The following is a 72,089-nucleotide window of genomic DNA, read 5'->3' as shown; positions in this document are numbered from 1 at the left end:
ATGTCCTGAGAGATACAGAGGAACATGAAGTTGGTCCCGCTATATCACATTTCTTCAATTGTTTCTTTGGAGATGTTCAAACTGTTCCGGAAAAAACCAGCAGCAACGTCTTGCAGCGCCGATCTCACAAGAAGGTGAGCCACATTGGAGGTTTTGATTTCACTTTTATTTGTCTTTTTGTTTTAGATTTACTTTTCTCTTTGAGCAAGATTTCAGGACTTGGTATAAATGTTTTTATGATTATATTTCTCTCTACTTAGTTTTATTGAAACTCGTTAGCAGGCAGGAAATCAAAAGCCAACGAGGGGAAAAAACAGGTCGAAGAATGGAGCGTTTGCTAGAACAAATTTGTCTTCCTATTTGGGCTTGTGCTCTGAAAGATTGTGGTCTGAAATTGTGGAATTCGCTAAATTCAAATATCAGGTACATCAGGGATGTTTGTTTGACTTTGCTCTTCACCTTTCGGTCATTGCCAAAGAATGTAGTTTGTTTACAATTGTAACTGTAATATACTTTTTGTTTTGTAGTTTGATTTGCCAGAGGATTTAAGGACTCGGGTCAGGAAAGTTTCAGTGATTCGCAATCTCTGCCAGAAGGTAACTACGATAAATCCAAGCTTAGCATTAATCTGTCATTCTGTTGTATTAAATACGTAGTGTTTAATTTGGGGGGTTGTGGTGAGCTAGTAAAAATTGTGTGTCGTCCTGTGTCATAATGAATAGATGTCAGGGTGGTGATGAAATAGAGATACGGTTGTTATCCAGATACTGTGTTCAGTACTGCTGAGTAAATCATCATAACTTGCCAGAAGTATCTGGTCTTAGCTTATAGAGGGATTTGGTGGCAAATTGAAGAAGAGTGACATCATTTATGATAAGATATTACAAGCATGGAGCTGGGGGTTCTGACCTGATTTTGAATCTGAAAGATGCCTATTAATATCTTATAGTGCTAACCATTGTTCTACGACTATATTTCCTATCCGATGATTTATCCTACCATGTAGCTACATTATCCTTTTTACTCCCCTAACAATCTAAGGGACTAAGGATGTTGTCTAAACATATCACATAGGGTCCTATTGTGGTTCTTGGTTCTGTCTTTTCCGCAAATCTTCTCCTTGAATGATACGAAGTATATCTGTAATTATACCAAACTGTTAGGACCGGCCATGCGGATTTGTTCATTTGGAATTAGGTCTGAGTGTCTGACTGATCCACTTTTTGGTCTTATTGTCAGATTGGCGCAAGTCTGGCAGCTCGCAAGTATGATCTTGGTGCGGAATCACCTTTCCAAACATCAGATGTAGTGGATCTGCAACCTGTGGTGAAGCATTCAGTTCCTGTATGTTCAGAAACGAAAGATCTTATTGATACCGGAAAGGCCCAGTTGGCGGAGGTATGTCACATTCCTTCAACTTATGCTTTGATGATTGCATTCCAAGTCCATGGGGGTGACTGGTTGTGTCATTCCTCAAGTCTCTATTCAGCTGTTACAATTATGCTCTTGCCACCATAGCCCCTTCCCTTGCCACCTCTCCCATACATCACTAGTGCCTAATATGCCTCCCTTTCTGTGCCCTCTCCTTCCTTTTTGTACCTTCTACCTCTCATTTCAACGTCACCCACATGCTCTGTAATGATCAGTTCACCCCCTCGCCCCTTCTTCGTCAGCTACTCTTGTGAATGGTGGAGGAAGCTGGTGGTATGATATTGCTTGTACATAACATTTCAGCCTATCAGGCATATTGAAAACTCGAACATTGCTTGTAATGAAGACTAGTTAAAAGTTAAAACTACACTAAAAATTAACGGTTCTGTTATCTCTAGGGAAGACTAAGTGAAGCATATACATCATTTTCAGAGGCATTTTCTACCCTGCAGCAGGTACACATACCTTCTGTTCTATTCTTATCTTAAGTGTGAATTTTGGTATTTCATTTTTACAGCTTCTAAGGTGGTTATGATGTTTTGTAGGTGACTGGCCCAATGCATAGAGAAGTTGCTAACTGCTGCAGGTAAATTACTTGCTTAATATTGAGTGTATAATTGCAATTAGAAACAATTTAGGTTTTGCGGGGAAGTAACTCATTAGGATGATCGAGTTTGAAAGAACAAGAGATAGCTCAAGTGGTAAGAGCTCTCTTACTCCAACCATGAGGTCGGGGGTTTACCAGCGACATAGTGCGCTCATTTGAAGCAAAAAAGAAAAATCGATGATTAAGTTTGACATATCATGTTTTAGTGTGTGTTTGGCCTAATTTGTAAAAGTGTTTTTGCACTCAAAAACACTTTTTGGCCAAACACATCGTTTTCTAAACGATGAACAAAAATTCTCAAAAGCTAAAAATCCATATTTTTTCCCATAGAAATAGAAGCAACTATTTCTTGTTTATGCTTTTGAAAAACACTTTTCAAAAATTAAGCTTGAAAAACAAAAACTCATTTTTGAGAATCAAGGCCAAACATGTTCTTAGTATCTAATGTGTTTTCTCTAGATTTGTCTTAAGCCTAGACACCTATTTTCCCCATTTTAATTTTGGACTTTTCTTCACTTCACATTCTAATTTTTGACATATATCGTTTTATTTTTCTTCCCTATTCTCTTTTTTTTCTTTTCCATTGTTTCACCTGGAATTGCTGATTAAGACAATGATTCCTAGTAGCTGGCCCTCTAATCATTTTTGGCATCAACGGCCCTGTTGTTAATTTTCAAGGACGAGTAATTAACTCGTTCGGGCTCCTTGTACTACTGGCGATTCTTGGTCAATTTTTAGGATTCAATATCCTCTTCTTATTTTTATTTTTCGGGTTTGGAAATAATGACCTTTAATTTTTCTTTTCGGTTTGTCTATGGCTGTTTTTTTTGTAGGCATTTGGGTATTAATGGTTGTAGTCGGGTATTTTCAGGCTAATCACTCTTTTCTTTGTAAGGTACCTTGCAATGGTTCTATATCATGCTCAAGATGTGGGTGGAGCCATCATGCAGCAACACAAAGAGCTTATTATCAATGAACGCTGTCTTGGTTTGGATCATCCTGATACAGCTCACAGGTGATTTCTCTAACGTGTTATGTAATTCAAGGGGAATTTTATTCGCTTAGTTGGTCATCATATTAACCATATTAGTATACTACTGTAGAATTTGGTTGCTATTCTTACTTTCCCTTTTTGTTTCATGCACAGCTATGGCAACATGGCTCTCTTCTATCACAGTCTCAACGAAACGGAGCTTGCATTACAACACATGTCTAGGGCATTGCTTCTTTTGAGCTTGTCCTCAGGGCCTGATCATCCTGATGTTGCTGCAACTTTTATTAATATTGCAATGATGCATCAAGATGCTAAGAATATGGGTACAGCTCTGAGATACCTTCAAGAAGCTTTAACGAAGAATAAGAGGCTTCTCGGTGAGGAGCATGTTCAGACTGCCGTCTGTTATCATGCGTTGGCTATTGCTTTTAATAGTATGGAAAACTACAAACTTTCTCATCAGGTGTGTTGTTTTCTCTAGTAAAGCACTACAATTTTTTTTGAAGCACTATTCTATCTGTGCAGATGCTTTTGCCGATGACAGCTATGTCAAATTGTTAATGTACATTTCTGTTTTTGTTTTACAGCATGAAAAGAAAACGCATGAAATACTCTTGAAACAGCTTGGCGAGGACGACTTGAGGACTCGTGACTCACATGAATGGATGAATACGTTTAAGCTGCGTGAGCTTCAGGTTGCTACATCTTTTCATTGGATGATTTATCGCCAGCTAGTAGCTGAAAGTTTTTGTAGCACTAGTTATGTGAATATATTATTTTCTTTTATTCTGGTTGGATACCTTATGTTTGTTCTCTTGTGGCAAATTAACTTTCAGAAAAAAAAGAATCAAGCTCTTGTTAACGAAGCTCGTGTTGACCCAGATTTCTGGAAGGTACACTCTAAACTCTTGATATTTCTGGGCAGTACTCTTTGATTCCTTTCCTCGTGATATTCATCTTTATTTTTTTTGTGTTGCTCTAGTAAAATTATTTATAATAAGATGTCTTGACGATGCTGCATCTGTCATCTTTTTCATTTGATTGTTGGAGATGGACATCAATGAAGTCGCTTGCTTTGAAAAACAAATTGTCTCGCCACAATAGACACTTGCAGATAGATAATTGAAAAGTGTAGTAACTGACCATGACACAGTGTAGTATGTGACCTGGGGTTATTTAGTCGTAGGATCCTTAGTGTGTGGGGCTGGGGTATATTTGTGAGAAGAATAGCAAAAACTAAATTTTTGCCGCTATCTTACCATCAAGGTGCGATTTTGTTAATCTTGATAGGAGTGGCAGGATGCCCTTTTGGCTAAAGGGTCAGGTTCTAGTATTTCATTGAACAGTGCTCAAGCTGCAGCTGCAGCTGTTCTTAAGAAGAAAGCTTCTTCATTAAAAGGTAACTCGAAACGGTCTTCCCAAAGCAGTCAACTATCGAATGCGACCTCTAAAAATGAGGAGCAAGTGGATAAGAATGTAAACCAACCAACGGGCCAAACTGCAGAAGATTCAAGCAACTTGGCCCATCATCAGAGAGCAGAAAACGACGCCCCTCTTGGTTTAGGTAAAGGTTTGGGCTCGTTGGATTCTAAAAGGCCACCGTCGAAATCTTAAGTTATGAATTGGGATCTCAAGCTAAGTTGCTTCTGAGAACGACAATTGATACTTCGGTGACAAGTTGGGAAGTTCCATTGCAGGCTTTACAATTTTGTGATGGAGAAATATGGCGGCGACCTATTGATCCAAGCTCTTTCTTTGTGTACTAATTATTCCCAATAAAGTTAACAATAGTGAAATAATTTTGACGGTTGAAACTATTGCTGATTTTTTTAATGGTGATTTCATTTTTTTTTTAAATCATGAATCGAGTTCGTCTTTTGATCGGTACAGCAGTTTGATTAGCTGGTTGTGAAGTATTCAAATAAAGTCCAGCGTCTGTAGTTGTGTACACTGTACTCCCCAGTTCACCTGTATGTGGAAAATTTTAGGATTTCTGCCGTCAGTTGTATTTTCCAACTTTCGAGTAATCCCCAAATTATTGTGTTACTTTAATTTGATTTCAGGCTTTAGGTATTGGTTATAAATCCCTTCTATAATTAGAGTTAATCTGCCACCACCGATAACCCAATCACATTCCTACACTCATAACATCACGATACGAGACTCTTATCTTTGCTGCCCCTCTACCTTATTCTTAGTTTCTCACCACTCCATTTCTATTTTCATCAAACTTTCTTTTGCATCCTCTCGTATATATTTTCTTCTGATTTTCCATTAGTGAAGAAAAACAATAAAAATAAAAATGTGACATTAATATAACATCTGTACTCATTTAGGGGGTGTTTGTTTCAAATGTGGCAGTGTGGGTATGAGTTTGGAATCGGGGATCATACTTAGGTGGTATCGGGTTGAAACTTGATACCTCTAGCTTGTGTTTGGTTTAATTCTGGGGTTAGAATCAATTAAAGCTAAAACATTTTCAAAATACAATATTTTTAATAATAACTTTTAATACTATTAAATCATGTAGATAAAATTTATCAAATAAATACATAGTTTTCTTTTTTACAATATAATATAATTGAAGTATCCATCTCATACACACCCCCTCCCTGGGTATGAGAAATTACTCATAAGTCATGGGTTTGAGGTATAGGTATGAAACCTTTATTTTCCAACATGACATAACCAACCAAAAAACAACAATAACTTCGTCTTGTGACAGTAATATATGGGTGTTCAACAATCAACTTGTCATACTATACTATAAGACGATCTTATTCAATAATATGCGACAAATAAACAAACGGGCATTTTCCATTTCCATCTTGACATAAGCAAACAGAAACAACAATAACCTCATCTATTGACAGTAATAAATGAAAATTTAAACAATCAGCGAGCTGCATTACACTATAAGACGATCTTATTCTATAATATGTGGAAAACAAACAAATGGGAATTTCCAATTTAACGTAACCAAACAAATTCCTATTTTTTCGCCAGCAAACAATGTTAGGAGCTAGTCTTTAACATTATTACATAAGACCATCTTAAACTTACAATATGATCACCATAACAATCATTAAATGAACCATTTATTTGTTTGTTGCATATTATAGAATAAGAACGTCTTGTGGTGTAATACGCCTGGTTAATTGTTTAAAAATTCATATATTACTGTCAATAGATGAGTTTATCGTTTGCTTTTGGTTGGTTATGTCAAGTTGGAAATGCCCATTTAAATAATGCCATTGTGGTGAATGAATTGTTCATTTGTTTGTAGCGAATGTAGACGTTGAATGTATGACATGGTGTGTTAATGGTTTTTAAGTGATTTTAATTTTGTTTATAAATGCTTTATCTTCTTAGTTGATACAAGGTCATTAATCAAATTCTCCGTATATATGGTGTGGTTTTGGCTCTGAGATGTACAATTTTTAATTCTGTTTAGGTAAGGAAAGTCGACATGCTTGATGGTGTAACAATATTGAGATCTGAGAAGGTTAAGGATGAACTTGTCTTGGATGGAAATGACATTGAGCTCGTTTCTCGCTCTGCTGCTCTCATTAATCAGGTTAGTTTCAGTTTAGTTAATTATTTATTGATCAGCCCCTTTCGGTAGTGTGTCTAGACGCGCCAAAAGGATTGTTCAAGTCTGTATTATTGGGTCATCTTAGGTCAATTGTTGACATTTTGGATCATTTGGGTCGGGTTAATTTGGATTGGACTATTTTGGATTGTGTTCGTTTTTGTATCAAAGGCTAGGTGTCATCTTTAAGTTTAAAGTAGCTTTTTTACTCTACTACTCTCATTAACCAGTTGGTTTCGGTTTAGTTCATTCTTGGTCATCTTGTCTAGACTCTAGATGTAGGAAACAAGTGATTTGTTCAGATTATTTCAGGCGCGCTCTTTTGAGTCGTCTTAAAATACTGTGTTTTTGGGTTTTGCTTTTGATAACTATTTACTTGTTGGGTTGTTTTGGTCGTGGCTACAATTTTAGTTCAAATTACTCATTTAGGTTCATTCTCGGACAGGTTAAGTTATTTGGGTTAGAGTTTACTTGTGTACATATGTCCACCATCATGACAAATTGATCACTTATCTATTCCTAGTTCAGCAACATATTTCTTTGCCTCACTATTCAATTCACCTACGCGATTAAATTCTATGTCAAACTTCTTCCTTTGAAATTGCATTACCGTTGAGCCAAACATTTTTTTGACTTGATTATTCCTAAATCTTGTATTAACATTTAAAGCCAAATGGCGAATGCAAATCCTGTGAAAAGCATGAGGTTCCTCCCACCCACTACCAATTTCACTCGTTGCTTTCATTATCTCGGCGTGTCTATCGGATATGCCACACAACCCACTTCTTTTGGTGACTAAAAATCTTATGCAAGCCTTGAACCAAGGCCAAGCATCGGTATTTTCGGATTCAACAATAGCAAAAGCAACGGGAAAAATCTGGTTATTGGCATCGATTGACATAGCTGTCAAAATGGCTTCCTTGAACTTCTCATATAAGTGAGTTCTATCAATGGTTAAAATTGGTCGACAATGTTCAAAGCCTTCTATGCATGGTTTAAATGCCCAAAAAAAACACGCTTGAATATTTGTCTATTTGGGTTGGTTGTTGTTGTGGTTGAAAACTGGACAATTGTGCCAGGATTAGACTTTTTTTAAACCTTGTATGAAACTAGGTAACATCTCATACGATTTATCCCAATCTCCAAATATTTCCCCAATTGCTCTTTGTTTTGCATTCCAAGCTTTGGTGTATGAAATCGTGTAACCAAATTTATCTAAAATGTGAGTAACAATAGATTTCACCTTATATTCCCAATCTCCCTCAACAAGGTTACGAATCTAATGACTTGTGAAACCTCGTTTCAAATTAAAGTGGTCTCGAGGAACCATGTCACCAATACAAGACTCATCATGAGGACCTTTGTATGTGACAATGGTAAAAGCTTGAGAACTATAATCTTTTTGTGTCGCCCTTAACTGCAAATTGCATGGTGTAAGAGATCGCTCACATTTAAAGGTTATGGTATTAGGCTTGGATTAAGCTTATTAAACTACAAACTATTTTCCTTGTTCATGTCGAACAATATTCTCCCAAATTTTCCAACTATTCAATTCCACCTCATCTAATGAATCAAGCTTATTAAACTCAACAATAGGAGCACCAGCAAAGACAAGATCATTATAACCATCTCCTCGTTTGCCATGAAATACTCATCAAGTGCCGCCAAATCCTCATAAATCCCATCACCTTCCGAGTACCCTCAAATTCCCTATCATTTACGTCATTAATTTCGATACAAATTGACCAACATCATCTAGCGTAATAGGAATACTTGGTGTATGATTGACAATATGACTAGTGAAAACTTCAACAAATATGTCCATTGAAGGAGCATTTAAATGACGAATATTTGCCCATGATGCTTTAAAGGCTCCCTCATTATTAAGGGGTACAACTTTGAAACATCCGCAGCTTGGAAATTTCATCTTCACCCTCAATTGAGTACTCAAATTTTGAATGTCAATTCCCTTATATACCAATTCTTATACCATATGGTACTTCCTACTCCCAATATTAATAAAAAAAAAAGTCTCCACTACTTAAAAATTATTACTTTCTATAAACTCTTTCTTTCTCCTGTTTCAAACTACGTCTTCCTTTTCTATCAAAAAATTCTTACATAAAATTTAATTTTCCATCCAAGTAGTGGTTTTGTAATCTTGATTCGAGTTTTGATTAATTAAATTCTAACTTATCAGGTATGTGTTAAAATTACTTCGTATTTTGATTAATTAAATTCTAATTTATCGGGTTTGTGTTGAAATTACATTAAACCCTAAAAGTTGTATAATACCGTAAATTAAATTGAATTTTTATGTTTTATCTCTCATTATTTATGATTAAATTTGTGATTTCTAGTGTGATATTCATCATATGGCAGTATCATATTCACTCAAAATTTATTGAATATGATAATTTAATTTGATGAATATGTCTTATTAAGTGTGATATTCATCACAAGTCACTATTATATTCATTTTGATTTTAGTGAATATGATAATATAATTTGATGAATATGCAGTATTTAGTGTGATATTCACCCTATGATACTATTATATTCACGTTGTGTTAAATGAATATGATACTGTAATTTGATGAACGTGTGTTATGTAATGTGATATTCATGTTATGACACTGTTATATTCACTTTGAGTTTAGTGAATTTCGGTCTAATTTGATGATTATGAACTGTAAATTTGATAAAAACTCGAATAAAAATAGATGAAAGAAAACTACAAATTTAATAAATTCAATAGGATTTTAAATAGAAAAAAAAGGTACTGTGAGAGATGTAGTGGGTTGTTTTTTTGTTTTTTTGTTTTTTAATTTTTTAATTTTTTTTACCCATAACTACCATGGGTGTATCTTACTCCCTACTCCTTGGAGTAGAATATAATTCTCTATATTTGAACTAGCTAAATTAAAATATTGACTCCCTTCTTTATAAAAAAGACATCCATTTTGCTCAAACACTTCTCCATCCCAATAACACTTAGGCCTTGTTTGGATAGAAAAAAAGGAGGGAAAAGAAGGGGAGGGAGGAGGAGGGAAGAGAAAGGAAGGGAAGGGGAGGGGAGGGAGAATGGAGGAGATGATTTTCCCTCCAAATCTTGCCTATGTTGGTGGGGAAATAATTTGCCTTGTAGGAGGGAAATGGAGGGATCCATTTTCCCTCCCCTCCAAATCCCTCTACCTTCATTTTGCTAACCAAACAATGGATTTCCCATCCTTCCAATTCCCTCCCCTTACTTTCCCTCCAAATCTCTCAATCCAAACACACCCTTAAGGGAAAAAAATCACAAATTTTCATTCTATACAATAAAATTGAACACATTTCGAATGAGTCAATAATTTCTAAACTAACTGTTCCGGGTGTAATTCCAGAGCAGTTACTTGTTACCACCTGTGCTTGTAGAATGACGTCTATGATTGAATCTCCCTTTCGGTCTCCTGAAACAATGAACAAACTGAGGGCTCGGCTTTGGACCGAGCGAACTCACTCCGACGCTCAAGTCAGTAAACTTAAGAGGATTAAGTTATGTGTTACTTGGCGAAGTATATATTGTAGAGAGATAAGGAAGATATTACCAGATTATGAGGTGTTTTGGTTAAATTGTGGATCATTTCCTCAATGAGGGTTGAGGAGTATTTATATACTTTCACCTTTTGTCACGTAGTGGCCAAGTGGCTAGCAGGTGGAAAGACTGATCTACCCTCGGCCGAGGGACCCATGGCAGGCCGGCGGGCCCTGTTGACTCGCCGCCGAGGGGTCTTGGATATGAGTTCGCGGATGTGTGCCCCGGCTGGCTAGTTGTCCCAACCGAGACCCAAGAGACAGCCGACAGTGCGCGCGTCTTGGTTAGGGCTGTCTAAGTCGTTGACTTGCTTATGGATATCTTTGACCTTGCTCAATATGTTGACTCGGTCGGCGGTGCGAGAATATGCCCCATCAATTTGCCCCCAGCGTAGTCTATGCCGTGGTATGGGCTCCGATGTGTGTTGAGCGTATATTCTGCGCATGTAAAAATTTTCTTTCCCGGCTTCTTCTACCTCGGCTTGGTTCTGCTAGCATTTTTAATAAGAGTTTGCTTATTTTGCCTCTGGCTTGGCCGAGGTCTTTTCTTGTCTTCGTCTGAGTTGCCTTCTTACGTTATTAATTGAGCGCTTCTTTTGTTTCTACCTCGGCCTGGCCGAGGCAGTTTAGAATGCGTATCTCAACTGTGTTTAACGTTTTTTTTTAAACATGTTGGTCGCTTCCTCTTTCACTCTCGGTCTGGCCGAGGCGTCAGATTTGCGATTCCCAACCGCCGCTGTGAACATGTTAGCGTATCGACCGTTGTGTCCCCTGCCAGGCCTTCGGTTGGCCGAGGCGGCTAGAGGTTACGCGACGCGATCGTATCAGATCTGAGACATATTGATCGCTTCCTCTGCCAGGCCTTCGGTTGGCCGAGGCGGCTAGAATTGCGTCTCAACTGTACTTATACGTTCCTAAGGCATGTTGGTCGCTTTCGCGAGTATCAACTGCGCTGGTAGTGACTGCCGTGGCGTCTACTTCTTGGGTTGACTGCCCGGCTTGGGCCGTGACGTCTACCTCGATATGACTATGGAGGGGATAAACACTTTGATGGAAAACTTGGATGATTCTTTATTAGATATAAACATGCGTTGGGGTGCCAACAATTGTTTTGGTCACCTCCGCCGCTATACAAAGTATTTCCTGAGATTGTCAGTGTTCCAATGGCTCATCAAAGGCACACCCTCCATGTCGGTCAGCCGGTATGTAACCGGCCTCATTTCTTCAACCACTTTGTAAGGACCCTCCCAGTTGACCGTTAGTTTACCATGAATGTTTCCTTTGTTGGTGGCAGCCGACATTCTTAGGACTATATCCCCTACTTTCAAATCCCTCTTGTGGACTCTCCGGTTGTAGGCTCTTCTCATTCGGTTTTGGTACACTGCCAAGTTGAGGCGTCTTTGTATCTCGCTTTCTTCGACCAGGTCTAGGAGGTTCTTAAACCTTCCTCATTTTCAACCGGTTAAAGGTGGCCGTTCAATGTCGCACCGTTGCTTCAATTGCGGGATCGCTTCGGACCCGTAGACTAAGTGGAATGGATCATACCGTTGCTTCTTTCTCCGTGGTTCGCAGGGACCACAGGACGCCGGGTAGTTCATCGGCCCATCTTCCCTTTAGATCTTTAACTGTCTTCTTCAAACCGTTGAGGATTGTCTTATTGGCTGCCTCCGCCTGTCCGTTGCTCTGTGGGTGGCAGACGGAGGAGTATGCAAATTTGATACCAAGTTCTTCCAACCAGTTCATTATTGTGTCACTCCAAAACTCTCGGCCGTGGTCAAATACCATGACTTGGGGTAACCCAAAACGAGTTATGACATTTTCCCAGATTACCTTTCTTACTACGCCGTCGTCTTTCGCAGTACCGCTACGCCTTCAACCCATTTGGTAAAATAGTCAACGGCGACAATCAAGTACTTTCTTCCTCTGGATGCCGTTGGAAACGGCCCTAGTAGATCCATCCCCACTCGTGCAAAAGGAAGGGGACTAAGTACCTGCCGCAGTCTCGGGAAGGTGCATGTATCACCGGAGCATGCATTTGACAGCTTGTTGCACGTTTTGGTTTTGGCTCGAATCCGCAAGCATGGTGGGCCGTAAGTAGCCGGCTCTGAGAGCTTTGTGGGCTAGTGTTCTTGCCCCCATGTGATGGCCGCAGATGCCTTCGTGAATTTCTCGTCGAATTAGCTCCGCGTCGGCCGGGCCGACACATTTCAGAGTGGCCTTATCACGGACCTCCCGTACAATTCCCCTTCAAATACCAAGTACCTTGTCGCGATCCTCTTTATCTTCTGCGAGAGACTGCGGTCCTCCGGCAATTCATTTGTCAATTTGTATTTCATTATCGGAGTCATCCACGTCGTCTCGGTCTCTATGTTACCCACCATGCCGACGGCCTCGCAATGCTCTTGGCATTCCCGATGTCCACCAAAGACGGTTCGGTGACATTCTTGATGGTTGAACTCGGCAAGCTTTGAGAGAGCGTCGGCTCGGTTGTTCTCGCACACGGGAATGCATTGTATTCGAAAAGATTTCAATTTTGAAGTGTCGGCTTTTACCCTTTCCAGGTATCTTACCATCCCGTCGTCTCGAGTCTCGTACTCTCCTCGATTTGATTAGCCACTAAAAGTGAGTCTTTTTCAAAATGATGTGCTCCGCCCCGCCGCCCTAGCTAGCGCGACTCGGTTATCACCGCCTCGTATTCGGATTCGTTGTTTGAGGCCGAGAAGGTAAATTTCAAGGCATACTCAAACTCGTCCCCATTTGGGCCGATGATAAGGATGCCGCTCTGAGCCGTTCGCCGTGGAGGATCCGTCGGTGTATACTTCCCATACTCCGGGGTGTGATTCTTCTTGGTAAGTGCACTCGGCAAGGAAGTCTGCAAGTGCCTGTCCCTTTATCGAGGGCCTCGGCTTGTATTGATGCCGGCCGGATAGCTCTCTTGCCCATTTGATGAGCCTGGCGGATTGCTCAAATTTTTCCAATGCTTTCTCCAATGGTTGGTCGGTTAAGACCGTCACGGATGCGCGTCGAAGTAGGGTTTCGGTTTCCTTGCGGCGACGATGACAAAGAAAGGTCGCTTTTTCAATCGGCGGGTAATTTCTCTCGGCGGGCAACAACGTATGGTGACAAAGTAGATTGGGTGTTGCTTTGTTTGTCTTCTTCCCCGACGATCACGACAGACCGACCGTGGCCGAGGTAATCGCTATGTATAGATATAGCGTCTCCCCAAAGATCGGCCGACGGGGTTGGGAGAGTCGAAGATGAGCTTTCGGTTGCTTGAAAGTTGTGCTCGTTCCTCCCCCACCAAGTCCTTATTCCCCTTCAACACTTTGAAGAATGGGGTGCTCTTGTCGGCTGACCGAGAGATGAAACGGGCTAGAGCCGCCATCCTCCCGGTCGGCATCATAACCTCTTTTCGATTCCTCGGCTCCGGTAGGTCCAGGATTGCTTGGACTTTCTCTCGGATTGGCATCAATTCCCCGGCGCCGACAAGTACGCCGAGGAACTTACCCGCCCGGACACCGAAGTTGCATTTCATTGGGTTGAGCTTCATCTTGTATTTCCTTAGTGAACAAAATGTCTCGTGTAAATCGGCTAAGTGCTCATTTGTCGGACTTGCTTTTTACAATAGCATCGTCGACGTAAGCCTCAATGTTTCGCCCTTTTTGATTTTGGAACACTTTGTCCACCAGTCTTGTGTAAGTTTCGCCGGCGTTCTTCAAACCAAACGGCATCATTTTATACATGTATGTGCCGTAGCAGTGATGAATGCGCATTTAGGCATGTCTTCCTCGGCCATGAATACCTGATTATACCCTGAGAAGGCGTCCGAAGGGCTCGGATGGGTGTAGCCTGCCGTCGCGTCGATTAAACTATCTATTCGAGGCAAGGGATAACAATCTTTGGGGCACGCTTTATTAAGATTGGTAAAATCTACACACATCCTCCATGCCCCCGATGACTTCCTTACCATTACAACATTAGCTAACCACTCAGGATAAGTACAAGGCATGATAAAGCCCGCCGCTAGTAATTTATCTACCTCGGCTTTGATGGCCTCATCCTTCTCGGCTGAAGAGTTCCTCATCTTTTGCTTGACAGGGCGAGCGGTGGAGAGCATGTTCAGCTTGTGAACAATTACCTCCCGGCTCACGCCTGGCATCTCGGCCGCTGAGTAGGCGAAGACGTCTTTGTTCTTCCTCAGCAGGTCTAGGAGAGCGGCCCTGAATTTTGGCTCCAGGCTCACACCGATAGTTACGGTTCGCCCTGGGTCAATTTCCACCTCTTCGGTCTCGGCTCCCTCGACCATGCCGACGGTTGCATCCATGTGGTCGCCCTCCTGCTGTAAGGATGGGCTCTTCCCCTTCTCGGACTTCTTTGCCACTTTGAGGGATTGCATGTTGCACCCTCTGGCAGATATCTGGACGTTGACCACCTCGTCCTTTTCGTCCTTTGAGACGAGCTTATGCGCTTCCCCCCGGTCCGAGACATACATACATCAGTGTCAGGGCCCGGATGGACATTACTACATCGGCCTCGCTCAGAGTGACTCGGCCTATGAGAACGTTGTAGGCGGACGAGCCGTCAATGACCACGAACTCAGACAGGACGTTTTTAGCCGCATTCCCTTCGCCGAACATCACTCGGCGCACTGATTGACCCTGTGGGTACCAGCCGGCCCCGGAAAAACTGTACAACGGATTGGTGCAGGGGCTCAAGTCTTCAACCTTCAAACCGAGGTTGAGAAAGCACTCTCTGAACATGATGTTCGTGTAGGCGCCTGTGTCAATCAGGCACCTCTTGACCAGGTGGTTGGCTATGTCCAAGTGGACTACGAGTGGGTCGCTGTGAGGGGCGATGACTCCCTCGTAGTCTTTCTTCCCAATAGTCATATCGGGGATGTTGGAAGCGGGGATCGCTGTTTTGGGCACAAAGTTGATGGCCTGATATAGCTCGTTCAGGTGCCGTTTGTGCCAATGAGCGGACCCACCGTTCTCGTTGCCCCCGATGACAACATGGATCACTCCTATCCATTCAAAGACGGATTTCTTATTTGAACCGCCGGCATCAGTCTTTTGGCCTTTGGCAACATACTTGCCGAGGCTCCCCTTCCGGATCAGCTTTTCAATGGAATTCTTCAGATGCTGGCAGTTGTCAGTTAAGTGACCGGTGTGGCCGTGGTACTCACAGTACTGGCTCGTGTCACCGTCACTCCTCGGCCTGGGAGGCCTTTCCCACTTCTGACCCTCGTTCTTGCTCAGGGCGAAGATCTCGGCGGCAGATACGACCAGGGGGTGTGATCGTTGTACCGCTTTTGGTAGTACGGTCCCGAACTCCCCCCGGCGCCCGCCGAGTTCTGTTTCCTGGCGGACCTGTCAGACCGTGACCTATTATTGTCACGGCGTCTTTCATCCGGGTTGTCCTCCCGGCGGCTCTTACTCTCTGAGTGCCCGGCCTCGTTGGGGCCTACCCAGGTTTTGTGGTAGTCCTCCACCTTAATGGCTTGGTCGGCCATCTTCCTGGCAGAGTCTAAGTTCAGGCCTCCGCACTTGATGAGCTCGTTTTTTTAAGTCCCCTCTTGGGAGGCCTTTCATCGGTCGAAGGTCCGCCGGCTCGGCTCATTGCTCACTCACGAATCTGCGAACCTCGGCGTCGAACCTCTTCACATAGCTTCGGAGAGACTCGCCTCCCTCCCGTTTGATAGTCGAGATCCGATGTCTCGACGGCCCTCCTCTTATCAGAATACGGGCCAAAAACATGTCCCTTAGATCGCCGTAGCAGTATATCGACCCATTGGGCAGCCCCTTGTACCAGCTTTGCGTCATCCCATGCAGGGTTGTTGGGAAAACTCGGCACCAAACCTCATCAGGCTGTTCCCACACCGACATGTAAGACTCGAAAGCCTCAGCATGGTCGGTTGGGTCGCTTTCTCCTTTGTATGATATGGGTGACAACTTTAGCTTAGTCGGCACCGGGGTCTCTAAGACATAGGGGTTGAGGGGCTGTCTGACCACGTGTCGAACGACACGCGGCGATCGGCTTCTCGCATCCCTAGTTCGGCTCCTCTCCCCGTGGCGGGAAGGGTTTCTTCTTCGACTCTGGTGAGTCGGGCTTCTTCTCCGACTCTGGTGAGTCGGACTTCTTTCACTCCTCTGGGGCATGCCTCGTCGGTGCTGGCGACGCGCCGTCCTCCGCGAGTGCGGGAAGGACTCAGTCTACCACTAGCACTGGGTTCCCCGGCGTCTTGACAGGCCGCTTCTTCCGCTCCGTTCAAGTCTCTCGAGTCACATTCTCGGCCTGTTCTCCGGGACGGGTGCCGCCGCTCTTGTCGGAGTGACAGTGTGAGCCGGCGTGCTACCTATTAGGTCCAGGAGTAGTTTCAGTTTTGCTGCATCAACCACATGTCCCATGATGGTGACTTGGTCGGCGGGCAGCGGCGTATCTGGTATTATTGGCATCCCGTACTCCGGTTGAATTACTCGGCCGGTGGAGGGCTGCGCAACCCCAGAATTATGGACGGCATCATCTTGGCAGAATTCGGTTTCGTCGGTCACGAATACTTCTTGTTGTTTCGACATCTTCTTAGCTTTTTGGGTGGGTTTTTGTTTTGTGTTGTTTTTTTTTTTGTTTGGGAATGAATTTGACTAGCTTCTAGTATCTTTCCCCACAGACGACGCCAATTGTTCCGGGTGTAATTCCAGAGCAGTTACTTGTTACCACCTGTGCTTGTAGAATGACGTCTATGATTGAATCTCCCTTTCGGTCTCCTGAAACAATGAACAAACTGAGGGCTCGGCTTTGGACCGAGCGAACTCACTCCGACGCTCAAGTCAGTAAACTTAAGAGGATTAAGTTATGTGTTACTTGGCGAAGTATATATTGTAGAGAGATAAGGAAGATATTACCAGATTATGAGGTGTTTTGGTTAAATTGTGGATCATTTCCTCAATGAGGGTTGAGGAGTATTTATAGACTTTCACCTTTTGTCACGTAGTGGCCAAGTGGCTAGCAGGTGGAAAGACTGATCTACCCTCGGCCGAGGGACCCATGGCAGGCCGGCGGACCCTGTTGACTCGCCGCCGAGGGGTCTTGGATATGAGTTCGCGGATGTGTGCCCCTACCGCTAGTTGTCCCAAGAGACCCAAGAGACACAGCCGACAGTCAGTGCGTCGGTTAGGCTGTCTAAGTCGTTGACTTGCTTGTGGATATCTTTGACCTTGCTCAATATGTTGACTCGGTCAGCGGGTGCAGAATATGCCCCATCACTAACTATAACCTAATTTTCCCTAATAAGCATAACTACACATAATTAGTAGCCATTACCACAAATTCACTAATTCAGGGTTTCAAATTTTGGAGAATTTTGTACAAATACATAAATCAATATGAGAGCTAGATTTAAGCACAAAACCAACATAATTAACAACAATAAACACGAAATAAATTAGATCTAACTACAAAACATGTCACTAAAAATGACCTTACTAATTAGGGAGGGGGTTGAGGTGAGACGCCAGAGATACGCTGGACAAGAGGGATAGTGAAGCGAGATGGGAGAGGATAAGTTAGGTGGGGTGAGGTGAGGCGTGTTGGAATTAGAGGTGTTTGTGAGGTGAGATGAGGCTTTTTAATTTACAGTGAATTAAGAAGGGTGTTGGGACTATTTTGTATAAAAAAAAAACGATACTCAATAAACATGGCACTTGTAATGGCATTTCTTGTGCTATAAACATGCCATTTATATTGCATTTCTTGTGCTATAAAAACGATACTCAATAAACACACAACTAGTAATGCATTTCTTGTGCTATAAAAACGATACTCAAAACACAAGCTACTCGTAATGGCATTTTTTGCATTTTTTCAATCCCCTTTAAAATAGAGTTGCATAACACGCCACTCCCGGTGACGTGTTTCCTTTACAAGTCCCGCCATTCGCAATGACCCGTTTGTTCCAATTTTTAGATTTTGAAAACCCGATCTTACGTAGACAGTATTTTGACAATTATTTTCAAAATAACAAATACTTTATTTTTAAGCATTATTTTAAAAACAAATTTAATAAATAGGACAACAAATGATCGGAATAGAAAATATTAAGTTTCCGTTGGAGAAGAAAAGGTAGCAAAGGCGTTGGTACTGAAGTAGCAGCCACGCAGCCGTCTACTTTCATCAAAAACGCGCTTTCATACCAAACAACTTACCAAGTCTCCTTTCTCACCAAACCAAAATACCCAAATTACCCCTCATACTTACCAAATTTTCACCTATACCCCTCCCTTCCCTTTCTATAAAACCAACCACCTCCCCTCCTATAACGCAGTTTGCCAAACTTTCCCCTCTCCGGGGTCCCACTACAAAATTACCATATTACCCCTCCCTCCATCCCTCCTATCTCCCTGAAATCTCGAAGCTCGTCATCAATGGCGGCATCTTCAAAATCACGCTCCAACGCCCCAATCTTACCTCTCACCTTCACTTTCCCTCGCTCTCTTTCTCCTCCTCCACACCGATCAAACTCGTCTCAACCGTCCGATTCATTTTCCTCGCAACCGTCTCTCGCTTCTTTACCGTCTACTTTCTCTTACTCGTCGTCGTCGTCTTCGTCAATCTTCCACCGCGCGTCGTCTCCTACGCGCGTCAATCTCTCACCTTCCATCGGCGCCGCCACCACCGCCTCTTTCCGAATCGCACTCTCGCCGACATCACGCGCCACCGCCTCTGTGTCACGATCGCCGCATTTTCCGGTGAAGTTTCCGGCGAAGTTTACGGAGAAGAAGACGTGTATGTGCTCGCCGACGTCGCATCCAGGATCATTCCGATGTGCGATTCATCGGAATCTTAACAATTCTCGAGAATCTTCGAGGAATCGTCAATCGGTATCGTGTCCGCCGATGAGATTAAACTTAATGCGATCGGCGATGACGAATTCGCTTGTAAGAATTGGTACTGTTGAAGGTGATTGGGTGAGACGTGCGTTGACGGCGTTAATTCGTCCGTCATCGCATCAACAACGACGTCGTGGAGAGTTTCGGCCGAGACGTAGTCGTCTTTCCGTTATGACTAATGCTGTATAACTCGATTGAGAAATTGAAATTCCATATTGTACATAGATTATCAAATTGGACTAAAATTAATTCTACAGGTTTAAATCTAATTAATCGGTATTTTGGAGAATTAATTAGACTTTATTCACTTAGAATAATTTAAATCTTTATTAAGTTTGACGATTCCAGATCGGTTTTTGAGATGTTTGGAATGTGAATTCTTACAGCGATTTGATTTCGATTCAATCGCTGTATGTGTATATTATTTTTCGTTTTTGTATACGATTTTGATCGGTTTGTAATTTGTGTTGTTTGCAGTTCAATGTTGTTCACCGTTAATCGATTGATTATTCCGCTACGTCCGTATATTAGGCCACCGTCAATTACTCCGTTAATCAACGGTCTTCAATATTTCAGGTAAATTTGATTACTTCGACCTTTTACTTTACTCTTTAAATCTTACTTCATGTGTTTGTTATGACGTTTTTTGTGATGTGTATAGATTTGATTTCTGCTGCTAGTTTTGTTTTCTTGTTGCAGGTACGATGCTGTAACGTCGGCCGTATTGAACTTGTCATTTTCGACTTTTTGTACTTGCACATTGACTTGGACGCTTAGTTACTAAGATCGTCTCTTACGAGTTTTTGAATATAATTATCGAACCGACCTGAAAACTCGTCATTGTATGACGACCAATGTTTACAACTACTAATTAATAAAGGGTAAAGCTGGCTTTCTAGAATTTGAAAGGTTGAAATTGTGGTAGACTTGACACTTGGTTATTAAGATCGACTCTTATGAGTTTTTGAATATAATTATCGATCAGGTAACAAGGGACCTGAAAACTCGTCATTGTTTTACAATCAACTAATAAAGGGCGAAAATTAATTAACATAGGTTGAAGGCTGGTTTTCTAGGATTTTAAAGGTCGAAATTGTGGAAGACTTTATGACGGGATCAACTACTTAACATAACTTGAAAGCTGGGTTTGTTGTAACTTTTAAAAGGCCGAAAAATGGAAGACTTTATGGATGAAATTCCGACTTTCGGATTATTGAATAATGTGAATAGGGAACAAAAAATTGGTTGTGGAAGAAAATGATGGTGAACATAAATGGAAAATGCCTTTGCGTGGAAAAGAGATTGATGAAGAGCAATGAATACGCAACTGCGCATAACGTGGCCACCAAGATATAGTATAGATGGTTGCATATTGGAATGATACATTGATGATAATTGATATCCCTCCCTAATTATATCGTCATTTTTTTTTTGTTTAAAACAGTCTTAACTTAAGACAGTTCTTACATCCGATTAAAATAAAGGTGGAAATAAACAGTGATTATGAGAGGTATTAAATCAAGACGGGTCTTAACATGGTCAACCTTGAGTCTGTCCTTGATGGTTGGGCTGGCTGGATGATTTCAACAATGGCCGACCCAGAATAGGCTCTTGGACAGGTCACGCGAGCTACAGGTACAGTCCAATTATCATTTTATTTTGGTTTTTAACCAGACAATTGGCGGGTTGGGCCGGTTATCTTGGGAAGCCGGGCGATCCTCGGACCACCTATAGATTTCAGATTAGAAAGAGTGACAATTTTTTTTTTTTTTTTTTTTTTTTGACCATTTAGGTAGCACCAAAACTGACACGGACACGGATACAGACACGATACGGACACGTGATACGGCATCCCATGAAATTTAGGACATTGGACACGCTATTTAAATTGAATAAAATATATATTTTATGGTTATAAATAACGTATGATTTTAGTTTTATAATGTATTTAATATTAAATTTGAATAAGTGAAGGTTAAATTTAACCTTGACTATAACTGATTCTCATTTCCCACCCAAACTCATCTCCTAATCAATCTATTTTGACACTTTATTCCTCTGTCTAAACTATAATACTCCATATGTTTAGGCATGTGTCCAACGAGTGTCGGGTGTTCAGGTGTCCGACACGGCGTTGGACACGGGAAGGCTAATTTGAAGAAGTGTCCGTGCTACCTAGTTGACCATGACTCTACCGATAGTTGGGGCAATCTCCTTCGGTCGGAGTAGTGAACCCCTTACCACTTACACCAACCAACTTTGCTAAAAAGTTAAATTAAAGTCAAATGTAGGTGTAAACGAGGGAGAAGCATGTGACCTAGCTGTATGAATAAGAATGTGATTCGTAGACATTGAGTGCATAATATGTTTCATGGATTACCTGTACCTAAACCAACCCTTACCAAAGGCTTTAAAGAAAATTTGAACAAATTAACAATTCATGTTCTAGAAGTAGGTGAAGAAAGTAGTGAAAGCCAAGGCACCATACAATAGATAAAATCATTGGAATATTGTAAGTTATTCTCGACTGTCAAAAAAAAAAAAAAGATCGACTAATATTGAATGTCAACTTCATGCGAATAACACAAATTTGAATTTTGTTACCACCCTTATATAAAACAAACCACAGGGAAGAGGTCAGTACATCACTAACTCTAGCACAAGAACAGCAACAAGAGCCCTAAGCTGCTAAAATGCCACAAGATCAATGAGCAAGTTCGAAACAAGAGGTGATTGTTATTAGTTATCGCTACCTTACGCTGCTACATTCTTCAGGATTTCATATCAAGATCCCTTAAGCGTCTCTTGGTGTACAACCGGTGCTTACGCTCTCGACCATAAACCACCCAGAAAATCAGAGACAGCATTACTGCAAAAGAGACTAAAACCAGCCCTGAATAGACCCATTTGCTGTATCGTCGAAGACCAGGACAGTGATCACTGTATATTTCAGTGAAGGTGTCTCTAACAAAAGAGCAGTCCTGTAATGCAACAAGGTCTGGGCCATAGTTGTATAAACCAACGCTCACGTTTACAGCAGCTGCCATTTGAGTGTACATCGGTGGTGTTAACCGCCCTGTCGTGCTGCAAGTTCCCGTTGAGTCTACTTGGCAGACATAATACCCTAATGCCTGCAGGTGAAATTATTTTAATTAGATTATTCAATGGTACGGCGTGGACTTCAGTGGCGGAGCCAGGATTTTAAGTCAGCGAGGGCGAAAATTTTCAGCAGGGGTGAAAGGGTAATATTATAAGGGGGTTTTGAAAAGATTCGAATATTTTAACTAAAAATTTGAAATTTTCAAACGCCAGCGGGCCGACCGCCTCTGCTAGGCCCCCCCCCCCCCTAGCTCCACCACTGGGCGTGGGTGGTAACACTGGTAAGCTCTAAGGCGTAAGGGTGAGATTCTCAACTCGTCTTATGAAAAGACCCTCTTATTCAATCAAAAAAGTTAATTACAACGAAAAATGAGATAAAAATTTTACTTAATGATCACCGACTGTTAATAACTGAGGGTGGTTGGTAAATTACCTGAGTAGCATTGTTCAAGTTGACTTCACCAGTGGAGCACATTCGGTCTGTAAAGTCAGGGTTAAATGGGTTGCAGATAAACGGGAGTAGAGGACCAGACTGATTGAAGTAAAAAGGTTTAAACTGGGGTCCAAAATTGATGTTCGAGACATTGGAGATGACAGAGTTCACCAGATCCACAAGCTGTGAAGTTACTTCCTTGCTACGCTTCAAGGTGTCCTGTGAAACTGCGGGGTCAACACAAGGAAGTATTTCATCTAATGCTGTATGAGCTGTTGGGTTTTCGACCCACTGATGCATAGCCATGCATGTATCTGCAGCCGTACTGGTAACACAGAAGTAAAACCATAAGAACCAAGATGACCACGTTTTTGTTAAGATCGGCCTAAGTTAAGAATACATCAGCATCATATAAACCATTTTCCTCCCCTTCACACCCAAGAAAAGTGCTCAGATGACCCTTTATAGTCTAATATTGAAAACCGTCCCAAAACCATGAAATTTCACAACGCGCGTGAATATAATATGAAAACATACTTGTGGAACAAGAGAAAGGTGCCGCATAATATAAAAGTCGCTGTCACCAGAATCCATCCAAAAACCACAAGTCTGCAGCAAATTAACATGGGTTAACAGATTTGATTCGTAAGCATAGATGAAGCACTGTGTTACTTGAGGCAACGAGAAGTCGGGAGTTACTCACGTGTAAACTAAGACTTGCATGCCGAAAATTGAGAACACTAAGACAAGAAGCCATCAAATAATCAGAGCTTGTATGTATAGCTTAGTGGATTCAAATCATGAATTAAAAAACAGGTTAATAACTTACAGAGTCCCAGAAATACGAGCGAAAGCATGACAGCTGATACTATAATGAGTGTGAGCCTCCTGGAGATCAATCCAAGCAGGTTAATTGCTTATCTTCAGCATTCATTTAAATGACAGTAAAAGGAGTTTCGGATTTTTGAAACTTACATTGACGCTAATACATCTCGAATATCATTTGCAGTGCCAGTAGACTGCTGGGATAGGAAGTCAGCAGAAGTTTTGATTTCTGAGTCAATTTGGTCAATGTCAGTCTGAACATTAGAAGGCAAGAATACATTTTGAATCCCAATCTGCTTGGCTGACGAAAGATAATCCGACACATTCTGAAGTTTCCAAACAGTTATATCCGCTTGATTAACGACATATTCTAATGTGGATGTGGTGCTCTGCTGAAACTTTCCTTGTCCAGTGTACAAAACAAGGCATCCTATACTGAAAACAAAGAAGTTATACAGAATAAGGCCAAGCATGACAACACCCAGACAATTGACCAAAAACCCACCCGACAAATCACGAAAAATATGGTGATCCTGAACCGAACTGATGTGATCCAATAATGACTCAAACCAAAACCGATCTTCTCAATAATTAACCTGATACTTTACCCCTATCCTTGCAGTTCTTATCACGCCTTACAATAACTTACTAGAAATGTCGTACCCAAAACTTTGCCACCTCGGAAGATGTAACGCTGTACAATCAAAGAGAGTGGAAGACATACATTGCAGAAAGTGTGAAGAATATCAGAAGGACAAGGGACACAGCGTAGGCTACTCGTGAATAGCCGAGAGGCTCTCTTCGACAGCAACAATGGCAGAGGGAGATCGTTAGTAGACACAGTCCGAAGACAACGAACCAGACCAGGGAAATAATGAACAGTGGAGCAGCAGAGTAGCCAACAGACTGCATAAAATGATTAAGAAACGAGTAAGGGTTAAGCTCAAGCAAGGCTTATCACTACCAAGTACCAACCAAACGCTCAATACAATTTTTGTCTGTATAATCGGAAGCATGGTTACGATTTTGTAACTACCATGCCAAACTACAAGAAGCATCTCAGCAACTCAGCAGTTCAGACGTATAAATTTTTATACGGTGATTAAGTGGGGAATAATGTTAGATAATGGTAAAAAGCAGCATGATTAAGAATTTGTTCTCGTAGATCTTGATAGCAACTTACCTATAATCAGCCTACAGACTTTGAATATCATTTTTAAGCTAGGCTGCAGGAAAAGCTTCTCTTAATACTACATGAACCTCAGAATCCCAGATAGTTATACTTTTATACGGAGTATTTCTTTCTACAGTGTATTATGCAACGGAAGACCTTAGGCGGGGGCTTGATGCTCGGCCCCTCTTTGGCTCGGTGGTGGCTGAGTGTAAGCATTTAGACACGAGATTAAGTGTTCAAATAGTAAACCTGTTAATTTTTATTTCAACATCCACCATAACTAATGAGCTTTACAGTTTGCATTCTCCAACACACAGAAGTAAGGCAGCATACTAACATGCTATACAGAATACTGATACTTCTATTATAGGAGCATATGTTTGACAGCTTGCATTTTTTTTAGTATCCAAAAGCATAAGTTCTGGACCCACATTGCATATCTCTTTGACTTCTATGTTTTCTGTCTGCTTGACATAGCATCAGAATTCACACTAAGCCAGGTAAGTCACCTCATACCTATGTTGTTCCGACATTTCACTTAATCGAAGTATCCGTGCCCAACACGCATCTTGCGCCACACATTGTATTTACAGCTAACTTGAAATTAAGACATTGAGTCAAGAAGTTCAAAAGTTTTGAGTCATAAACATTTGATTTTTTTTTTTTTTTGATGACGAGGGGTTGAGTTCCCCCGGGCCCATGCATTCCCGCATCACCACATGGACCATGTAAGCCACCCCTTCGGGGGCTACAGTGGCCAAGTGATCATCGCCCCAGCAGGTAGTTGAACCCGGGACCTCTCAACTCCTGCATTTCTGCAAGCTTCAAGGTTTAGCCCGGCTACCACTGGACTTAACACAACTTGGTTAACAATGTGAACGAGCAAAGCAAGGTGAAACGAAAGAAAATTGAGATGGCGTCAACTGGTTGTATTGAACTGAATACAACCGAGTGATGCCTTATCATTGTCCAAAAAGAGAAGAATGAGAGTTGAGAGTAAAAATCTTACAGCCCAGTAATGACGGTCACTAATATTCCAACCACCAGTGTAATATTTGAAGTCACTAAGAGGGTCCTTTCTACGAGTCCTTCTAGGTGCCAACACTAACGTTGCGCCTTGTCCTCCATTATAATACCCTTCTCCTCCTAAATAACTCGGCTCGTCTGCAATGATACTCCCTCTTATTTGAATACCATTCTGCTTGATATCCCAGCCTGAAATATTACTCAAAACCGCGACAATATTAATAGTCCGTCAAAGACCCTGCTTATAACCAGACTAGGTTGGGTCAAATGTACATTGTATTAACCCGGTGTTAAAAACACCTAAACGATGCAGTGATGGATCCACCTTATGTGACATACTACTAATCTATTACGAGTATTTAACAAAATAGCATGAAAAAATAGGGGCGTGATATAACAATACCCGATTTTGTTTAGCCCGTCTCATAATAAGATTAACACTATATAATTTGTTTCTTTTTGGACCAAGATTTTGGACAAGAAATGTCCTAATTATACCACCCACATATCCACATTGGCGGATCTATGAACAACATTCCGGAGTCCGGGGACACCGGAAACAGAAACGTTTTTGCTTATTTTGTCTAATTTTCAGGCTAAAAAAATAAATTTATAACTTTTTTTATGTATATATAGATTTTAAATACTTTGTATTAATTAGGATTCCGGAAAGAAGTTTTTCTGAATCCGCCGCTGCATATCCAGATATCTTTGTCACTAGTTTACAAGGAATGTCACTCATTAATAACACATTTACTACTATGGTCCACTCTTTCAGACTAAAACTCTCTAAACTAAATTATACGGAGTATTTAACTCATGGCACTTGACCTAATAATTTGAAGAGCAATAACAAATGAACTCAACTGAATTTATCGACTTGAATTGAACTAAAATTATGTCTAAAAGAACCGGGCCTTGTACCTTTTAACATTTGCACTGTGCACACTTTCATACTCTTATATTTGTGTTTTCTCCCTCCTTTCAGTGGTGGACCCAGGATTTTAACTCCGCGGGATGAAAAGGTAATATTATAAGGGGTTCGAAAAAATTCGAAAATTTTAACTGAAAATTTCGAAATTTTCAAACGACAGCGGAAGCGACCGCCTCTGCTAGCCCCTGGCTCTACCACTGCCTACTTTTTATAACAAATAAATGTAAATATTTTTGTATAACAAGAAGTACATCAACAAGACTCTCAGAGTTTACCAAGCAATATTTATTTCAGAGTTTAAGAACAGTAAAAAAAATTAAGGAGGCGGAGTAAAATGTTAAACTACAAACCCCGTTACAAAGAATAAAAAAGGCAAATAAATGATTAGGACGGAAGTGGTAACCACTTACCAGGTGTTGGAGCAAGTGTTTGGACAGTTGAAGGGTAGTTAGAGGAAGTAGCAACAGCAACTGTAATTACTAAACTAAGAATATAATACAAAAATGGTAATGTAGGTAAAAAGGGAGTTAAACACACTGCTTTACTGCTTATAAATAACATTTTAATGGTTTATTGAGATTAACTGTATGGAAAAAACAGGGAGGGAAGAAGGGAGAAGGGAGAGAGTAAAGTGAGGTTGAAACTTGAAAGGTGTGTTACAGTTCATTGATTGATGCTAAATTGACACTCAGCAAAGGGACCTGAGCCCACTAATATTTTTTCACTCTATTGTTTGTAAATTTTGTCTTTACTACATTTGTTCTTCCTCCAACAACTAGTCCATAGAAGTTTTTTTTTTTTTTTTACCATGTCGCTGTTTGGTAAAGAGCGTATTAAACGTAATTAGTAGATTTTTGTCTAATTAGTAATTTGACCAAGCAATTTAGTATTTTCACGTGTTTGGTAAATAGCGTATTCTGATAGCATATTGGCCGGAATCTACTGTTTTTGAATATGCTGCTAATAACGGCATATCGCATTAGCATATTCACTTTATTTATGAAACCAAAAGCTCTTTTCTAATTCTGTTAATTTGTTTGATAGTCAAACCTGCTACTGAAAGCTATAAACAGTATTCTGCTAACGTTATCTGTTATCATAAATCTGCATCTTCTATTTGCCAAACAAGGCGTCAAGGCCTATCATATTTTACCTTTGTATTAATTTTTTGCTAAAACAAAACTTTTTATAAAAGGAGAATAATTTATAAAAATAAAAGATTAATAGAGTCGCAATTTTTATTAGGACAACTGAAAATGAAGATATTATTTCACGGAAAGTTATTATTTACACGTTATAAGGGTATACCGTATAAACAACAATAAGAATCTTCACTTGCTAATTGAAAATTCAAAGTTATTGCGGTCTATGAGATAAGTCAGATAACTATGTTACATCGAGTTTGGTTGAAATTTGATTAGATAATCAGTATACAACTTAAAACGACACCAAAGATAACTAAAAAGATAACAAGAAAGCTTTTGTTTTTTGTTAGCCCTATATTTATTTCACAACCAAAACCTACAATGTTGACATTTATTATAATTTAATATCCATCATATAAATATAAAGTGTTCAAAATAAAATAATTTAAATAAATAAAAATACTTGCAATTTCACTTATTATTATTGGTCTTAAAGAGGTATGAAATTATTTGTATTTTTATCTTGGTAGTGAGAGAGCTAGTGGGGAGGTATATAAAATGGCAAGGTGGGAAATTGGGCCGGTCCTATTGGATGTAGGCCCACAAATTTGACGAAAGAAAGACAGTATTTCAGGAGCTCGCCCCCCTAAAAATCATGAGTATGTCTTTTTGACTAATGGAACAGTCTTTTTACATTCGGAAGTTCTTATTAGAGAAAATTTATTTTCATCTGAAATAGTAAAATTGTTGTGAATAAAGGGAGAGATATATATAGAGAGGCGGTAGAGAGAAAGTAAGGAAGATAGATGTATGTTATTATTCCATTATAAAGGATATTTATATACACATACAGTATAGTTGGAGTTTCCATGAAACAATAGAGTCAATGATCCTATATGATATGGACATCCACATAATATATTACGGAGTACAATATATTTCATAATACTCCCTTTTAGATGTTTCACTACTGAAAAACATTTCTCTTTAAAAACCTTTCTAGAAAACCCCTGGGAAAAACACTAGTGAAGGAAACTAGTATAATATATTCAAACATGCATAGGAAGCTGCCTCGTTAAAACTTTTTCATGGAAAATCCAGTGGGACAAAACAATGGATAAGGAAAATTTGAACAAAATTTGAGGACCAACCGGGGACATTTGAGGCTGCTGGTTTCTATTAACCAGCATGAGCCGAAACTCGGATAATTGTAAAAAAAGGATTAATACTTGTTTTTTGGGGTTAAAATCGATTAGGGTAACTCCTCAAGAGACCTCGAATACGTGGTAGAAAAACCGAGAGAAAAAGAAACAATGTCCGGTAAGACCTCTAGAATGGCTCAATTTGAAGTGTATAATACACAGTATTCGGGATTCCAAGGTCCCAGAACAAAATTCACTGGAAATCTCACGGAAGGTCTCTTGGGTCGAATAAATCGGCCACATAAAATTCAAGGACCAACCGGGGACATTTAAAGATGCTGGTATAAACCAACATCGGCCAAAACTTGGATAATTGTGAAAAATGGATTGATACTTGTTTTTTAGGGTTAAAAGCGAATAGGGTAACTCCTCAAGATACCTCAGATACGTGGTAGAAACACCGGGAGAAAAAGAAACATGGTCTCGTACGACCTCTGGAATAGCTGAAATTGAAGTGTATATAATACATGTTTTCCGGGATTACAGGGTCCCAGAACAAAATTCACCGAAAAACTCACGGAAGGTCCCTCGGGTTAGATAAAGCGTCCACATAAAATTTGAGGACCAACCAGGACATTTGAGGCTGTTGTATTCTATTAACCAGCATTAGCCGAAACTCGGATAATTGTAAAAAAGGGATTGATACTTGTTTTTTAAGGTTAAAATCGAATAGGGTAACTCGTCAAGAAACCTAGGGTACGTGGTAGAAACACCGGGAGAAAAAAAACCATGGCCCGGTACGACCTCTGAAATTGCTCAAATTGAAGTATATAATACACAGTTTCCGGGATTAGAGGGTCTCGGAACAAAATTCACCAGAAAAATCACGGAAGGTCCATCGTGTCGGATAAAGCGGCCACACGAAATTTGAGGACCAACTGGGACATTTGAGACTGCTGGTATTCTATAAAGCGGCATTAGCCGAAACTCGGATAATTGTGAAGAAGGATTGATACTTGTTTTATGGGATTAAAATCGAATAGGGTAACTCCTCAAGAGACCTCGGATACGTGGTAAAAAAACCGGACGAAAAAGAAACATGGTCTGGTACAACCTCCGGAATGGCTCAAATTGAAGTGTAATACATGATTTTCGGGATTACAGGGTCCCGGAAAAAAATTCACCGGAAATCTCACGGAAGGTCCCTTGGGTCAGATAAAGCGGCCACACAAAATTTTAAGACCAATCGGGACATTTGAGACTGTCGGTATTCTATAAACCAGCATTAGCCAAAACTCGGATAATTGTGAAATATGGATTGATACTTGTTTTTTAAGATTAAAATCGAATAGGGTAACTCCTCAAGAGACCTCGAATACGTGGTAGAAAAATCGGGAGAAAAAGAAACAAGGTCCGTTACGACCTCCTGAACGGCTCAAATTGAAGTGTATATATAATAATACACGGTTTTTCGGGATTCCAGGGTCCCGGAACAAAATTCTCCGGAAATCACATAGAACGTTCATCGGGTCAGATAAAGCGGCCAAACAAAATTTGAGTAGCAACGAAAGACATTTGGGGGTGCCGGTATGCCATAAACCAGCATTCGTCGAACCTCGGATAATCGTGAAAAATGTATTAATGCTCGTTTAATGCTCATTATTTGAGGCTGAATTGAATAGGTTAACTCCTGAAATGACCTCGGACGCGAGATAGAAAAACCTGGAGAAAAAGAAACAAGGTCCGGTACGACCTACCGAACGGCTCAAATTGAAGTGTATAATACACGGTTTTTCGGGATTCCAGGTTCCCGGAACAAAATTCTCCGGAAGTCACATATAAAGTTCTCGGGTCAGATAAAGCGGCCACACAAATTTTGAGTAGCAACGGAAGACATTTGGGGGTGCCGGTATGCCATAAACCAGCATTCGTCGAACCTCGGATAATCGTGAAAAATGTAATAATGCTCGTTATTTGAGGCTTAATCGAATAGGTTAACTCCTGAAATGACCTCGGACGCGTGATTGAAAAAAAGGGAGAAAAAGAAACAGGGACCGGTACGACCTTCTGAACGGCTCAAATTGAAGTGTATAATTCACGGTTTTTCGGGATTCCAGAGTCCCGGAAAAAAATTCTCCGGAAATCACATAGAAAGTTACTCGGATCAGATAAAACGGCCACACAAAATTTGAGTAGCAACGGAAGACATTTGGTGGTATCGGTATGCCATAAACCAGCATTCGTCGAACCTCGGATAATCGTAAAAAATGCATTAATGCTCGTTATTTGAGGCTTAATCGAATAAGGATAACTCCTGAAATGACCTTGGACGCGAGATTGAAAAACAGGGAGAAAAAGAAACAGGGTCCGGTACGACCTCCTGAATGGCTCAAATTGAAGTGTATAATACACGGTTATTCGGGATTCCAGGGTCCCGGAACAAAATTCTCCGGAAATCACATAGAAAGTTTCTCGGGTCAGATAAAGCGGCCACGCAAAATTTGAGTAGCAACGGAAGACAATTGTGGGTGCCGGTATGCCATAAACCAAGATTCGTCGAACCTCGGATAATCGTGAAAAATGTATTAATGCTCTTTTAATGCTCGTTATTTGAGGCTGAATCGAATAGGTTAACTCCTGAAATGACCTCGGACGTGTGATTGAAAAACAGGGAGAAAAAGAAACAGGGTCCGGTACGAGCTCCCGAACGGCTCAAATTGACGGTTTTACGGGATTGCAGGGTCCCGGAAAAAAATTCTCCGGAAGTCACATAGAAAGTTCCTCGGGTCAGATAAAGCGGCCACACAAAATTTGAGTAGCAAAGGAAGACATTTGGGGTGCCGGTATACCATAAACCAGCATTCGTCGAACCTCGGATAATCGTGGAAAATGTATTAATACTCGTTTAATGCTCGTTATTTGAGGCTTAATCGAATAGGTTAACTCCTGAAATGACCTCAGACGAGTGATTGAAAAACAGGGAGAAAAAGAATCAGGGTCCAATACGACCTCCCGAACGGCTCAAATTGACGGTTTTACGGGATTCCAGGGTCTCGGAACAAAATTCTCCGGAATTCACATAGAAAGTTCCTCGGGTAAGATAAAGCGGCCACACAAAATTTGAATAGCAAGGGAAGACATTTGGGGGTGCCGGTATACCATAATCCAGCATTCGTCGAACCTCGGATAATCGTGGAAAATGTATTAATGCTCGTTTAATGCTCGTTATTTGAGGCTGAATCGAATAAGTTAACTCCTTAAATGACCTCGGACGCGTGATTGAAAAACTGGGAGAAAAATAAACAGGGTCCGGTACGACCTACCGAACGGCTCAAATTGAAGTGTATAATACACGGTTTTTCGGGATTCCAGGGTCCCGGAACAAAATTCTCCGGAAATCACATAGAACGCTTCTCGAGTCAGATAAAGCGGCCAAACAAAATTTGAGTAGAAACCGAAGACATTTGTGGGTGCCGGTATGCCAAAAACCATCATTGTTGAACCTCAGACAATCGTGAAAAATGGATTAATGCTCGTTATTTGAGGCTGAATCGAATAGGTTAACTCCTGAAATGACCTCGGACGCGTGATAGAAAAACCAGGAGAAAAAGAAACTGGGACCGGTACGATCTTCCGAACGGCTCAAATTGAAGTGTATAATACACGGTTTTTCGGGATTCCAGGGTCCCGAAACAAAATTTTCCGGAAATCACACAGAAAGTTCTTCGGGTCAGATAAAGCTGCCACGCAAAATTTGAGTAGCAATGGAAGACATTTGGGGGTGTCGGTATGCCATAAACCAGTATTCGTCGAACCTCGGATAATCGTGAAAAATGTATTAATACTCGTTATCCGAGGCTGAAATCGAATAGGTTAACTCCTGAAATGGCCTCGGACGCGTGATTGAAAAACAGGGAGAAAAAGAAACAAGGTCCGTTACGACTTCCTGAACGGCTCAAATTGAAGTGTATATATAATACACGGTTTTTCGGGATTCCAGGGTCCCGGAACAAAATTCTCCGGAAATCACATAGAACGTTCCTCGGGTCAGATAAAGCGGCCAAACAAAATTTGAGTAGCAACAAAAGATATTTGGGGGTGCCGGTATGCCATAAACCAGCATTCGTCGAACCTTGGATATTCGTGAAAAATGTATTAATGCTCGTTTAATGCTCATTATTTGAGCTGAATTGAATAGGTTAACTCCTGAAATGACCTCGGACGCGTGATACAAAAAACGGGAGAAAAAGAAACAGGGTCCGGTACGACCTACCGAACGGCTCAAATTGAAGTGTATAATACACGGTTTTTCGGGATTCCAGGGTCCCGGAACAAAATTCTCCGGAAGTCACATAGAAAGTTCTCGGGTCAGATAAAGCGGCCACACAAAATTTGAGTAGCAACGGAAGACATTTGGGGGTGCCGGTATGCCATAAACCAGCATTCGTCGAACCTCGGATAATCGTGAAAAATTTATTAATGCTCGTTTTATGCTCATTATTTGAGGCTGAATCGAATAGGGTAACTCCTTAAATGACCTCGGACACGTGATAGAAAAACCGGGAGAAAAAGAAACAGTGTCCGGTACGACCTCTCGAACGGCTCAAATTGAAGTGTATATAATACAAGGTTTTTCGGGATTCCAGGTCCAGTACAAAAATTTCCGGAAATCACATAGAACTTTCCTCGGGTCAGATAAAGCGGCCAAACAAAATTTGAGTAGCAACGGAAGACATTGGTGGGTGCAGGTATGCCATAAACCATCATTCGTCGAATCTCGGATAATCGTGAAAAATGGATTAATGCTCGTTATTTGAGGCTGAATCGAATAGGTTAACTCCTGAAATGACCTCAGACGCGTGATTTAAAAACAGGGAGAAAAAGAATCAGGGTCAGGTACGACCCCCCGAACGGCTCAAACTGACGGTTTTACGGGATTCGAGGGTCCCGGAATAAAATTCTCCGGAAATCACATAGAAAGTTCATCGCATCAGATAAAGCGGCCACGTAAAATTTGAGTAGCAACGGTAGACATTTGGGCGTGCCGGTATACCATAAACAAGCATTCGTCGAACCTCGGATAAACGTGAAAAATTTATTAATGCTTGTTTAATGCTCGTTATTTGAGGCTGAATCGAATCTGTTAACTGCTGAAAAGACCTCGGACGCGTGATTGAAAAACAGGGAGAAAAAGAAACAGGGTCCGGTAAGACCTACCGAACGGCTCAAATTGAAGTGTATAATACACGGTTTTTCGGGATTCCAGGGTCCCGGAACAAAATTCTCCGGAAGTCACATAGAAAGTTTCTCGGGTCAGATAAAACGGCCACACAAAATTTGAGTAGCAACGGAGCACATTTGGGGGTGCCGGTATGCCATAAACCAGCATTCGTCGAACCTCGGATAATCGTGAAAAGTGTATTAATGCTCGTTATTTGAGGCTTTATCGAATAGGTTAACTTCTGAAATGACCTCGGACGCGTGATTGAAAAACAGGGAGAAAAAGAAACAGGGACCGGTACGACCTTCTGAACGACTCAAATTGAAGTGTATAATTCACGGTTTTCGGGATTCCAGGGTCCCGGAACAAAATTCTCCGGAGATCACATAGAAAGTTATTCGGGTCAAATAAAGCGGCCACACAAAATTTGAGTAGCAACGGAAGACATTTGGGGGCGTCGGTATGCCATAAACCAGTATTCGTCGAACCTCGGATAATCGTGAAAAATCTATTAATACTCGTTATCCGAGGCTGAAATCGAATAGGTTAACTTCTGAAATGGCCTCGGACGCGTGATTGAAAAACAGGGAGAAAAAAGAAACAGGGTCCGTTACGACCTCTGAACGGCTCAAATTGAAGTGTATATAATACACGGTTTTTCGGGATTCCAGGGTCCCGAACAAAATTCTCCGGAAATCACATAGAACGTTCCTCGGGTCAAATAAAGTGGCCAAACAAAATTTGAGTATTAACAGAAGACATTTGGGTGTGCCGGTATGCCATAAACCCGCATTCGTCGAACCTCGGATATTCGTGAAAAATGTATTAATGCTCGTTTAATGCTCATTATTTGAGGCTGAATTGAATAGGTTAACTCCTGAAATGACCTCGGACGCGTGATAGAAAAAACGGGAGAAAAAGAAACAGGGTCCGGTACGACCTACCGAACGGCTCAAATTGAAGTGTATAATACACGGTTTTTCGGGATTCCAGGATCCCCGAACAAAATTCTCCGGAAGTCACATAGAAAGTTCTCGGGTCAGATAAAGCGGCCACACAAAATTTGAGTAGCAATGGAAGACATTTGGGGGTGCCGGTATGTCATAAACCAGCATTCGTCGAACCTCGGATAATCGTGAAAAATGTATTAATGCTCGTTTAATGCGCATTATTTGAGGCTGAATCGAATAGGTTAACTCCTGAAATTACCTCGGACGCGTGATAGAAAAACCGGGAGAAAAAGAAACAGGGTCCGGTACGACCTCTCGAACGGTTCAAATTAAAGTGTATATAATACACGGTTTTTCGGGATTCAAGGGTCCCAGTACAAAAATTTCCGGAAATCACATAGAACTTACCTCGGGTCAGATAAAGCGGCCAAACAAAATTTGAGTAGCAGCGGAAGACATTGGTGGGTGCCGGTATGTCATAAACCATAATTCGTCGAATCTCGGATAATCGTGAAAAATGGATTAATGCTCGTTATTTGAGGCTGAATCGTATAGGTTAACTACTGAAATGACCTCGGAGGCGTGATTGAAAAACAGGGAGAAAAAGAAACAGGGTCTGGTACGACCTCCCGAACGGCTCAAATTGACGGTTTTACGGAATTCCAGGGTCCCGGAACAAAATTCTCCGGAATTCACATAGAAAGTTCCTCAGGTAAGATAAAGCGGCCACACAAAATTTGAGTAGCAAGGGAAGACATTTGGGGGTGCCGGTATACCATAAACCAGCATTTGCGAACCTCGGATAATCGTGGAAAATGTATTAATGCTCGTTTAATGCTCGTTATTTGAGGCTGAATCGAATAAGTTAACTCCTTAAATGACCTCGGACGCGTGATTGAAAAAATGGGAGAAAAATAAACAGGGTCTGGTACGACCTACCGAACGACTCAAAATACACGGTTTTTCGGGATTCCAGGGTCCCAGAATAAAATTCTCCGGAAATCACATAAAATGTTCCTCGGGTCAGATAAAGCGCCCACACAAAAATTGAGTAGCAACGGAAGACATTTGGGGGTGCCGGTATGCCATTAACCAGCAAGCGTCGAACCTCGGATAATCCTGAAAAATGTACTAATGCTCGTTATTTGAGGCTTAATCGAATAGGTTAACTCCTGAAATGACCTCGGACGCGTGATTGAAAAAAAGGGAGAAAAAGAAACAGGGTCCGGTACGACCTCCCGAACGGCTCAAATTGAAGTGTATAATACACGGTTTTTCGGGATTCTAGGGTCCCGGAACAAAATTCTCCGGAAATCACATAGAACGTTCCTCGAGTCAGATAAAGCGGCCAAACAAAATTTGAGTAGCAACAGAAGACATTTGTGGGTGCCGGTATGCCATAAACCATCATTGTTGAACCTCGGATAATCGTGAAAAATGGATTAATGCTCGTTATTTGAGGCTGAATCAAATAGGTTAACTCCTGAAATGACCTCGGATGCGTGATAGAAAAACAAGGAAAAAAAGAAACTGGGCCCGGTAAGATCTCCCGAACGGCTCAAATTGAAGTGTATAATACACGGTTTTTCGGGATTCCAGGGTCCCGGAACAAAATTCTCCGGAAATCACATAGAAAGTTCCTCGGGTTAGATAAAGCGGCCACGCAAAATTTGAGTAGCAATGGAAGACATTTAGGGATGCCAGTATGCCATAAACCATCATTCGTCGAACCTCGGATAATCGTGAAAAATGGATTAATGCTCGTTATTTGAGGCTGAATCGAATAGTTTAACTCCTGAAATGACCTCAGACGCGTGATTGAAAAACAGGGAGAAAAAGAAACAGGGTCCGGTACGACCTCCCGAGCGGCTCAAATTGACGGTTTCGAGGATTCGAGGGTCCCGCAACAAAATTCTCCGGAAATCACATAGAAAGTTCCTCGCATCAGATAAAGCGGCCACGTAAAATTTGAGTAGCAACGGTAGACATTTGGGCGTGCCGGTATACCATAAACCAGCATTCGTCGAACCTCAGATAAACGTGAAAAATGTATTAATGCTCATTTAATGCTCGTTATTTGAGGCTGAATCGAATCGGTTAACTGCTGAAAAGACCTCGGACGCGTGATTGAAAAACAGAGAGAAAAAGAAACAGGGTCCGGTACGACCTACCGAACGGCTCAAATTGAAGTGTATAATACACGTTTTTTCGGGATTCCAGGGTCCCGGAATTAAATTCTCCGGAAGTCACATAGAAAGTTTCTCGGGTCAGATAAAACGGCCACACAAAATTTGAGTAGCAACGGAAGACATTTGGGGGTGCCGGTATGCCATAAAACAGCATTCGTCGAACCTCGGATAATCGTGAAAAGTGTATTAATGCTCGTTATTTGAGGCTTAATCGAATAGGTTAACTCCTGAAATGACCTCGGACGCGTGATTGAAAAAAAGGGAGAAAAAGAAACAGGGATCGGTACGACCTTCTGAACGGCTCAAATTGAAGTGTATAATTCACGGTTTTTCGGGATTCCAGGGTCCCGGAAAAAAATTCTCCGGAAATCACAAAGAAAGTTACTCGGATCAGATAAAGCGGCCACACAAAATTTGAGTAGCAACGGAAGACATTTGGTGGTATCGGTATGCCATAAACCAGCATTCGTCGAACCTCGGATAATCGTGAAAAATGTATTAATGCTCGTTATTTGAGGGTTAATCGAATAAGGATAACTCCTGAAATGACCTTGGACGCGTGATTGAAAAACAGGGAGAAAAAGAAACAGGGTCCGGTACGACCTCCTGAACTGCTCAAATTGAAGTGTATATCACACGGTTATTCGGGATTCCAGGGTCCCGGAACAAAATTCTCCGGAAATCACATAGAAAGTTTCTCGGGTCAGATAAAGCGGCCACGCAAAATTTGAGTAGCAACGGAAGACAATTGTGGGTGCCGGTATGCCATAAACCAGCATTCGTCGAACCTCGGATAATCGTGAAAAATGTATTAATGCTCTTTTAATGCTCGTTATTTGAGGCTGAATCAAATAGGTTAACTCCTAAAATGACCTCGGACGCGTGATTGAAAAACAGGGAGAAAAAGAAACAGGTCCGTCGACCTCCCGAACTACTCAAATTGACGGTTTACGGGATTGCGGGTCCCTAAAAAATTCTCCGGAAGTCACATAGAAAGTTCCTCGGGTCGATATAAGCGGCCACACAAAATTTGAGTAGCAAAGGAAGACATTTGGGGTGCCGGTATACCATAAACCAGCATTCGTCGAACCTCGGATAATCGTGGAAAATGTATTAATGCTCGTTTAATGCTCGTTATTTGAGGCTGAATCGAATAAGTTAATTCCTTAAATGACCTCGGACGCGTGATTGAAAAACTGGGAGAAAAATAAACAGGGTCCGGTACGACCTACCGAACGACTCAAATTGAAGTGTATAATACACGGTTTTTCGGGATTCCAGGGTCCCGGAACAAAATTCTCCGGAAATCATATAGAAAGTTCCACGGGTTAGATAAAGCGGCCACGCAAAATTTGAGTAGGAATGGAACACATCTGGAGGTGCCAGTATGCCATAAACCATCATTCGTCGAACCTCGGATAATCGTGAAAAATGGATTAAGGCTCGTTATTTGAGGCTGAATCGAATAGGTTAACTCCTGAAATGACCTCAGACGCGTGATTGAAAAACAGGGAGAAAAAGAAACAGGGTCCGGTACGACCTCCCGAACGGCTCAAATTGACGGTTTTACGGGATTCGAGGGTCCCGGAACAAAATTCTCCGGAAATCACATAGAAAGTTCCTCGCATCAGATAAAGCGGCCACGTAAAATTTGAGTAGCAACGGTAGACATTTGGGCGTGCCGGTATACCATAAACCAGCATTCGTTGAACCTCGGATAAACGTGAAAAATGTATTAATGCTCGTTTAATGCTCGTTATTTGAGGCTGAATCGAATCGGTTAACTGCTGAAATGACCTCGGACGCGTGATTGAAAAACAAGGAGAAAAAGAAACAGGGTCCGGTTCGACCTACCGAACGGCTCAAATTGAAGTGTATAATACACGGTTTTTTGGGATTCCAGGGTCCCGGAACAAAATTCTCCGGAAGTCACATAGAAAGTTTCTCGGGTCAGATAAAACGGCCACAAAAAATTTGAGTAGCAACGGAAGACATTTGGGGGTGCCGGTATGCCATAAACCAGCATTCGTCGAACCTCGGATAATCGTGAAATATGTATTAATGCTCGTTATTTGAGGCTTAATCGAATAGGTTAACTCCTGAAATGACCTCGGACGCGTGATTGAAAAAAAGGGAGAAAAAGAAACAGGGACCTGTACGACCTTCTGAACGGCTCAAATTGAAGTGTATAATTCACGGTTTTTCGGGATTCCAGGGTCCCGGAAAAAAATTCTCCGGAAATCACATACAAAGTTACTCGGATCAGATAAAGCGGCCACACAAAATTTGAGTAGCAACGGAAGACATTTGGTGGTATCGGTATGCCATAAACCAGCATTCATCGAACCTCGGATAATCGTGAAAAATGTATTAATGCTCGTTATTTGAGGCTTAATCGAATAGGTTAACTCCTGAAATGACCTCGGACGCGTGATTGAAAAAAAGGGAGAAAAAGAAACAGGGACCGGTACGACCTTCTGAACGGCTCAAATTGAAGTGTATAATTCACGGTTTTTCAGGATTCCAGGGTCCCGGAAAAAAATTCTCCGGAAATCACATAGAAAGTTACTCGGATCAGATAAAGCGGCCACACAAAATTTGAGTAGCAACGGAAGACATTTGGTGGTATCGGTATGCCTTAAACCAGCATTCGTCGAACCTCGGATAATCGTGAAAAACGATTAATGCTCGTTATTTGAGGCTGACTCGAATAAGGATAACTCTTGAAATGACCTTGGACGCTTGATTGAAAAACAGGGAGAAAAAGAAACGTGGTCCTATTTACGACCTCAACGCAGCTCAAATTGAAGTGTATAATACACGGTTATTCGGGATTCCAGGGTCCCGGAACAAAATTCTCCGGAAATCACATAGAAAGTTTCTCAGGTCAGATAAAACGGCCACGCAAAATTTGAGTAGCAACGGAAGACAATTGTGGGTGCCGGTATGCCATAAACCAAGATTCGTCGAACCTCGGATAATCGTGAAAAATGTATTAATGCTCTTTTAATGCTCGTTATTTGAGGCTGAATCGAATAGGTTAACTCCTGAAATGACCTCGGACGCGTGATTGAAAAACAGGGAGAAAAAGAAACAGGGTCCGGTACGACCTCCCGAACGGCTCAAATAGACGGTTTTACGGGATTGCAGGGTCCCGGAAATTTTTTTTCCGGAAGTCACATAGAAAGTTCCTCGGGTCAGATAAAGCGGCCACACAAAATTTGAGTAGCAAAGGAAGACATTTGGGGTGCCGGTATACCATAAACCAGCATTCGTCGAACCTCGGATAATCGTGGAAAATGTATTAATGCTCGTTTAATGCTCGTTATTTGAGGCTGAATCGAATAAGTTAACTCCTTAAATGACCTCGGACGCGTGATTGAAAAAGGGGAGAAAAATAAACAGGTCCTGTCGACCTACCGAACGACTCAAATTGAAGTGTATAATACACGGTTTTTCGGGATTCCAGGGTCCCGGAACAAAATTCTCCGGAAATCACATGGAAAGTTCCACGGGTTAGATAAAGCGGCCACGCAAAATTTGAGTAGGAATGGAAGACATTTGGGGGTGCCAGTATGCCATAAACCATCATTCGTCGAACCTCGGATAATCGTGAAAAATGGATTAAGGCTCGTTATTTGAGGCTGAATCGAATCGGTTAACTTCTGAAATGACCTCAGACGCGTGATTGAAAAACAGGGAGAAAAAGAAACTGTGTCCGGTACGACCTCCCGAACGGCTCAAATTGACGGTTTTACGGGATTCGAGGGTCCCAGAACAAAATTCTCCGGAAATCACATAGAAAGTTCCTCGCATCAGATAAAGCGGCCACGTAAAATTTGAGTAGCAACGGTAGACATTTGGGCGTGCTTGATATACCATAAACCAAAGATTCGTTGAACCTCGGATAAACGTGAAAAATGTATTAATGCTCGTTTAATGCTCGTTATTTGAGGCTGAATCGAATCGGTTAATTGCTGAAAATGACCTCGGACGCGTGATTGAAAAACAGAAAGAAAAAGAAACAGGGTCCGGTACGACCAACCGAACGGCTCAAATTGAAGTGTATAATACACGGTTTTTCGGGATTCCAGGGTCCCGGAACAAAATTCTCCGGAAGTCACATAGAAAGTTTCTCGGGTCAGATAAAACGGCCACACAAAATTTGAGTAGCAACGGAAGACATTTGGTGGTGCCGGTATGCCATAAACCAACATTCGTCGAACCTCGGATAATCGTGAAAAGTGTATTAATGCTCGTTATTTGAGGCTTAATCGAATAGGTTAACTCCTGAAATGACCTCGGACGCGTGATTGAAAAAAAGGGAGAAAAAGAAACAGGGACCGGTACGACCTTCTGAACGGCTCAAATTGAAGTGTATAATTCACGGTTTTTCGGGATTCCAGGGTCTCGGAAAAAAATTCTCCGGAAATCACATAGAAAGTTACTCGGATCAGATAAAGCGGCCACACAAAATTTGAGTAGCAACGGAAGACATTTGGTGGTATCGGTATGCCATAAACCAGCATTCGTCGAACCTCGGATAATCGTGAAAAATGTATTAATGCTCGTTATTTGAGGCTTAATCGAATAAGGATAACTCCTGAAATGACCTTGGACGCGTGATTGAAAAACAGGGAGAAAAAGAAACAGGGTCCGGTACGACCTCCTGAACGGCTCAAATTGAAGTGTATAATACACGGTTATTCGGGATTCCAGGGTCCCGGAACAAAATTCTCCGGAAATCACATAGAAAGTTTCTCGGGTCAGATAAAGCGGCCACGCAAAATTTGAGTAGCAACGGAAGACAATTGTAGGTGCCGGTATGCCATAAACCAAGATTCGTCGAATCTCGGATAATCGTGAAAAATGTATTAATGCTCTTTTAATGCTCGTTATTTGAGGCTGAATCGAATAGGTTAACTCCTGAAATGACCTCGGACGTGTGATTGAAAAACAGGGAGAAAAAGAAACAGGGTCCGGTACGACCTCCCGAACGGCTCAAATTGACGGTTTTACGGGATTGCAGGGTCCCGAAAAAAAATTCTCCGGAAGTCACATAGAAAGTTCCTCGGGTCAGATAAAGCGGCCACACAAAATTTGAGTAGCAAAGGAAGACATTTGGGGTGCCAGTATACCATAAACCAGCATTCGTCGAACCTCGGATAATCGTGGAAAATGTATTAATTCTCGTTTAATGCTCGTTATTTGAGGCTGAATCGAATACTTAAATGACCTCGGACGCGTGATTGAAAAACTGGGAGAAAAATAAACAGGGTCCGGTACGACCTACCGAACGACTCAAATTGAAGTGTATAAATACACGGTTTTTCGGGATTCCAGGGTCCCGGAACAAAATTCTCCGAAATCACATAGAAAGTTCCACGGGTTAGATAAAGCGGCCACGCAAAAATTTGAGTAGGAATGGAAGACATTTGGGGGTGCCAGTATGCCATAAACCATCATTCGTCGAACCTCGGATAATCGTGAAAAATGGATTAAGGCTCGTTATTTGAGGCTGAATCGAATAGGTTAACTCCTGAAATGACCTCAGACGCGTGATTGAAAAACAGGGAGAAAAAGAAACAGGGTCCGGTACGACCTCCCGAACGGCTCAAATTGACGGTTTTACGGGATTCGAAGGTCCCGGAACAAAATTTTCCGGAAATCACATAGAAAGTTCCTCGCATCAGATAAAGCGGCCACGTAAAATTTGAATAGCAACGGTAGACATTTGGGCGTGCCGGTATACCATAAACCAACATTCGTCGAACCTCGGATAAACGTGAAAAATGTATTAATGCTCGTTTAATTCTCGTTATTTGAGGCTGAATCGAATCGTTAATCTTGAAAATGACCTCGGACACGTGATAGAAAAACCAGGAGAAAAAGAAACAGGGTCCGTACGACCTCCCGAACGGCTTAAATTGAAGTGTATAATACACGGTTTTCGGGATTCCGGGTCCCTAACAAAATTCTCCTAAGTCACATAGAAAGTTTCTCGGGTCAGATAAAACGGCCACACAAAATTTGAGTAGCAACGGAAGACGTTTGGGGGTGCCGGTATGCCATAAACCAGCATTCGTCGAACCTCGGATAATCGTGAAAAGTGTAGTAATGCTCGTTATTTGAGGCTTAATCGAATAGGTTAACTCCTGAAATGACCTCGGACGCGTGATTGAAAAAAAGGGAGAAAAAGAAACAGGGACCGGTACGACCTTCTGAACGGCTCAAATTGAAGTGTATAATTCACGGTTTTTCGGGATTCCAGAGTCCCGGAAAAAAATTCTCCGGAAATCACATAGAAAGTTACTCGGATCAGATAAAGCGGCCACACAAAATTTGAGTAGCAAAGGAAGACATTTGGTGGTATCGGTATGCCATAAACCAGCATTCGTCGAACCTCGGATAATCGTGAAAAATGTATTAATGCTCGTTATTTGAGGCTTAATCGAATAAGGATAACTCCTGAAATGACCTTGGACGCGTGATTGAAAAACAGGAGAAAAAGAAACAGGTCCTGTCGACCTCTGAACGGCTCAAATTGAAGTGTATAATACACGGTTATTCGGGATTCCAGGGTCCCGGAACAAAATTCTCCGGAAATCACATAGAAAGTTACTCGGATCAGATAAAGCGGCCACACAAAATTTGAGTAGCAACGGAAGACATTTGGGGGTGCCGGTATGCCATTAACCAGCATTCGTCGAACCTCGGATAATCCTGAAAAATGTATTAATGCTCGTTATTTGAGGCTTAATAGAATAGGTTAACTCCTGAAATGACCTCGGACGCGTAATTGAAAAAAAGGGAGAAAAAGAAACAGGGTCCGGTACGACCTCCCGAACGGCTCAAATTGAAGTGTATAATACACGGTTTTTCAGGATTCCAGGGTCTCGGAACAAAATTCTTCGGAAATCACATAGAAAGTTTCTCGGGTCAGATAAAGAGGCCACGCGAAATTTGAGTAGCAACGGAAGACATTTGGGGGTTCCGGTATGCCATTAACCAGCATTCGTCGAACCTCGGATAATCCTGAAAAATGTATTAATCCTCGTTATTTGAGGCTTAATAGAATAGGTTAACTCCTGAAATGACCTCGGACGCGTGATTGAAAAAAAGGGAGAAAAAGAAACAGGGTCGGGTACGACCTCCCGAACGGCTCAAATTGATGTGTATAATACACGGTTTTTCAGGATTCCAGGGTCCCGGAACAAAATTCTTCGGAAATCACATAGAAAGTTTCTCGGGTCAGATAAAGAGGCCACGCAAAATTTGAGTAGCAACGGAAGACATTTGGGGGTTCCGGTATGCCATAAACCATCATTGTTGAACCTCGGATAATCGTGAAAAATAGATTAATGCTCGTTTAATGCTCGTTATTTGAGGCTGAATCGAATAAGTTAACTCTTACAATGACCTCGGACGCGTGATTGAAAAACAAAGAGAAAAAGAAACAGGGTCCGGTACGACCTCCCGAACGGCTCAAATTGAAGTGTATAATACACGGTTTTTCGGGATTCCAGGGTCCCGGAACAATATTCTCCGGAAATCACATAGAAAGTTTCTCGGGTCAAAAAAGCGGCCACACAAAATTTGAGTAGCAACGGAAGACATTTGGGGGTGCCGGTATGCCATAAACCAGCATTCGTTCGAATCTCGGATAAACGTGGAAAATGTATTAATGCTCGTTTAATGCTCGTTATTTGAGGCTGAATCGAATAGGTTAACTCCTGAAATGACCCTGGACGCGTGATTGAAAAACAGGGAGAAAAAGAAACAGGGTTCGGTACGACCTCCTGAACGGCTCAAATTGAAGTGTATATAATACACAGTTTTTCGGGATTCTAGGGTCCCGGAACAAAATTCTCCGGAAATCACATAGAACGTTCCTCGAGTCAGATAAAGCGGCCAAACAAAATTTGAGTAGCAACGGAAGACATTTGTGGGTGCCGGTATGCCATAAACCATCATTGTTGAACCTCGGATAATCGTGAAAAATGGATTAATGCTCGTTTAATGCTCGTTATTTGAGGCTGAATCAAATAGATTAACTTCTGAAATGACCTCGGACGCGTGATTGAAAAACAAGGAGAAAAAGAAACTGGGTCCGGTACGATCTCCCGAACGGCTCAAATTGAAGTGTATAATACACGGTTTTTCGGGATTCCAGGGTCCCGGAACAAAATTCTCCGGAAATCACATAGGAAGTTTCTCGGGTCAGATAAAGCGGCCACGCAAAATTTGAGTAGCAACGGAAGACAATTGTGGGTGCCGGTATGCCATAAACCAAGATTCGTCGAACCTCGGATAATCGTGAAAAATGTATTAATGCTCTTTTAATGCTCGTTATTTGAGGCTGAATCGAATAGGTTAACTCCTGAAATGACCTCGGACGTGTGATTGAAAAACAAGGAGAAAAAGAAACAGGTCCTGATTTACCTCCTCGAACGCTCAAATTGATGGTTTTACGGGATTGCAGGGTCCCGGAAAAAAATTCTCCGGAAGTCACATAGAAAGTTCCTCGGGTCAGATAAAGCGGCCACACAAAATTTGAGTAGCAAAGGAAGACATTTGGGGTGCCGGTATACCATAAACCAGTATTCGTCGAACCTCGGATAATCGTGGAAAATGTATTAATCCTCGTTTAATGCTCGTTATTTGAGGCTGAATCGAATAAGTTAACTCCTTAAATGACCTCGGACGCGTGATTGAAAAACTGGGAGAAAAATAAACAGGGTCCGGTACGACCTACCGAACGACTCAAATTGAAGTGTATAATACACGGTTTTTCGGGATTCCAGGGTCCCGAAACAAAATTCTCCGGAAATCACATAGAAAGTTCCACGGGTTAGATAAAGCGGCCACGCAAAATTTGAGTAGGAATGGAAGACATTTGGGGGTGCCAGTATGCCATAAACCATCATTCGTCGAACCTCGGATAATCGTGAAAAATGGATTAAGGCTCGTTATTTGAGGCTGAATCGAATAGGTTAACTCCTGAAATGACCTCAGACGCGTGATTGAAAAACAGGGAGAAAAAGAAACAGGGTCCGGTACAACCTCCCGAACGGCTCAAATTGACGGTTTTACGGGATTTGAGGGTCCCGGAACAAAATTCTCCGGAAATCACATAGAAAGTTCCTCGCATCAGATAAAGCGGCCACATAAAATTTGAGTAGCAACGGTAGACATTTGGGCGTGCCGGTATACCATAAACCAGCATTCGTCGAACCTCGGATAAACGTGAAAAATGTATTAATGCTCGTTTAATGCTCGTTATTTGAGGCTGAATCGAATCTGTTAACTGCTGAAATGACCCCGGACGCGTGATTTAAAAACAGGGAGAAAAAGAAACAGGGTCCGGTACGACCTACCGAACGGCTTAAATTGAAGTGTATAATACACGGTTTTTCGGGATTCCAGGGTCCCGGAACAAAATTCTCCGGAAGTCACATAGAAAGTTTCTCGGGTCAGATAAAACGGCCACACAAAATTTGAGTAGCAACGGAAGACATTTGTGGGTGCCGGTATGCCATATACCAGCATTCGTCGAACCTCGGATAATCGTGAAAAGTGTATTAATGCTCGTTATGTGAGGCTTAATCGAATAGGTTAACTCCTGAAATGACCTCGGACGCGTAATTGAAAAACAGGGAGAAAAAGAAACAGGGACCGGTACGACCTACCGAACGACTCAAAGTGAAGTGTATAATACACGGTTTTTCGGGATTCCAGGGTCCTGGAACAAAATTCTCCGGAAGTCACATAGAAAGTTCCTCGGGTCAGATAAAGCGGCCACACAAAATTTGAGTAGCAAGGGTAGACATTTGGGGGTGCCGGTATACCATAAACCAACATTCGTCGAACCTCGGATAATCGTGGAAACTGTATTAATGCTCGTTTAATGCTCGTTATTTGAGGCTCAATCGAATAAGTTAACTTCTTAAATGACCTCGGACGCGTGATTGAAAAACTGGGAGAAAAATAAACAGGGTCCGGTACGACCTACCGAACGACTCAAATTGAAGTGTATAATACACTGTTTTTCGAGATTCCAGGGTCCCGGAATAAAATTCTCCGGAAATCACATAAAAAGTTCCTCGGGTCAGATAAAGCGGCCACACAAAATTTGAATAGCAACGGAAGACATTTGGGGGTGCCGGTATGCCATTAACCAGCATTCGTCGAACCTCGGATAATCCTGAAAAATGTATTAATGCTCGTTATTTGAGGCTTAATAGAATAGGTTAACTCCTGAAATGACCTCGGACGCGTGATTGAAAAAAAGGGAGAAAAAGAAACAGGTCCCAGTTTACCTCCCGAACGGCTCAAACTGAAGTGTATAATACACGGTTTTTCAGGATTCCAGGGTCTCGGAACAAAATTCTTCGGAAATCACATAGAAAGTTTCTCGGGTCAGATAAAGAGGCCACGCGAAATTTGAGTAGCAACGGAAGACATTTGGGGGTTCCGGTATGCCATAAACCATCATTGTTGAACCTCGGATAATCGTGAAAAATGGATTAATGCTCGTTTAATGCTCGTTATTTGAGGCTGAATCGAATAGGTTAACTCTTAGAATGACCTCGGACGCGTGATTGAAAAACAAAGAGAAAAAGAAGTAGGGTCCGGTACGACCTCCCGAACGGCTCAAATTGAAGTGTATAATACACGGTTTTTCGGGATTCCAGGGTCCCGGAACAATATTCTCCGGAAATCACATAGAAAGTTTCTCGGGTCAAATAAAGCGGCCACACAAAATTTGAGTAGCAACGGAAGACATTTGGGGGTGCCGGTATGCCATAAACCAGCATTCGTTCGAATCTCGGATAAACGTGGAAACTGTATTAATGCTCGTTTAATGCTCGTTATTTGAGGCTGAATCGAATAGGTTAACTCCTGAAATGACCTCGGACGCGTGATTGAAAAACAGGGAGAAAAAGAAACAGGGTTCGGTACAACCTCCTGAACGGCTCAAATTGAAGTGTATATAATACACGGTTTTTCGGGATTCTAGGGTCCCGGAACAAAATTCTCCGGAAATCACATAGAACGTTCCTCGAGTCAGATAAAGCGGCCAAACAAAATTTGAGTAGCAACGGAAGACATTTGTGGGTGCCGGTATGCCATAAACCATCATTGTTGAACCTCGGATAATCATGAAAAATGGATTAATGCTCGTTATTTGAGGCTGAATCAAATAGGTTAACTCCTGAAATGACCTCGGACGCGTGATTGAAAAACAAGGAGAAAAAGAAACTGGGTCCGGTACGATCTCCCGAACGGCTCAAATTGAAGTGTATAATACACGGTTTTTCGGGATTCCAGGGTCCCGGAACAAAATTCTCCGGAAGTCACATAGAAAGTTCCTCGGGTCAGATAAAGCGGCCACGTAAAATTTGAGTAGCAACCGTAGACATTTGGGCGTCCCGGTATACCATAAACCAGCATTCGTCGAACCTCAGATAAACGTGAAAAATGTATTAATGCTCGTTTAATGCTCGTTATTTGAGGCTAAATCGAATCGGTTAACTGCTGAAATGACCTCGGACGCGTGATTGAGAAACATGGAGAAAAAGAAACAGGGTCCGGTACGACCTACCGAACGGCTCAAATTGAAGTGTATAATACACGGTTTTTCGGGATTCCAGCGTCCCGGAACAAAATTCTCCGGAAGTCACATAGAAAGTTTCTCGGGTCAGATAAAACGGCCACACAAAATTTGAGTAGCAACGGAAGACATTTGGGGGTGCCGGTATGCCATAAACCAGCATTCGTTGAACCTCGGATAATCGTGAAAAGTGTATTAATGTTCGTTATTTGAGGTTTAATCGAATAGGTTAACTTCTGAAATGACCTCGGACGCGTGATTGAAAAAAAGGGGGAAAAAGAAACAGGGACCGATACGACCTTCTGAACGGCTCAAATTGAAGTGTATAATTCACGGTTTTTCGGGATTCCAGGGTCCCGGAACAAAATTCTCCGAAAATCACATAGAAAGTTTCTCGGGTCAGATAAAGCGGCCACGCAAAATTTGAGTAGCAACGAAAGACAATTGTGGGTGCCGGTATGCCATAAACCAGCATTCGTCGAACCCCGGATAATCGTGAAAAATGTATTAATGCTCTTTTATTGCTCGTTATTTGAGGCTGAATCGAATAGGTTAACTTCTGAAATGACCTCGGACGCGTGATTGAAAAACAGGGAGAAAAAGAAACATGGATCGGTACGACCTTCTGAACGGCTCAAATTGAAGTGTATAATTCACGGTTTTTCGGGATTCCAGGGTCCCGGAACAAAATTCCCCGGAAATCACATAGAAAGTTATTCGGGTCAGATAAAGCGGCCACACAAAATTTGGGTAGCAACGGAAGACATTTGGGGGTGCCGGTATGCCATAAACCAGCATTCTTCGATAATCGTGAAAAATGTATTATTGCTCGTTATTTCAGGCTTAATCGAATAAGGATAACTCCTGAAATGACCTTGGACGAGTGATTGAAAAACAGGGAGAAGAAGAAACAGGGTCCGGTACGACCTCCTGAACTGCTCAAATTGAAGTGTATAATACACGGTTATTCGGGATTCCAGGGTCCCGGAATAAAATTCTCTGGAAATCACATAGAAAGTTTCTCGGGTCAGATAAAGCGGCCACGCAAAATTTAAGTAGCAACGGAAGACAATTGTGGGTGTCGGTATGCCATAAACCAGCATTCGTCGAACCTCGGATAATCGTGAAAAATGTATTAATGCTCTTTTAATGCTCGTGAAATGACCTCGGACGCGTGATTGAAAAACAGGGAGAAAAAGAAACAGGGTCCTGTACGACCTCCCGAACGGCCCAAATTGACGGTTTTACGGGATTCCAGGGTCCCGGAACAAAATTCTCTGGAAATCACATAGAAAGTTCCTCGCATCAGATAAAGCGGCCACGTAAAATTTGAGTAGCAACGGTAGACATTTGGGCGTGCCGGTATACCATAAACCAGCATTCGTCGAACCTCGGATAAACATGAAAAATGTATTAATGCTCGTTTAATGCTCGTTATTTGAGGCTGAATCGAATAGGTTAACTGCTGAAATGACCTCGGACGCGTGATTGAAAAACAGGGAGAAAAAGAAACAGGGTCTGGTACGACCTACCGAACGGCTCAAATTGAAGTGTATAATACACGGTTTTTCGGGATTCCGGGGTCCCGGAACAAAATTCTCCGGAAATCACATAGAAAGTTCCTCGGGCAGATAAAGCGGCCACACAAAATCTGAGTAGCAACAGAAGACATTTGGGGGTGCCGGTATGCCATAAACCAGCATTCGTCGAACCTCGGATAATCGTGAAATTTTTTTTAATGCTCGTTATTTGAGGCTTAATCGAATAGGTTAACTCCTGAAATGACCTCGGACGCGTGACTAAAAAATAGGGAGAAAGAGAAATAGGGTCCGGTACGAGCTCCCGAACGGCTCAAATTGAAGTGTAATAATACACGGTTTTTCGGGATTCCAGGGTCCCGGAACAAAATTCTCCGGAAATCACATAGAAAGTTCCTCGCATCAGATAAAGCAGCCACGGAAAATTTGAGTAGCAACGGTAGACATTTGGGCGTGACGGTATACCATAAACCAGCATTCGTCGAACCTCGGATAAACGTGAAAAATTTATTAATGCTCGTTTAATGCTCGTTATTTGAGGTTGAATCGAATAGGTTAACTGCTGAAATGTCCTCGGACGCGTGATTGAAAAACAGGGAGAAAAAGAAACAAGGTCCGGTACGACCTACCGAACGGCTCAAATTGAAGTGTATAATACAAGGCTTTTCGGATTCCGGAATCCCAGAAAAAAATTCTCCGGAAATCACATAGAAAGTTCATCGGGTCAGATAAAGCGGCCTCACAAAATTTGAGCAATGGAAGACATTTGGGGGTGCCGGTATGCCATAAACCAGCATTCGCCGAACCTCGGATAATCGTGAAAAATGAATTAATGCTCGTTATTTGAGGCTTAAACGAATAAGTTAACTCCTGAAATGACCTCGGACGCGTGATTGAAAATTAGGGAGAAAAAGAAAGAGGGTCCGGTACGACCTCCTGAACGGCTCAAATTGAAGTGTATAATACACGGTTTTTCGGGATTCCAGGGCCCCGGAACAAAATTCTCCGGAAATCACATAGAAAGTTCCTCGGGTCAGATAAAGTGGCCACGCAAAATTTGAGTAGCAACGGAAGACAATTGTGGGTGCCGGTATGCCATAAACCAGCATTCGTCGAACCTCGGATAATCGTGAAAAATTTATTAATGCTCTTTTAATGCTCGTTATTTGAGGCTGAATCGAATAGGTTAACTCCTGAAATGACCTCGGTCGCGTGATTGAAAATTAGGGAGAAAAAGAAAGAGGGTCCTGTACGACCTCCCGAACGGCTCAAATTGAAGTGTATAATACACGGTTTTTCGGGATTGCAGGGTCCCGGAACAAAATTCTCCGGAAATCACATAGAAAGTTCCTCGCATCAGATAAAGCGGCAACGTAAAATTTGAGTAGCAACGGTAGAAATTTGGGCGTGACGGTATACCATAAACCAGCATTCGTCGAACCTCGGATAAACGTGAAAAATGTATTAATGCTCGTTTAATGCTCGTTATTTGAGGCTGAATCGAATAGGTTAACTGCTGAAATGTCCTCGGACGCGTGATTGAAAAACAGGGAGAAAAAGAAACAAGGTCCGGTACGACCTACCGAACGGCTCAAATTGAAGTGTATAATACACAGCTTTTCGGATTCCGGAATCCCGGAAAAAAATTCTCCGGAAATCAGATAGAAAGTTCATCGGGTCAGATAAAGCGGCCTCACAAAATTTGAGCAATGAAAGAGATTTGGGGGTGCCGGTATGCCATAAACCAGCATTTGCCGAACCTCGGATAATCGTGAAAAATGTATTAATGCTCGTTATTTGAGGCTTAATCGAATAGGTTAACTCCTGAAATGACCTCGGACGCGTGATTGAAAATTAGGGAGAAAAAAAAAGAGGGTCCGGTACGACCTCCCGAACGGCTCAAATTGAAGTGTATAATACACGGTTTTTCGGGATTCCAGGGTCCCGGAACAAAATTCTCCGGAAATCACATAGAAAGTTCCTCGTATCAGATAAAGCGGCCACGTAAAATTTGAGTAGCAACGGTAGACATTTGGGCGTGACGGTATACCATAAACCAGCATTCGTCGAACCTCGGATAAACGTGAAAATTGTATTAATGCTCGTTTAATGCTCGTTATTTGAGGTTGAATCGAATAGGTTAACTGCTGAAATGTCCTCGGACGCGTGATTGAAAAACAGGGAGAAAAAGAAACAAGGGCCGGTACGACCTACCGAACGGTTCAAATTGAAGTGTATAATACACGGCTTTTCGGATTCCGGAATCCCGGAAAAAAATTCTCCGGAAATCACATAGAAAGTTCATCGGGTCAGATAAAGCGGCCTCACAAAATTTGAGCAATGGAAGAGATTTGGGGGTGCCGGTATGCCATAAACCAGCATTCGCCGAACCTCGGATAATCGTGAAAAATGTATTAATGCTCGTTATTTGAGGCTTAATCGAATAGGTAAACTCCTGAAATGACCTCGGACGCGTGATTGAAAATTATGGAGAAAAAGAAAGAGGGTCCGGTACGACCTCCCGAACGGCTCAAATTGAAGTGTATATTACACGGTTTTTCGAGATTCCAGGGCCCCGGAACAAAATTCTCCGGAAATCACATAGAAAGTTCCTCGGGTCAGATAAAGCGGCCACACAAAATTTGAGTAGCAACGGAAGACATTTGGGGATGCCGGTATGCCATAAACTAGCATTCGTCGAACCTCGGATAATCGTGAAAAATGTATAAATGCTCGTTATTTGAGGCAGAATCGAACAGGTTAACTTCTGAAATAACCTCGGACGCGTGATTGAAAAACAGGGAGAAAAATAAACGGGGTCCGACATGACCTCCCGAACGGCTCAAATTGAAGTGTATAATACACGGTTTTTCGGGATTCCAGGGCCCCAGAACAAAATTCTCCCGAAATCACATAGAAAGTTCCTCGGGTCAGATAAAGTGGACACGCAAAATTTGAGTAGCAACGGAAGACATTTGGGGGTGCCGGTATGCCATAAACCATCATTGTTGAACCTTGGATAATCGTGAAAAATTGATTAATGCTCGTTATTTGAAGCTGCATCGAATAGGTTAACTCCTGAAATGACCTCAGACGCTTGATAGAAAAATCGGGAGAGAAAGAAACTGGGTCCGCTACGATCTCCCGAATGGCTCAAATTGAAGTGTATTATACACGGTTTTTCGGGATTCCAGGGTCCCGGAACAAAATTCTCCGGAAATCAAAAAGAAAGTTCCTCGGGTCAGATAAAGCGGCCACGCAAAATTTGAGTAGCAACGGAAGACATTTGTGGGTGCCGGTATGCCATAAACCATCATTGTTGAACCTCGGATAATCGTGAAAAATGTATTAATGCTCGTTTAATGCTCGTTATTTGAGGCAGAATCGAACAGGTTAACTCCTGAACTGACCTCGGACGCGTGATTGAAAAACAAGGAGAAAAAGAAACAGGGTCTGGTACGACCTTCCGAGCGGCTCAAATTGAAGTGTATAATACACGGTTTTTCGGGATTCCAGGGTCCCGGAACAAAATTCTCCGGAAATCAGATAGAAAGTTCCTCGCGTCAGATAAAGAGGGCACGCAAAATTTTAAAGCAACGGAGGACATTTGTGGGTGCCGGTATGCTATAAACCAGCATTCGTCGAACCTTGGATAATCGTGAAAATGTATTAATGCTCGTTATTTGAGGCTGAATCGAATAGGTTAACTGCTGAAATGACCTCGGACGCGTGATTGAAAAACAGGGAGAAAAAGAAACAGGGTCCGGTACGACCTACCGAACGGCTCAAATTGAAGTGTATAATACACGGTTTTTCGGGATTCCAGGGTCTCGGAACAAACTTCTCCGAAACTCACATAGAAAGTTACTCGGGTCAGATAAAGCGGCCACATAAAATTTGAGTAGCAACGGAAGACATTTGGGGGTGCCGGTATGCCATAAACAAGCATTCGTCGAACCTCGGATAATCGTGAAAAATGTATTAATGCTCGTTATTTGAGGCTTAATCGAATAGGTTAACTCCTGAAATGACCTCGGACTCGTGATTGAAAATTAGGGAGAAAAAGAAACAGGGTCCGGTACGACCTCCCGAACGGCTCAAATTGAAGTGTATAATACACGGTTTTTCGGGATTCCAGGGTCCCGGAACAAAATTCTCCGGAAATCACATAGAAAGTTCCTCGGGTCAGATAAAGCGGCCACACAAAATTTGAGTAGCAACGGAAGACATTTGAGGGTGCCGGTATGCCATAAACCAGCATTCGTCGAACCTCGGATAATAGTGAAAAATGTATTAATGCTCGTTATTTGAGGCTTAATCGAATAGGTTAGCTCCTTAAATGACCTCGGACGCGTGATTGAAAAACAGGGAGAAAAAGAAACAGGGTCCGGTACGACCTCCCGAACGGCTCAAATTGAAGTGTATAATACACGGTTTTTCGGGATTCCAGGGTCCCGGAACAAAATTCTCCGGAAATCACATATAAAGTTTCTCGGGTCGGATAAAGCGGCTACGCTAAATTTGAGTAGCAACGGAAGACAATTGTGGGTGCCGGTATGCCATAAACCAGCATTCGTCGAACCTCGGATAATCGTGAAAAATGTATTAATGCACGTTATTTGAGGCTGAATCGAACAGGTTAACTGATGAAATGACCTCGGACGCGTGATTGAAAAACAGGGAGAAAAAGAAACAGGGTCCGGTACGACCTCCCGAACGGCTCAAATTGAAGTGTATAATACACGGCTTTTCGGATTCCGGAATCCCGGAAAAAAATTCTCCGGAAAACACATAGAAAGTTCATCGGGTAAGATAAAGCGGCCTCACAAAAATTGAGCAACGGAAGACATTTGGGGGTGCCGGTATGCCATAAACAAACATTCGTCGAACCTCGGATAATCGTGAAATATGCTTTAATGCTCGTTATTTGAGGCTGAATCGAACAGGTTAACTCCTGAAATGACCTCGTATGCGTGATTGAAAAACAGGGAGAAAAGTAAACAGGGTCCGGTACGACCTCCCGAATAGCTCAAATTGAAGTGTATAATACATGATTTTTCGGGATTCCAGGGCCCCGGAACAAAATTCTCCAAAAATCACATAGAAAGTTCCTCGGGTCAGATAAAGTGGACACGCAAAATTTGAGTAGCAACGGAAGACATTTGGGGGTGCCGGTATGCCATAAACCACCATTGTTGAACCTTGGATAATCGTGAAAAATGGATTAATGCTCGTTTAATGCTCGTTATTTGAGGCTGTATTGAATAGGTTAACTCCTGAAATGACCCCGGACGCGTGATAGAAAAATCGGGAGAGAAAGAAACTGGGTCCAGTAGGATCTTTCGAACGGCTCAAATTGAAGTGTATTATACACGGTTTTTCGGGATTCCAGGGTACCGGAACAAAATTCTCCGGAAATCACAAAGAAAGTTCCTCGGGTCAGATAAAGCGGCCACGCAAAATTTGAGTAGCAACGGAAGACATTTGTGGGTGCCGGTATGCCATAAACCATCATTGTTGAACCTCGGATAATCGTGAAAAATGTATTAATGCTCGTTTAATGCTCGTTATTTGAGGCTGAATCGAACAGGTTAACTCCTGAAATGACCTCGGACGCGTGATTGAAAAACAGGGAGTAAAAGAAACAGGGTCTGGTACGACCTCCTGAGCGGCTCAAATTGAAGTGTATATACACGGTTTTTCGGAATTCCAGGGTCCCGGAAAAAATTCTCCGGAAATCACATAGAAAGTTCCTCGCATCAGATAAAGCGGCCATGTAAAATTTGAGTAGCAACGGTAGACTATTGGGCGTGCCGGTATACCATAAACCAGCATTCGTCGAACCTCGGATAAACGTGAAAAATGTATTAATGCTCGTTATTTGATGCTGAATCGAATAGGTTAACTCCTCAAATGACCTCTGACGCGTGATTGAAAAACAGGGAGAAAAAGAAACAGGGTCCGGTACGACCTCCCGAACGGCTCAAATTGAAGTGTATAATACACAGTTTTTCTAGATTCCAGGGTCCCGGAACAAAATTCTCCGGAAATCACATAGAAAGTTCCCCGGGTCAGATAAAGTGGCCACGCAAAATTTGAGTAGCAACGGAAGACATTTGGGCGTGCCGGTATGCCATAAACCATCATTGTTGAACCTTGGAAAATCGTGAAAAATGGATTAATGCTCGTTATTTGAGGCTGCATCAAATAGGTTAACTCCTGAAATGACCTCGGACGCGTGATAGAAAACCGGGAGAAAAAGAAACTGGGTCCGGTACGATCTCCCGAACGGCTCAAATTAAAGTGTATTATAATACATGGTTTTTCGGGATTCCAGGGTCCCGGAACAAAATTCTCCGGAAATCACATAGAAAGTTACTCGGGTCAGATAAAGCGGCCACGCAAAATTTAAGTAGCAACGGAAGACATTTGTGGGTGCCGGTATGCCATAAACCATCATTGTCGAACCTCGGATAATCGTGAAAAATGTATTAATGCTCGTTTAGTGCTTGTTATTTGAGGCTGAATCGAACAGGTTAACTCCTGAAATGACCTCGGACGCGTGATTGAAAAATAGGGAGAAAAAGAAACACGGTCCAGTACGACCTCCCGAACGGCTCAAATTGAAGTGTATAATACACGGTTTTTCGGGATTCCAGGGTCCCGGAATAAAATTCTCCTGAAATCACATACAAAGTTCATCAGGTCAGATAAAGCGGCCACACAAAATTTGAGTTGCAACGGAAGACATTTTGGGGTGCCGGTATGCCATAAACCAGCATTCGTCGAACCTCGGATAATCGTGAAAAATTTATTAATGCTCGTTATTTGAGGCTGAATCGAACAGGTTAACTCCTGAAATGACCTCAGACGGATGATTGAAAAACCGGGAGAAAAAGAAACTAGGTCCGGTACGACCTCCCGAACGGCTCAAATTGAAGTGTATAATACACGGCTTATCGGATTCCGTAATCCCGGAAAAAAATTCTCCGGAAATCACATAGAAAGTTCATTGGGTCAGATAAAGCGGCCTCACAAAAATTGAGCAACGGAAGACATTTGGGGGTGCCGGTATGCCATAAACCATCATTGTTGAACCTTGGATAATCGTGAAAAATGGATTAATGCTCATTTAATGCTCGTTATTTGAGGCTGAATCGGACAGGTTAACTCCTGAAATGACCTCGGACGCGTTATAGAAAAACCGGAAGAAAAAGAAATTGGGTCCGGTACGACCTCCCGAACAGCTCAAATTGAAGTGTATAATAAACGGTTTTTCAGGATTCCAGGGCACCGGAACAAAATTCTCCAGAAATCATATAGAAAGTTCCTCGGGTCAAATAAAGTGGACACACAAAATTTGAGTAGCAACAGAAGACATTTGGGGGTGCCGGTATGCCATAAACCATCATTGTTGAACCTTGGATAATCGTGAAAAATGGATTAATGCTCGTTTAATGCTCGTTATTTGAGGCTGAATCGAACAGGTTAACTCCTGAAATGACCTCGAACGCGTGATTTAAAACACGGAGAAAAAGAAACAGGGTCCGGTACAACCTCCCGAACGGCTCAAATTGAAGTGTATAATACACGGTTTTTTTGGATTCCAGGGTCCCGGAATAAAATTCTCCGGAAACCACATAGAAAGTTCCTCGGGTCAGATAAAGTGGCCATGCAAAATTTGAGTAGCAACGGAAGACATTTGGGCGTGCCGGTATGCCATAAACCATCATTGTGGAACCTTGGATAATCGTGAAAAATGGATTAATGCTCGTTATTTGAGGCTGAATCGAACAGGTTAACTCCTGAAATGACCTCGGACGCGTGATTGAAAAACAGGGAGAAAAAGAAACAGGGTCCGGTACGACCTCCCGAACGGCTCAAATTGAAGTGTTCGGGAGCAATAGTTATTTGTTGCGGAGTATTTACTAGTTGAACCCTCGGATAATCGTGAAAAATGGATTAATGCTCGTTTAATGCTCGTTATTTGAGGCTGAATCAAATAGGTTAAATCCTGAATTGACCTCGGACGCGTGATAGAAAAACCGGGAGAAAAAGAAACAGGGCCCGGTACGATCTCCCGAACGGCTCAAATTGAAGTGTATAAAACACGGGTTTTCGGGATTCCAGTGTAATACTACGGTTTTATGAGTCTCTGGGTACTCTATCGAGTGGGCCTTACTCTGTCGAGTAAGGGTGTTTTGCAGTTTAAATCAGTTTCTGACCTGTAGGGTACTCGATCGAGTAGCCTTGGTACTCGATCGAGTAGGCGGAACTTGATCGAGTACGTTAGTTACTCGATCGAGTAAGTGTGGTTTACGGGGTTGTTTTGACGGGTTTTGCTAATAATGCGAGTTTAATATAAAAGGTTTCCGTCAGTTTATTTAATCACTTTTAACCTTTCTAAACCCTTCAAAAGAAAAAGGAGTTACGTAGTTCTCTCTCGTCGCGTTGTTGGCAAATCTCCAAGGCTAGGAGTGTCGGATCATCTTGTTCTTTGCATCATAGTGTTCCTTGCGTCAAGGGTAAGATCTACATACCAATTTTATACTGTTTCTTTGAGTTTGTTTAAAACCCTAATTGGTTAGAATTGGGGGTTTTGGGAGGGTTATGTTGATTAGGTGATAATTGTGTGATTGTGTGTCTATAGGAGGTGGTTTTGTTGAAGAATGATTATGATTAGCTGATTGTGACGATCTTGGTGATGGCTTATTTCAGGTAGGGTTTCCCTACTCAGTATTAATTACATAATGTGTGGTGATTGTGCTGTAGTTAGTGATTGTTGATTGATTCAGACGGTTGTGATTGTATATTGTTGATTGATTCAGACGGTTGTTGATGTTGTATTGTGATTGCGGATTATCTGTCTGTGTTCTTCGGGGTGTGTCCCTGGCTGAGTGGAGTCACTTGCGGGAGTGGCTTCACGCCCATGATTCGCCTTCTGTGGAACCCGCCACAGAAGGGATGTGCACATTAATGGACGTGGGTTTATCGCTCGATGGAGATGAGCGGGGATTTGGTGGGTACGGCTGCGGTCCCCCACTGGCGGTGTGGAGTACTTGTTGCGATGGGTACTCTGGCAGGGCTACACACTTTAGTGTGTAGTCAGTTGTGTGGAGTTAGGAGAGGGAGACTGGGGATTTGTGTGAACTGCTTGAGCTATTTGTGACGTTGTTTCTTTGTGGCATTTGTTTTTATATAATCAGTACTGACCCCGTTTAAATGTTTTAAAAACTGTGGTGATCCATTCGTGGGTGGTGAGCAGTTATTGAGCAGGTATGATTGATGCGCATGGGATAGCTGGGATGAGTCATCACGTGGCAGTTAGAAGTCTTCCGCTGTGTCAGACGATCTGTAGTAGCTTCGATAGTTTTATCAGTAGACCGTCTGAGTACTTTGTATTTCATTTAACAGTTTTGTTTGAGACATGTAATCAATTAAATTATATTTACTTTTAAAGTACGTTTCTTTATTGTCTTATGATTATCATTGCCTCGGGTAACCGATATGGTAGCACTTTCATGCCTTAAGTGGTCTTGGTAAGGCACTTGGAGTATGGGGGTGTTATAAAATGGTATCAGAGCGACGATCCTGAAACCTGTAACCAATGAACCTAATGAATATAGGGAGTCAAGTTAAAATGAACCCGGGGTAAAAGTTGTAGGAGCTAATGCAACGGCTTGGGAGACGTCCTAAAGTCGCGAACTCGCCCTACAATTTTGAACCGGTCACATGGGATATGATTCGGGATCGTTATGTGTTTATCTTGTGTATTGTGTATCTATATAGTAATGTGTGGTATGAATCAGTGGATGTATGATTGTGGTGGAATGAGGAATGTGGTAAATGATAAAGTGTTGTGAATAGGCATGTTGGATGATATTTGGTTTACAGTGATGTTGGGAATTATTGGAAAAGTACATGAGAAAATGAATGATGTGGTGGAGAAAAAGGGAAGTAGATAATATGATAATATGTGATGGGTAATGATGTCGCATGATGAATGGTTTATAATGTGTCTATACTACTAACATGTTATTAGGAGGTGTGATAAGATTATGCATAGTTTGTTTGCGTAAAGTTATATATTAATTTCATATACTTACCTACTGTTATATCATATGCACTTGTTAGATGAAGAATGTGGTTGAAATGGATGAATTGATTGGAAAAGATGGAGTGTCAATTGCATGAGAATATGAATTTTGTGAATATGAATATGCTTAGATGACGAAGTGGATTTGTAATATTGTTGCGTTAGTAACATGGAAATAGGATTTGTAGTGTATGAGTATGTTTTGCGTTACGAAAAGTTATAAAATTAAAGCATGCGGTTAGTACATGATTAATAAGTTAAATAATATATGTGCATGATGGATGTTGTTGGTTGACTTTTGAAGATAGTAACATGCGATTAGCAATACCGGTTTTATGAGTATTGAGTTGTTTTGTCTACCTTGTTGTTGTTTAAGTCGTTTGGAAGTAAAATCAAGTAGTTGTGTTTTCGATTATAGAGAAGTTGTCTTTAAACTGTTATAACTCGAGATATATATATATGATTTTAATGTGATTCTAATTGGAGGTGATAGATTGTTCTGTTACGATTCTAACGATAGGTCACACGCCCAAAACGACCCAGAAATGAGTGAGTTATGACCATTTTACGAAAACTGGGCAGTGCTGAGAAATGCGTAGGGTACTCGATCGAGTACCCCTTACTCGATCGAGTGCACCTTGGTACTCGATCGAGTACCCCTTACTCGATCGAGTAGCCCTGGTAATTTGTTATACGTGTCTCTGACTTTCACCTACTCGATCGAGTAAGTTATTTACTCGATCGAGTGGCTTGTACTCGATCTAGTGACCCCTATTTTGGGTCATATGCTCATCTTTTGATTTCGTTGCATATTATGTTTAATACAAAGGTATTGTTTTGCTTCTTTATGCATTGTTTTACATGTATGTTGGTCTTGATACGTAAGTTACCCAATCTTATGGTGTAGTGAGTGGCACCTGTGGTGAGTAGGAGTTCGGTGGGAGGACGTGAGTTTATGTGTTGTGATAGATAGTGGAAAAAAAAAGGAAGATTGGTATGATTTATTGAGGCATGAAGCCTATTTTGTGAGATGAGATGAGTGATATGATTGTGTGTTTAGTAATGTAAGTATATGAATGTGGGCAAGGGATGATGTGAGTTTATGGAACGTGAGAATGAAGAGATTGAAATGAGGGACGCAAATGGTGGTAACTTGAGATTCGCAAGGGATTATGGAGGGAGATGGTTAGGAATTGTGTTGGTTAAGAATATATGTAATGAATGATCGTTTTAGAGGGATTGAGAAAAGTGGTATATAGTGAACTTAATGGAGATATGGCGCGAGGTGGATTTGTAGACAGTGAGTGAGTTTGGGAGATTTGGTTTATTAAGAGGTGAAACTACTGTGGGATTTCCTTGGGAAATTAACGGTATGAAAGGAATTTTGATTTCTAGAGGTGTACAAAGGAGATGCAATTGTTGAACAGTAAACATTGATTCTATGGATGGATTAGTGGCAAGGGTGATTTATGGCATAATAAGAGAATATTTATGGTAAGAAAGAGTGAGATGATATCGATATGAAATAATGAGATGTGAGTTTTGGAGCAATGAGAAAGTAACCGGAACACTAAAGAGTTAGGTAGAAGTGATAAGGAGTTGAATGGTTAATTGATTTTGTTGAGTGTAAAAGAAAATAATGAGGGGAGTAAAACTAGGAAAATGTTGACCGGAGTTATGTGATATAGAAGTAAGGAGTCGTCGAGATGTGTGATACCAATCATGAGGATGTTAGTTAATGGTTATATAGGAGTTTCGGGACAACATGATTAGTCTTGAGTTTTGAGGAATTAAGGAAAGTAAGAAGTTGGTGGAATATCTGCATGATATGAGATTTTGGTGGAGAGTTAGATGATGATACAATTAAGGATAGTATTGGGAAGAATGTTGAGGTAATTTTGTTGATGGATTTGATGTTCGTTATTTGGGATGTTAACCAAAGATAGGAAAGAAATCGTGATGTTTAGAGATGAGTGTAAGAGGTTTGATGTCCGGACAATGGTAGTGTTATGGTTTGTGACTAGTGGTTAAGAGTGATGGTATATTAGAAAGGTAGCAATTCTAAAGAGGTTGACGTTGCAGAGACCAGATTGATATGTATGGTTGTGAGAGAGTATAAGATGTAGTTATATGAGGCAGTTGTTAGTAGTTGAGTATTAATAGTATGGTTACATTTGGCAGGGGGTGATGGATATGCGAATGGGGGAACATGTTATGAGGGGCATACGAGTTAAGCTCGAGTGAGAGGTAACTTTTATCAGGTGGTAACTTACGTGATCAGGATTGACTAGTTGGATGTGATTATGGGTCTATGATGTGTCTAAACGTTTGTGTGAGGTTCCGACCTCACGATAAGTTGTATGGTGTGATAGACATAAAGTTGTTATATGAATATTTTATGATATATGTTGGATACGGTAAACTAATGGTATGATGTTCAATGGTAATAGTTCGATTGATCTGGCATGGTTAGTTATAATTGTATGTGCATTTATAATATATGTTTATTCCGTGAAAAGGTATGGATGGTATGCATGAGATTCTTATCTGTTATTTCGTATGATATATGGTGTTGTGATCTAGTAAAGCAGTCTTGAGTGTTTATGGGATTGTGTATGTTGTGATGTCTATCGGTGTGGTTGTGGTGCCTCGGGTGGTGATCCGGGCACGGTACTTACTGTTGTGATGCGGGTATTTTCGCACTGCGGTGTGGCTGTTGGTGGTGGTGTTGCGATGCCGTCACCGGTTGTGGTGGAGTAGGCGAGATGATTATGATACGAGTTTTCGAAAGTACATACCAGTTAAACATAGATTGTTGTTTTGTTTGCTGCTGTTCCTTGTGAGTTTTGGTTGAACATGTAGACTGTTGTTTTGTTTGTTGATGTTTCTTACCAGTTTCAGTTTGGGAGTGAGGGTAGAGTATGATATGGAAGATAGTTGTATATGTTTTCGTTTGTTGTCATGGTATAGTGATATCATGTTGGTGGGACACAGTTAAAAGAGGTTGTTGGAGTACTTGTGATCTTCTTTTAGAGGAGGCATTGGTTTACATAGTAATGTTGCGTGATCTGTGGAACATGTGTTGTACTGATATGGAAGCTGTAAGTGGTTCATAATCTTTTATTGGGACAGTGAGCATAGAGTGTTGGAAATTAGTATCATGGTAAGTTATGGATGAGTTTTGCGGTAGTGAAAGAAAAGAACTTGAGGATCTAGTGTGAGTGTGTGTAATAATTGTGGATCGTGAGTTATGAGTATGGAGATAGATACATGTATAGAGGACTATGTCGTTTTGGCGGTAATAGGGAACAATTGACGTTTTGGTTAAGCTAAAGATTTTGGTGGTATGGGTTAGGTGGTGTGCCGAGTGAATTGAGGTGGGAGAACTGTTTAAGTAAGAGAGTCGTGGATATAGGAATGGTGAGTGTCTAGATTATAGGCGGTTATCTTTGACATGTCGTGGTGATGACGATAATGAGAAGATATAGCTAGGATTTAGTATAGTGAGTTACGAGGACGTAACATTTACCTTAAGAGGAGTAGGATGTGATGCAAGAGAGTTTGTTGGTTGTACATGTTGTAGTATAATTGGAAGTAGAGTGTTGGTGTAGCATAAAGGATGGAATTGAATATATTGTGGTTGATATTGTTAAAAGGGCCATGGTCGTGCTTGTAGTAGTGTGATGCTTAGGAGTGTGAGAATATTTCGATGGTGTTGACAGTTGGATGATGATGATTATGAGTTCCATAGTTTTGGCACCTGGATGATGTTGTTTATGAGTGTGAGTAAATTTCGAGGACGAAGTTCCTTTTAAGGGTGGTAGAATGTAACATTCCGTTTGATGTCTATGAGTGTCTTGATATTGGATTTGGTAATGGATGATATATTATGGAGCTAGCAGCATTAGTGGATGGTAGTTGCTAGTGTATGGAGTTAGTGTCGGGAGAGTTTATGATGTAGTTGATACGACATCGTGAGCGATGTGTGGAGGTAGGAATAGTTGGTGGAGTTGGTGTTAAGAGTTTATGGTTTCATGTTTTATAAGTTGGGGTTTTGTTTAGAGTTCTTAGTAGCTTTGTTGCGTCTTGACCGAGTGAGTATGTTTGTTTTTATGTATGGGTTGAACTTCGGGGACGAAGTTCTTTTTAAGGAGGGAAGATTGTAATACTACGGTTTTATGAGTCTCTGGGTACTCTATCGAGTGGGCCTTACTCTGTCGAGTAAGGGTGTTTTTCAGTTTAAAACAGTTTCTGACCTGTAGGGTACTCGATCGAGTAACCTTGGTACTCGATCGAGTAGGCGGCACTCGATCGAGTACGTTAGTTACTCGATCGAGTAAGTGTGTTTTACGGGGTTGTTTTGACGGGTTTTGCTAATAATGCTAGTTTAATATAAAAGGTTTCCGTCAGTTTATTTAATCACTTTTAACCTTTCTAAACCTTTCAAAAGAAAAAGGAGTTACGTAGTTCTCTCTCGTCGCGTTGTTGGCAAATCCCCAAGGCTAGGAGTGTCGGATCATCTTGTTCTTTGCATCATAGTGTTCCTTGCGTCAAGGGTAAGATCTACATACCAATTTTATACTGTTTCTTTGAGTTTGTTTAAAATCCAAATTGGGTAGAATTGGGGGTTTTGGGAGGGTTATGTTGATTAGGTGATAATTGTATGATTGTGTGTCTATAGGAGGTGGTTTCGTTGAAGAATGATTATGATTACCTGATTGTGACGATCTTGGTGATGGCTTATTTCAGGTAGGGTTTCCCTACTCAGTATTAATTACATAATGTGTGGTGATTGTTGATCGATTCAGACGGTTGTGATTGTATATTGTTGATTGATTCAGACGGTTGTTGATGTTGTATTGTGATTACTGATTATCTGTCTGTGTTCTTCGGGGCGTGTCCCTGGCTGAGTGGAGTCACTTACGGGAGTGGCTTCACGCCCATGATTCGCCTTCTGAGAAACCCGCCACAGAAGGGATGTGCACATTAATAGACGTGGGTTTATCGCTCGATGGAGATGAGCGGGGATTTGGTGGGTACGGCTGCGGTCCCCCACTGGCGGTGTGGAGTACTTGTTGTGATGGGTACTCTGGCAGGGCTACACACTTTAGTGTGTAGTCAGTTGTGTGGAGTTAGGAGAGGGAGACTGGGGATTTGTGTGAACTACTTGAGCTGTTTGTGACGTTGTTTCTTTGTGGCATTTGTTTTTATGTAATCAGTACTGACCCCGTTTAAATGTTTTAAAAACTGTGGTGATCCATTCGGGGGTGGTGAGCAGTTATTGAGCATGTATAAATGATGCGCATGGGATAGCTGGGATGAGTCATCACGTGGCAGTTAGAAGTCTTCCGCTGTGTCAGACGATGTCTAGTAGCTTCGATAGATTTATCAGTAGACCGTCTGAGTACTTTGTATTTCATTTAACAGTTTCGTTTGAGACATGTAATCAATTAAATTATATTTACTTTTAAAGTACGTTTCTTTATTGTCTTATAATTATCATTGCCTCGGGTAACCGAGATGGTAGCACTTTCATGCCTTAAGTGGTCCTGGTAAAGCACTTGGAGTATGGGGGTGTTACATCCAGGGTCCCGGAACAAAATTCTCCGGAAATCACATAGAAAGTTCCTCGAGTCAGATAAAGCGGCCACACAAAATTTGAGTCGCAACGAAAAACATTTGGGGGTGCCGGTATTTCATAAACCAGCATTCGTCGAACCTCGGATAATCGTGAAAAATGTATTAATGCTCGTTTAATGCTCGTTATTTGAGGCTGAATCGAATAGGTTAACTCCTGAAATGACCTCGGATGCGTGATTGAAAAACAGGGAGAAAAAGAAACAGGGTCCGGTACGACCTCCTGAACGGCTCAAATTGAAGTGTATATAATACACGGTTTGTGGGATTACAGGGTCCCGAAAAAAAATTCTCCGAAAATCACATAGAAAGTTTCTCGGGTCAGATAAAGCTGCCACATAAAACTTGAGTAGCAACGGAAGACATTTGGGGGTGCCGGTATGCCATAAACCATCATTGTTGAACCTCGGATAATCGTGAAAAATGTATTAATGCTCGATTAATGCTCGTTATTTGAGGCTGAATCAAATAGGTTAACTCCTGAAATAACCGCGGACGTGTGATTGAAAAACAGGGAGAAAAAGAAATTGGGTCCGGTACGACCTCCCGAACGGCTCAAATTGAAGTGTATAATACACGGTTTTTCGGGATTCCAGGGTCCCGGAACAAAATTCTCCGGAAATCACTTACAAAGTTCCTTGGGTTAGATAAAGTGACCACGCAAAATTTGAGTAGCAACGGAAGACATTTGGGGGCGCTGGTATGCCATAAACCAGCATTCGTCGAACCTCGGATATTCGTGAAAAATGTATTAATGCTCGTTTAATGCTCGTTATTTGAGGCTAAATCGAATAGGTTAACTCCTGAAATGACCAGGGACGCGTGATTGAAAAACAGGGAGAAAAAGAAATAGGGTCCAGTACGACCTCCTGAACGGCTAAAATTGAAGTGTATAATACACGGTTTTTCTGGATTCCAGGGTCCCGGAACAAAATTCTCCGGAAAACACATAGAAAGGTCTTCAGGTCAGATAAAGCAGGCAAACAAAATTTGAGTAGCAACGGAAGACATTTGGGGTACCGGTATGCCTCAAACCAGCATTCGTCGAACCTCGGATAATCGTGAAAAATGTATTAATGCTCGTTATTTGAGGCGAAATCGAATAGGTTAAATTTTGGAAGGACCTCGGACGCGTGATCTAAAAACAGTGAGAAAAAAAACAGGGTCCGGTACGACCTATCGAACGGCTCAAATTGAAGTGTATAAAACACGGTTTTTCGGGATACCAGGGTCCCGGAACAAAATTCTCCGGAAATCACATAGAAAGTTCCTCGGGTCAAATAAAGAAGCCACACAAAATTTGAGTAGCAAAGGAAGACATTTGGGGGTGCTGGTATACCATAAACAAGCATTCGTCGAAACTCGGATAATCGTGAAAAATGTATTAATGGTCGTTTAATGCTCGTTATTTAAGGCTGAATCGAATAGGTTAACTCCTAAAATGACCTCGGACGCGTGATTGAAAAACAGGGAGAAAAAGAAACATGGTCCGGTATGATCTCCCGAACGGCTCAAATTGAAGTGTATAATACACGGTTTTCCGGAATTCTAGGGTCCCGAAACAAAATTCTACGGAAATCACATAGAAAATTACTTGGGTCAGATGAAGCGGCCACACAAAATTTGAGTAGCAACGGAAGACATTTGGGGGTGTCGGTATGCCATAAACCACCATTTGTCGAACCTCGGATAATCGTGAAAAATGTATTAATGCTCGTTTAATGCTCGTTATTTGAGGCTGATTCGAATAGGTTAATTCCTGAAATGACCGCGGACGCGTGATTGAAAAACAGGGAGAAAAAGAAACAGGGTCGGTACGACCTCCCGAACAGCTCAAATTGAAGTGTATAATACACGGTTTTTCGGGATTCCAGGGTCCCGGAACAAAATTCTCCGGAAATCACATAAAAAGTTTCTCAGGTCAGATAAAGCTGCCACACAAAATTTGAGTAGCAACGGAAGACATTTGGGGGTGTCGGTATGCCATAAACCATCATTTTTGAAACTCGGATAATCTTGAAAAATGTAGTAATGCTCGTTATTTGAGGCTGAATCGAATAGGTTAACTCCTGAAATGACCGCGGATGCGTGATTGAAAAACAGGGAGAAAAAGAAACAGGGTCCGGTACGACCTCCGAACGGCTCTAATTGAAGTGTATAATAATACACGGTTTTTCGGGATTCCAGGGTCCCGGAACAAAATTCTCCGGAAATCACATAGAAAGTTCCTCGGGTCAGATAAAGCTGCCACCCAAAATTTGAGTAGCAACGGAAGACATTTGGGGGGGTCGGTATGCCATAAACCATCATTGTTGATTCTTGGATAATCTTGAATAATGGATTAATGCTCGTTTAATGCTCGTTATTTGAGGCTGAATCGAATAGGTTAACTCCTAAAGTGACCTCGGACGCGAGATAGAAAAACCGGGAGAAAAAAAAACTGGGTCAGGTATGATCTCCCGAACGGCTCAAGTTGAAGTGTATAATACACGGTTTTCCGGAATTCTAGGGTCCCGAAACAAAATTCTACGGAAATCACATTGAAAATTACTTGGGTCAGATGAAGCGGCCACACAAAATTTGAGTAGCAACGAAAGACATTTGGGGGTGTCGGTATGCCATAAACCACCATTCGTCGAACCTCGGATAATCGTGAAAATTGTATTAATCCTCGTTTAATGCTTGTTATTTGAGGCTGATTTGAATAGGTTAATTCCTGAAATGACCGCGGACACGTGATTGAAAAACAGGGAGAAAAAGAAACAGGGTCCGGTACGACCTCCCGAACGGCTCAAATTGAAATGTATAATAATACACGGTTTTTCAGGATTCCAGGGTCCCGGAACAAAATTGTCCGGAAATCACATAGAAAGTTTCTCGGGTCAGATAAAGTTGCCACACAAAATTTAAGTAGCAACGGAAGACATTTGGGGGTGTCGGTATGCCATAAACCATCATTTTTGAAACTCGGATAATCGTGAAAAATGTATTAATGCTCGTTATTTGAGGCTGAATCGAATAGGTTAACTCCTGAAATGACCTCGAACGCGTGATTGAAAAACAAGGAGAAAAAGAAATAGGGTCCGGTACGACCTCCCGAACGGCTCAAATTGAAGTGTATAATAATACACGGTTTTTCAGGATTCCAGGGTCCTTAACAAAATTCTCCTAAATCACATAGAAAGTTCCTCGGGTCGATAAAGTCGCCACCCAAAATTTGAGTAGCAACGAAAGACATTTGGGGGTGTCGGTATGCCATAAACCATCATTGTTGAACCTTGGATAATCGTGAATAATGGATTAATGCTCGTTTAATGCTCGTTATTTGAGGCTGAATCGAATAGGTTAACTCCTAAAATGACCTCGGACGCGAGATACAAAACCGGGAGAAAAAGAAACTGGGTTAGGTACGATCTCCCGAACGGCTCTAATTGAAGTGTATAATACACGGTTTTCCGGAATTCTAGGGTCCCGAAAAAAAATTCTACGGAAATCACATAGAAAATTACTTGGGTCAGATGAAGCGGCCACACAAAATTTGAGTAGCAACGGAAGACATTTGGGGGTGTCGGTATGCCATAAACCACCATTCGTCAAACCTCGGATAATCGTGAAAAATGTATTAATACTCTTTTAATGCTCGTTATTTGAGGCTGAATCGAATAGGTTAACTCCTAAAATGACCGCGGACGCGTGATTGAAAAACAGGGAGAAAAAGAAACGGGGGTCCTGCATTTACCTCCCGAGCGCTCAAATTGAAGTGTATAATACACGGTTTTTCAGGATTCCAGGGTCCCGGAACAAAATTGTCCGGAAATCACATAGAAAGTTCCTCTGGTCAGATAAAGCTGCCACACAAAATTTGAGTAGCAACGGAAGACATTTGGGGGTGTCGGTATGCCATAAACCATCATTTTTAAAACTTGGATAATCGTGAAAAATGTATTAATGCTCGTTATTTGCGGCTGAATCGAATAGGTTAACTCCTGAAATGACCGCGGACGCGTGATTGAAAAACAGGGAGATAAAAAAAGGTCCTGTGACGACCTCCCGAACGGCTCAAATTGAAGTGTATAATACACGGTTTTTCGGGATTCCAGAGTCCCGGAACAAAATTCTCTGGAAATCACATAGAAAGTTCCTCGGGCAGATAAAGCTGCCACCCAAAATTTGAGTAGCAACAGAAGACATTTGGGGGTGCCGGTATGCCATAAACCATCATTGTTGAACCTCGGATAATCGTGAATAATGGATTAATGCTCGTTTAATGCTCGTTATTTGAGGCTGAATCTAATTGGTTAACTCCTGAAATTACCTCGAACGCGTGATAGAATACCGGGAGAAAAAGAAACTGGGTCCGGTACGATCTCCCGAACGGCTCAAATTGAAGTGTATAATACACGGTTTTCCGAGATTCTAGGGTCCCGAAACAAAATTCTCCGGAAATAACATAGAAAATTCCTTAAGTCAAATAAAGCGGCCACACAAAATTTGAGTAGCAACGGAAGACATTTGGGTGTGCCGGTATGCCATAAACCAGCATTCGTTGAATCTCGGATAATCGTGAAAAATGTATTAATGCTCGTTTAATGCTCGTTATTTGAGGCTGAATCGAATAGGTTAACTCCTGAAATGACCGCGGACGCGTGATTGAAAAACAGAGAGAAAAATAAACAGGGTCCGGTAGGACCTCCCGAACGGCTCAAATTGAAGTGTATAATACACGGTTTTACGGGATTCCAGGGTCCCGGAACAAAATTCTCCGGAAATCACATAGAAAGTTCTTCAGATCAGATAAAGCGGCCACGCAAAATTTGAGTAGCAACGGAAGACATTTTTGGGTGCCGGTAAGCCATAAACCATCATTGTTAAACCTCGGATAATCGTGAAAAATGGATTAATGGTCGTTATTTGAGGCTGAATATAATAGGTTAACTCCTGAAATGACCGCGGACGCGTGATTGAAAAACAAGGAGAAAAAGAAACAGGGTCCGGTACGACCTCCCGAACGAATCAAATTGAAGTGTATAATACACGGTTTTTCGGGATTCCAGGGTCCCGGAACAAAATTCTCCGGAAATCACATAGAAAGTTCTTCAGATCAGATAAAGCGGCCACGCAAAATTTGAGTAGCAACGGAAGACATTTTTGGGTGCCGGTATGCCATAAACCATCATTGTTAAAACTCGGATAATCGTGAAAAATGGATTAATGCTCGTTATTTGAGGGTGAATCGAATAGGTTAACTCCTGAAATGACCGCGGGCGCGTGATTGAAAAACAAAGAGAAAAAGAAACAGGGTCCGGTACGACCTCCCGAACGGCTCAAATTGAAGTGTATATAATACACGGTTTTTCGGGATTCCAGGGTCCCGGAACAAAATTCTCCGGAAATCACATAGAAAGTTCTTCAGATCAGATAAAGCGGCCACGCAAAACTTGAGTAGCAACGGAAGACATTTTTGGGTGCCGGTATGCCATAAACCATCATTGTTAAACCTCGGATAATCGTGAAAAATGGATTAATGCTCGTTATTTGAGGCTGAATATAATAGGTTAACTCCTGAAATGACCGCGGACGCGTGATTGAAAAACAGGGAGAAAAAGAAACAGGGTCCGGTACGACCTCCCGAACGGCTCAAATTGAAGTGTATAATACACGGTTTTTCTGGTTTCCAGGGTCCCGCAACAAAATTGTCCGGAAATCACATAGAAAGTTCCTCGGGTCAGATAAAGCTGCCACACAAAATTTAAGTAGCAACGGAAGACAATTGGGGGTGTCGGTATGCCATAAACCATCATTTTTAAAACTCGGATAATCGTGAAAAATGTATTAATGCTCGTTATTTGAGGCTGAATCGAATAGGTTAACTCCTGAAATGACCGCGGACGCGTGATTGAAAAACAGGGAGATAAAGAAACAGGGTCCGGTACGACCTCCCGAACGGCTCAAATTTAAGTGTATAATACACGGTTTTTCGG

At 41.7% G+C, this 72,089-nt stretch overlaps 2 protein-coding genes and 1 long non-coding RNA gene across 10 annotated transcripts in view; 2 read left to right on the top strand and 1 right to left on the bottom strand.

The window, feature by feature from the left end:
- Nucleotides 1–5,102, top strand: part of LOC141622470 (clustered mitochondria protein-like) — a 15,150-nt gene extending 10,048 nt beyond the window's left edge. For 4 of the 8 annotated variants that reach the window (XM_074438507.1, XM_074438510.1, XM_074438508.1 and 1 more), the window contains exons 19-29: nt 1–134; nt 280–423; nt 528–596; nt 1,240–1,398; nt 1,830–1,886; nt 1,977–2,017; nt 2,934–3,053; nt 3,186–3,495; nt 3,620–3,727; nt 3,869–3,925; nt 4,323–5,102. The exon at nt 1–134 is cut by the window's left edge and continues 1 nt beyond it. In XM_074438507.1, the coding sequence (XP_074294608.1) occupies nt 1–134; nt 280–423; nt 528–596; nt 1,240–1,398; nt 1,830–1,886; nt 1,977–2,017; nt 2,934–3,053; nt 3,186–3,495; nt 3,620–3,727; nt 3,869–3,925; nt 4,323–4,646 (1,523 nt within the window). In that variant the 3' untranslated portion in view covers nt 4,647–5,102. The remainder of the gene's footprint in view (nt 135–279; nt 424–527; nt 597–1,239; nt 1,399–1,829; nt 1,887–1,976; nt 2,018–2,933; nt 3,054–3,185; nt 3,496–3,619; nt 3,728–3,868; nt 3,926–4,322) is intronic. The other 4 variants (XM_074438513.1, XM_074438509.1, XM_074438511.1 and 1 more) reach the window with 1 other exon arrangement.
- A 14,172-nt stretch (nt 5,103–19,274) lies between these two features.
- LOC141622469 (uncharacterized) lies at nt 19,275–20,089 on the top strand. The gene is made up of 2 exons (XR_012532975.1): nt 19,275–19,661; nt 19,785–20,089. It is a non-coding gene; the product is annotated as an uncharacterized LOC141622469 (long non-coding RNA).
- Nucleotides 20,090–21,621: 1,532 nt separating this feature from the next.
- On the bottom strand, nt 21,622–27,259 carry LOC141622467 (uncharacterized). Its single transcript, XM_074438505.1, has 9 exons — nt 26,987–27,259; nt 25,626–25,831; nt 24,167–24,348; nt 23,593–23,877; nt 23,447–23,505; nt 23,321–23,357; nt 23,155–23,226; nt 22,618–22,942; nt 21,622–22,216 (listed from the first exon to the last, which is right to left on the bottom strand). The coding sequence occupies exons 1-9, from the start codon at nt 27,135–27,137 to the stop codon at nt 21,857–21,859; spliced, it is 1,677 nt and encodes a 558-aa protein (XP_074294606.1). The 5' UTR covers nt 27,138–27,259; the 3' UTR covers nt 21,622–21,856.
- Nucleotides 27,260–72,089: the final 44,830 nt, after the last annotated feature.

This window comes from Silene latifolia, chromosome X (assembly GCF_048544455.1).
Source record: "Silene latifolia isolate original U9 population chromosome X, ASM4854445v1, whole genome shotgun sequence".
Taxonomy (NCBI): Eukaryota; Viridiplantae; Streptophyta; class Magnoliopsida; order Caryophyllales; family Caryophyllaceae; genus Silene; species Silene latifolia.
This window is presented reverse-complemented; position numbering and strand designations above follow the sequence as displayed.

What these genes read in the sequence shown, in the direction of transcription:
- LOC141622467 (XM_074438505.1), bottom strand. Translation starts at nt 27,137, where the DNA reads ATGTTATTTATAAGCAGTAAAGCAGTGTGTTTAACTCCCTTTTTACCT. An exon ending in TTCTTCACACTTTCTGCAAT is followed by an intron (nt 23,878 to 24,166) that starts GTATGTCTTCCA and finishes CTTTGTTTTCAG; the next exon opens with TATAGGATGCCTTGTTTTGT. An exon ending in CGAGATGTATTAGCGTCAAT is followed by an intron (nt 23,506 to 23,592) that starts GTAAGTTTCAAA and finishes ATTGATCTCCAG; the next exon opens with GAGGCTCACACTCATTATAG.